At 45.3% G+C, this 72,089-nt stretch overlaps 3 protein-coding genes, 1 long non-coding RNA gene and 3 pseudogenes across 4 annotated transcripts; 5 read left to right on the top strand and 2 right to left on the bottom strand.

The window, feature by feature from the left end:
* The first annotated feature begins 4,399 nt into the window (after positions 1 to 4,399).
* Positions 4,400 to 5,515, top strand: LOC125526011 (BTB/POZ and MATH domain-containing protein 1 pseudogene; annotated as a pseudogene).
* A 19,832-nt stretch (positions 5,516 to 25,347) lies between these two features.
* On the bottom strand, positions 25,348 to 26,600 carry LOC147961838 (uncharacterized). Its single transcript, XM_087536388.1, has one exon. It carries the CDS (start codon positions 26,547 to 26,549, stop codon positions 25,599 to 25,601), a length of 951 nt encoding a protein of 316 aa, XP_087392514.1. The 5' UTR covers positions 26,550 to 26,600; the 3' UTR covers positions 25,348 to 25,598.
* Positions 26,601 to 41,852: 15,252 nt separating this feature from the next.
* LOC125525464 (uncharacterized) lies at positions 41,853 to 47,990 on the bottom strand. Its single transcript, XR_007291309.2, has 3 exons — positions 47,640 to 47,990; positions 46,241 to 46,790; positions 41,853 to 42,646 (listed from the first exon to the last, which is right to left on the bottom strand). It is a non-coding gene; the product is annotated as an uncharacterized LOC125525464 (long non-coding RNA).
* LOC125525463 (uncharacterized) lies at positions 42,923 to 45,883 on the top strand. The gene has a single exon (XM_048690466.2). It carries the CDS (start codon positions 43,189 to 43,191, stop codon positions 45,625 to 45,627), a length of 2,439 nt encoding a protein of 812 aa, XP_048546423.1. The 5' UTR covers positions 42,923 to 43,188; the 3' UTR covers positions 45,628 to 45,883.
* A 3,954-nt stretch (positions 47,991 to 51,944) lies between the features above and the next one.
* On the top strand, positions 51,945 to 52,645 carry LOC125525251 (uncharacterized; annotated as a pseudogene).
* Positions 52,646 to 60,011: 7,366 nt separating this feature from the next.
* Positions 60,012 to 61,433, top strand: LOC125519398 (BTB/POZ and MATH domain-containing protein 1 pseudogene; annotated as a pseudogene).
* Positions 61,434 to 65,502: 4,069 nt separating this feature from the next.
* On the top strand, positions 65,503 to 70,375 carry LOC125522711 (uncharacterized). The gene is made up of 5 exons (XM_048687750.2): positions 65,503 to 66,037; positions 67,517 to 67,603; positions 68,174 to 68,236; positions 68,343 to 68,402; positions 69,922 to 70,375. The coding sequence occupies exons 1-5, from the start codon at positions 65,630 to 65,632 to the stop codon at positions 70,084 to 70,086; spliced, it is 783 nt and encodes a 260-aa protein (XP_048543707.2). The 5' UTR covers positions 65,503 to 65,629; the 3' UTR covers positions 70,087 to 70,375.
* The last annotated feature ends 1,714 nt before the right edge of the window (positions 70,376 to 72,089 follow it).

Below are 72,089 nucleotides of genomic sequence, written 5' to 3'. Positions count from 1 at the left end.
TCTTACGTTTGCTTACTGTGTCATGTTTTCTGTTCTTCAATTCTGCATTTTGGTTACTCTCTTGTGAAAGGAGAGCATTTCACTTGATAAGCTGTTGAATAGCTACCACTTCAGTTTATTGTTCCAAGTATGAACAGAAAGCTTAATGATTCCTGTTCTCGGATTGATATGCTGCCACATCTCATCTGTAAGTAGGCCTTAAACCAGCATGCTATGGTGGCAGGAGACTTCTTTTTCAAGAGAGATTTACTTGGTACAGTATTTATTCCCTTCTTCCCATTGTTTAATGGTAGCAATTGTTGTTTAATCTATGCTATATGGGATCCAATTTTTAGTTCTTGCAAAGGCCTCTTAACATTTCTACGGTTACTTTAATTTATTCTTGATTAGAATTTTCACATATGAAGAGATTTATAACCTTGGGATTTGTTTACCACATGAAAATCACATTGTCAGAATGTCTCCGTAGTGGGACGTGGTTATTTGCTCCAACATCGTCGCTATGGCAGGGTATGGAGACATATCTGAGATGCGGAAGTGGATCCCGAGGGAAGTCAGGGTGCTACAGTACCCTCCTTGAGTAAACAGAGGAGGCAAGTCCGAGATCTGGCACTGCCCAATGATTACTGTAGATTGTCGATTACTGTACGCAAATTACTGTTGTATCGTTGTATTAGAGCACTGTTTACAAGTCAGGGTAGCAAGTCAGAGGATCCACTTCCTGCCTTTTTCACCAAGTTGTTTGTTTGTGATCAGACTTAACTGATCAGTTCTATATGCCTAGTTAAGATACCATCAGTCTCAAGTGGTTGGCTGTCTGTGCTCAAGGAATGGCTGAAGAGGCCGGTCGTTGCCAGATGAACTACAGTACAATTCTCACGGAATGGCTGAAGTGGTCTTGGTCAGACTTTGATGAGAGGTTAGTCGTGGCCAGATGAATTATCGTACAGGCCTTCCCAATTGTGCCAAGAGTCTTGTTGCGCCAATTCGTTGCGGTAACATTGATCTTGATGACGTTCTTCAGGCCTTCCCGGCTATTCGCTCCATCTTCCCAATGAGATATTTGGATCTGTCTCTTTCAGTTACAAGGTTGAAGAGGATACACTTTCAGTTCTTAGAAGATAAAGTTGCTGGGAAGCTATTGCCTTGGATCACGAGGCATGTGGCTACCCCGGGCCGCGTCGTTTTGGTCAAGGCTGTGCTTACCGCCATTGCTAATTGATAGTTTGCGGTGGCGCCTACCTATGGGCGGGATGTGACAAGGTGACTGGTGGAGAATGCAAGGTCAACCGGGAACTTGTATGTAAGCCCAAGATCTTCGGTGGTTTGGGCATCCTCAACCTGAAGAAGTTTGCTACTGCCCTTCGATTGCGATGGCTTTGGTATGAATGGGCTGACCCACCCAAGACTTGGGTTGGGATGGGAACGCCATGCAATGACAATGATAGGGACATTTTTGCGGCGGCCACCACGGTCCACATTGGAGATGGAGGCAAGGCAAAGTTCTGGGAATCACCCCGGCTCCAAGGCATGAGACCCAAAGATATTGCTCCTAGGATCTTTGACCTCTCAAAAAAGAAATCTTGCTCTGTCCAAACTGCTCTTCTCAACAATTTTTGGGTTAATCAAATTGATACGCATCATGGGATCACCCTTGAGCACCTACAGGAGTTCATCACACTTTGGGAGAAACTATCCTCTATTACTCTCAACAACAGTATGCAAGATACTATCCACCGGAAGTTCACCTCTCAAGGAGAATACTCGACGTCGACTGCCTATATGGCGCAGTTTGCGGGACACACGACTAGCATCATGCCTGTTACTGTTTGGAAGGTTTGGGCCCCTTCGAAATGCAAGTTCTTTGCTTGGTTGATAATTCAAAACAGAGTATGGATGGCCGATCGATTGCTCCGCCGTGGCTGGCCGAACTGCAACCTTTGCCCACTTTGCAAGCAAGTCCAGGAAACGGCGGCGCATCTTCTCTTTCAGTGTAGGTTCTCCCAGCGTGTTTGGGTTGAGGTTGCTACGTGGATTGGCCTACATGGTGATGTGGTGAGGAGCTGGAGAGTTGAGGCTTCAGTTCGAGATTGGTGGATTAAAAATGTGATTGAGCGCGGAAACCAAAGAAAGGCGATCGCCTCCTTGTTCATGCTTATGTCTTGGGAGATTTGAAAAGAGCGTAACGCAAGGGTCTTTCACAACACTGCGGCCACAATGATGATGGTTGTCGCGAAGATCAAAGAGGAGGCCCATCTTTGGGCTATGGCAGGTGCCACCCACTTGAGTATTGTAATGCTGCGAGAGTAGTTTTTTGTTCCCTGCTTTGCGGCTATTTGTCTAAAACCTTCTTAATCAATGAAAATGGCAAATCTTTTGCCTTGTTTCAAAAAATAAAATTACCGTACAGTTCTGTCTCGAGCTTTCATACAAAATGCGCTAGTGTCAAATGTCTTGACCTTTCATATAAAATGCGCTAGTGTAAAACATGCTCTTATATTATGAGACGAAGGGAGTAGTAGACTTCAACAACCAGTGTATGTGTGCAAGAGAGGGCAACCAATGTGTGTGTTTTTTCTTCTAGATCGATAATTATTGACAAAGGTGAGGCGACACGACACCCTTCTGACGAGCAATCTGGGATATCAGATGTCTATAGTAGACTTCAACCAGTGTCTGTGTGCAAGAGAGGGGATAGACTAGTGTAGAATCTGAGCTTACAGTGAAAGAACAGAAAAAAGATACAAGCTGTACCGACCATATTCAATCCAACAGCAAAGGTTGCTTTTTCCTATTTTTTCATTTTAAGCCTAGATTCTACACTAGTCTGCCCTAGATCAGTTGCCTCCCATGGACGACCTCAATGATGACGACAAAGAAGAAATGGTCAAGCATTTGCTCGTGGCTGCAGACAGGTATGGCATGGAGAGGATGAAGTTGATGTGCCAGAGCAAACTTTGCAAGTTTGCTGAGGCCAAGAATGTGGTGACCACGTTAGCTCTTGCCAGCCAGCATCATTGTAGCAAGCTCAAAGATGCTTGCATTGGATTTATCAACTCTTTACATAGAGTGGATAATGTGATGACTAGTACAGGGTCAGCACCTGAAAAGAGCATGTCCTAGTATCTTTGCTAAAACCCGCAAAATACAGTAGTATAAGAATGTTAAACATGTACTTAAAAAAATAGATATTGAAAAATATATGTTGTAAACAATGTTAAACGTGTATACATAGAATGTTTCTTTGAACACATGTATATAAAGAATTTTAAACATGTATAAATAAATATATCGGATGTATAAGAAAAATGTAAGATGTGTCTGAAAAAAATTGGACATCAAAGCATATATTTGAAAAAAAATATTAATCATATGTATGAAAAATGTTAACCCTGTATTAAAAAATACTTTTATGTATATAAAAAAGTATATTGTGTATGAAAACAATAGACATCATAATATTTATTTGAAAAAAATATCTTCATCATGTATTGGAAATGCCTAACGTGTATTAAAAAATGTTTCTTGACATTGATGAAAAATGTATAATGTGTAACAAAAATGTAGAAATGTGTTGAAAAAAGAAAATAAAGAAAAGAAAAAAAAACAAAGAAAACCGTAGAAAGACATGAAAAGAAACCGAAGAGAAAAAGGAAACAAGAAAACCAGAAATAAACAAGCAAAAAAGAAAAAGAAACATAGAAACAAAAAAAAGGAAGAAACCCGAGAAAGGAACAAAGAAAACCATAAAAAACAAAGAGAAAGAGGAAGATTGTAAAATATCTGTGAAAATCGAGAAAGAAACGAAGGAAACCGATGAAAAAATAATGAAAACTTAAGTTATAACGAGTAAAAAAGAAAAGCCGGTGAAAAAACCCAAAGAAAAAAAACATAAGAAACTGAAACAAAAAACCCGGAGAAAACCTTCAGCGTGCGAACCTATTGCGAACGAGTTCAGGGTTAGGCCTTGTACAATAGAAGGTGCCTAGAGAGGTGCTTAGAAAAATAAACCGAATTTTCCTGAAGCACCGGTGCCTATTTCTACAGGAGAGACGCTTAGTTAAGCGTCTACCCTGTACAAATAAATACTGATGCTTAAGAAAAGCCTAATTTATTTCTCTAAGCACCTTCCTTAAGCATCTTCCATTGTACAAGGCCTTAACGAGCTTGTCCGCGGTGCAATGCGCTTGAGGCGAGAGAAGCGTCCATTAGCCCATTAGCCCAGGACCCCTGCCTTGTTTGTCCCCTGATCTCACGGTGATTGATCACAGTTCGAGTAGTCCATGGAGACCATCGTGATCAACCTTAACATCTCCCATCCGCGGATTTCTCAAAAAAAAAAATCTCCTATCCGCGGCGCTTAGTTTCCTTGTCCATCCAGCACAGATCGAGACCAGCAATGGCGGCATCCCTGATCCAAGATCCCGTGATCTCGACGACCTCGACCAGCACGCCGGCGAAGACGCGGGGCGAGCACGTGTTCAAAATTGAAGGCTACAGCGTTTGCAAGGGCTTCGGCGTCGGCAAGTTCATCCGGTCGGCCACCTTCTCCGTCGGAGGGCACGACTGGTGTGTCCGCTACTACCCCGACGGTGTCACGGAGGCCTACAAAGACTACGTCTCAGTCTACCTCGAGCTCATGAACAGAGATGTGGAGGTGCTGGCGCTGTGCCATCTGACGCTGGTCCAGCAGGCTACAGGGTCGCCGGCACAATTTACATTGCCAAAACTAATGGCGCCTGTGCTGCTCAGCAGCTACGCTGGTAGTATAACCTGGTCCTGGGGCTATGCCACGTTCGCGACGAGGAGCGTCCTCGAAGCGTTTTCGCACTGGTACATCCCGGACGATGTCCTTCTCATTAAGTGCGAGCTCACTGTTATCAAGCCAAAGGTAGCACAGATGTCAATGACCACAAGGAACTTTCACATCCAAGTGCCTCCTTCGGACTTGTCGGAAAATCTTAGAAGTTTGCTGGAGGAGGGGGAGGGATCGGATGTGTCTTTCAAGGTCAAAGATGAGGTTTTCCCTGCCCACAAGATCGTCCTCGCAATGCGGTCGCCGGTCTTCGAGGCCGAACTCTACGGGCCAATGAGGGAGAAATGTGAGCAAAGTATAACCATCGAAGATATGGAGCCTGCTGTTTTCAAAGCATTGCTTCGCTTCATCTACTCAGATGAGTTGCCTCCCATGGACGACCTCAATGATGATGACAAACAAGAAATGGTCAAGCATTTGCTCGTGGCTGCGGACAGATATGGCATGGAGAGGATGAAGTTGATGTGTGAGAGAAAACTTTGCAAGTTTCTTGAGGCCAATAATGTGGCGACCACGTTGGCTCTTGCTGACCAGCATCATTGCAACAAGCTCAAAGATGCTTGCATTGGATTTATCAACTCTTTAGATAGAGTGGATGATGTGGTGAGTAGTACAGGGTATCAGCACCTGAAAGAAGCATGTCCTAGTGTCTTTGTTGATATGTGGGAGAAAGCTGCGAAGACTCGCAAAATACAGTAGTACGATCGCCATGTTATAGCTTTATTAGTGTAGTTTCTTCATTGTCCTTTATGTTGGAGTGCACCGTGTCAAAGCGTCTTCCTAGGGTCGAAGGAATGCTGGAAATAACTTAGTTTGAACTGAATTCGCAATATGTACTGAAGTTCCTGGAGATTTTTTTTTCGAAAAGAGGGGACTCCTCGGCCTCTGCATCGGAACGATGCATACGGCCACTGAAGTTCCTGGAGATGGTCAAGGGATTGATTGATCGATCAGAAGAATCATTGCTGTTTTGCCTTTGCTTTGATTTCTTCAGGTCGTTTTATTCACTCTAGAATCTATGTACCCTGGGCGGTCCAATTCTTTTTCTTCATTTTGTTGTTGTTTCCCGGGTCTTTGCCGTGTGCACAGTGGGGTGCTGTAATTTTTGTTCAGCTTCAGTGTAGTTACTTCAGTTGAGACTAGCCATCCGAGATTAGTTTCTCTATTTATTAAGTTACCGGAGATCTTTTGGCTGAGGGTAAGTTTAAAAAATTGCATGCCTTGGGACATGCTATATATTACTCACCCAGTCCCAAACTAAAGTTGAGACACTTATTTTGAGACGGAGGGAGTATTAACCTATGCTAGATCACTACAAATTCCCTTTTATGCTTTCTCATCCAGTGAGTAGCTATCAATATCATGACCATATCTGTCATGAAGTGTGATGAAACATTAGCAAATAGCATTACTGTTGGGGAACGTAGCATAAATTCAAAATTTTCCTACGTGTCACCAAGATCTATCTATGGAGAGACTAGCAACGAGGGGAAGGAGAGTGCATCTACATACCCTTGTAGATCGCTAAGCGGAAGTGTTTAAGTGAACGGGGTTGATGGAGTCGTACTCGTCGTGATTCAAATCACCGATGATCCTAGTGCCGAACGGACAGCACCTCCGCGTTCAACACACGTACGGAAGGGAGACGTCTCCCATGCCTTGATCCAGCAAGGAGGAGGGAGAGGTTGATGGAGATCCAGCAGCACGACGGCGTGATGGAAGTAGCGGGATTCCAACAGGGCTTCGCTAAGCGCTGCGGGAGGAGGTAGATGTGTCACGGGAGGGAGAGGGAGGCGCCAGGCCTTAGATTGGTTTGCTCCTCCTTTTTCCCCACTATATATAGGGCCAAGGGAGAGGGGGAGGCGCAGCCCTTGCCGCTTCCTCCAAGGAAGGGTGCGGCCAAGGGTGGGGAGGAGTCCATCCTCCCCAAGGCACCTCGGAGGTGCCTTCCCCTTTTAGGACTCTCTCCTTTTTCTCTTCTCTTGGCATGGGCCTCTTGGGGCTGGTGCTCTTGGCCCATGTAGGCCAAGGCACATCCCCTACAGCCCATGTGGCCCCCCGGGGCAGGTGGCCCCACCCGGTGGACCCCCGGGACCCTTCCGGTGGTCCCGGTACAATACCGATGACCCCGAAACTTGTCCCGATGGCCGAAATAGCACTTCCTATATATAATTCTTTACCTCCGGACCATTCTGGAACTCCTCGTGACGTCCGGGATCTCATCCGGGACTCCGAACAACATTCGGGTTACCGCATACTAATATCTTCATAACCCTAGCGTCACCGAACCTTAAGTGTGTAGACCCTACGGGTTCGGGAGACATGCAGACATGACCGAGACGTTCTCCGGTCAATAACCAACAGCGGGATCTGAATACCCATGATGGCTCCCACATGTTCCACGATGATCTCATCGGATGAACCACGATGTCAAGGACTTAATCAATCCCGTATACAATTCCCTTTGTCTATCGGTATGTTACTTGCCCGAGATTCGATCGTCGGTATCCAATACCTTGTTCAATCTCGTTACCGGCAAGTCTCTTTACTCGTTCCGTAACACATCATCCTGTGATCAACTCCTTGGTCACATTGCGCATATGATGATGTCCTACCGAGTGGGCCCAGAGATACCTCTCCGTTTACACGGAGTGACAAATCCCAGTCTCGATTCGTGCCAACCCAACAGACACTTTCAGAGATACCTGTAATGCACCTTTATAGTCACCCAGTTACGTTGTGACGTTTGATACACCCAAAGCATTCCTACGGTATCCGGGAGTTGAAGAATCTCATGGTCTAAGGAAATGATACTTGACATTAGAAAAGCTATAGCATATGAACTACACGATCTAGTGCTATGCTTAGGATTGGGTCTTGTCCATCACATGATTCTCCTAATGATGTGATCCCGTTATCAACGACATCCAATGTCCATGGTCAGGAAACCGTAACCATCTATTGATCAACGAGCTAGTCAACTAGAGGCTTACTAGGGACATGGTGTTGTCTATGTATCCACACATGTATCTGAGTTTCCTATCAATAGAATTATAGCATGGATAATAAACGATTATCATGAACAAGGAAATATAATAATAACCAATTTATTATTGCCTCTAGGGCATATTTCCAACAGTCTCCCACTTGCACTAGAGTCAATAATCTAGTTCACATCGCAATGTGATTAACATTCACAGGTCACATCGCCATGTGACTAACACCCAAGAGTTTACTAGAGTCAGTAGTCTAGTTCACATCACTATGTGATTAACACCCAATGAGTTTTAGGTTTGATCATGTTGCTTGTGAGAGAGGTTTTAGTCAACGGGTCTGAACCTTTCAGATCCGTGTGTGCTTTACAAATCTCTATGTCATCTCCTAGATGCAGCTATCACGCTCTATTTGGAGCTAATCCAAATAACTGTTCTACTTGGAGCTATTCTAAATTGTTGCTCCATTATACGTATCCGGTATCTCTACTCAGAGCTATCCGGATAGGTGTTAAGCTTGCATCGACGTAACTCTTTACGACGAACTCTTTTACCACCTCCATAATCGAGAAAATTCCTTAGTCCACTAGTTACTAAGGATAATTTGACCGCTGTCCTGTGATCCATTCATGGATCACTCTTGTACCCCTTGACTGACTCATGGCAAGGCACACTTCAGGTGCGGTACACAGCATAGCATACTGTAGAGCCTACGTCTTAAGCATAGGGGACGACCTTCGTCCTTTCTCTCTATTCTGCCGCGGTCGAGCTTTAAGTCTTAACTTCATACCTTACAACTCAGGTAAGAACTCCTTCTTTGACTGATCCATCTTGAACACCTTCAAGATCACGTCAAGGCATGTGCTCATTTGAAAGTACTATTAAGCGTTTTGATCTATCCTTATAGATCTTGATGCTCAATGCTCAAGTAGCTTAATCCAGGCTTTCCATTGAAAAACACTTTCCAAATAACCCTATATGCTTCCCAGAAATTCTACGTCATTTCCGATCAACAACATATATTCATCAGAAATTCTATAGTGCTCCCATTCACTTCTTTGGAAATACCAGTTTCTCATAAACTTTGTATACACCCGAAATCTTTGATCATCTCATCAAAGCATACATTCCAACTCCGAGATGCTTACTCCAGTCCTCAGAAGGATTGCTGGAGCTTTGCATACTTATTAGCATCTTTCAGGATTGACAAAACCTTCCGGTTGTATCACATACAACCTTTCCTCAAGAAAATCGTCGAGGAAACAATGTTTTGACATCCTATCTGCAAGATTTCATAAATAATGCAGTAATCGCTAATATAATTCCAACAGACTCTTAGCATCGCTACGAGCGAGAAAGTCTCACCGTAGTCAACTCCTTGAACTTGTCGGAAAACATCTTAACGACAAGTCGAGCTTTCTTAATGGTGACATTTACCATCATTGTCCGTCTTCCTTTTAAAATCCATCTACACTCAACAGCCTTACGACCATCAAGTAGTTCTTCCAAAGTCTACACTTTGTTTTCATACATGGATCCTCTCTCGGATTATATGGCCTCAAGCCATTTATCGGAATCCGGGCCCACCATCGCTTCTCCATAGCTCGTAGGTTCGTTGTTGTCTAGCAACATGACTTCCAAGACAGGATTACGTACCACTCCGAAGTAGTACGCATCCTTGTCATCCTACGAGGTTTGGGAGTGACTTGATCCTAAGTCTCATGATCAATATCATAAGCTTCCACTTCAATTGGTGTAGGTGCCACAGGAACAACTTCCTGTGCCCTGCCACACACTAGTTGAAGAGACGGTTCAATAACCTCATCAAGTCTCCACCATCCTCCCACTCAATTCTTTCGAGAGAAACTTTTCCTCGAGAAAGGACCCGATTCTAGAAACAATCCCTTATTGCTTTCGGATCTGAGACAGGAGGTATACCCAACTGTTTTTGGGTGTCCTATGAAGATGCATTTATCCGCTTTGGGTTCGAGCTTATCAGCCTGAAACTTTTTCACATAAGCGTCGCAGCCCCAAACTTTTAAGAAATGACAGCTTAGGTTTCTCTAAACCATAGTTCATACGGTGTCATCTCATCGGAATTACGTGGTGCCCTATTTAAAGTGAATGTGGTTGTCTCTAATGCCTAACCCATAAACTATCGTGGTAATTCGATAAGAGACATCATGGTATGCATCATATCCAAATAGGGTGCAGTTATGATGTTCGGACACACCATCACACTATGGTGTTCCAGGCTGTATTAGTTGTGAAACGATTTCCACAATGTCTTAATTTTGTGCCAAACTCGTAATTCAGATATTCATCTCTATGATCATATCATAGACCTTTTATCCTCTTGTCACGACGATCTTTCAACTTCACACTGAAATTACTTGAACCTTTCAATAATTCAGTCTCATGATTCATCAAGTAAATATACTCAACATTTACCCAAGTCATCTGTGAAGTAAGAACATAACGATATCCACTACATGCCTCAGCACTCATTGGACTGCACACATCAAAATGTATTACTTCCAACAAGTTGCTTTCTAGTTCCATTTTACTGAAACCGAGGCTTTCAGTCATCTTGCCCATGTGGTATGATTTGCATGTCTCAAGTGATTCAAAAATCAAGTGAGTCCAAACGATCCATTTGCATGGAGTTTCTTCATGCATATACACCAATAGACATGGTTCGCATGTCTCAAACCTTTCAAAAACGAGTGAGTCCAAAGATCCATCAACATGGAGCTTCTTCATGCGTTTTATACCGATATGACTTAAGTGGCAGTGCCACAAGTAGGTGGTACTATCTTATATCTTTTGGCATGAACATGTGTGTCACTACGATCGAGATTCAATAAACCATTCATCATAGGTGCAAGACCATTGAAGGTATTACTCAAATAAACAGAGTAACCATTATTCTCCTTAAATGAATAACCGTATTGCGGTAGACATAATCCAATCATGTCTATGCTCAACGCAAACACCAAATAACAATTATTTAGGTTTAACACCAATCTCGATGGTAGAGGGAGCGTGCGATGCTTTATCATATCAACATTGGAAATACTTCCAACACATATCGTCAGCTCACCTTTAGCTAGTCTCCGTTTATTCCGTAGCTTTTATTTCGAGTTACTAACACTTAGCAACCGAACCGGTATCTAATACCCTGGTGCTACTAGGAGTACTAATAAAGTACACATCAACACAATGTATATCCAATATACTTCTATCGACCTTGCCAGCCTTCTTATCTACCAAGTATCTAGGGTAATTATGCTCCAGTGGCTGTTCCCCTTATTACAGAAGCACTTAGTCTCGGGTTTGGGTTCAACCTTGGGTTTCTTCACTAGAGCAGCAGCTGAATTGCCGTTTCATGAAGTATCCCTTCGTGCCCTTGCCCTCCTTGAAACTAGTGGTTTCACCAACCATCAACAATTGATGCTCCTTCTTGATTTCTACTTTTGCGGTGTCAAACATCGCGAATATCTCAAGGATCATCATATATGTCCTCGATATATTATAGTTCATCACGAAGCTCTAGCAGCTTGGTGGTAATGACTTCGGAGAACCATCACTATCTCATCTGGAAGATCAACTCCCACTTGATTCAAATGATTGTTGTACTCAGACAATCTGAGCACAAGCTCAACAATTGAGCTTTTCTCCTTAGTTTGCAGGTTAAGAAAATCGTCGGAGGTCTTATACCTCTTGACGTGGGCACGAGCCTGAAATTCCAATTTCAGCCATCAAAACATCTCATATGTTTCGTGACGTTTCAAAATGTCTTTGGTGCCTCAACTCTAAACCGTTTAACTGAACTATCACGTAGTTATCAAAACGTGTATGTCAGATGTTCGCAACATCCACAGACAACGTTCGAGGTTCAGCACACTGAGCGGTGCATTAAGGACATCAGCCTTCTATGAAGCAATGAGGACAATCCTCAGTTTACGGACCTAGTCCGCATAAATGCTACTATCAACTTTCAACTAAATTTTCTCTAGGAACATAATTAAACAGTAGAACTAAAGCGTGAGATATGACATAATTTGCAAAATCCTTTTGACTATGTTCAGGATAATTAAGTTCATCTTATGAACTCCCACTCAGATAGACATCCCTCTAGTCATCTAAGTGATTACATGATCCGAGTGAGCTAGGCCGTGTCCGATTAACACGTGAGACGGACTAGTCAACGTCGGTGAACATCTTCATGTTGATCGTATCTTCTATACGACTCATGCTCGACCTTTCGGTCTCTGTGTTCCGAGGCCATGTCTTCACATGCTAGGCTCGTCAAGTTAACCCTAAGTGTTTTTGCATGTGTAAATCTTGCTTACACCCGTTGTATGTGAACGAAAGGATCTATCACACCCGATTAACACGTGATGCTTCGAAGCGACGAACTGTAGCAACGGTGCACAGTTAGGGGAGAACACTTCTTGAAATTTTAATGAGGGATCATCTTATTTACTACCGTCGTACTAAGTAAACAAGATGCATAACATGATAAACATCATATGCAATCAAATAGTGACATGATATGGCCAATATCATGTAGCTCCTTTGATCTCCATCTTGGGGCTCCATGATCATCTATTACAAGAACATGATCAATCTCATACATTACATATATCATTCATCACATCCTTTTGGCCATATCACATCATATAGCATACCCTGCAAAAACAAGTTAGACGTCCTCTAATTGTTGTTTGCATGTTTTACGTGGCTGCTATGGGTTTCTAGCAAGAACGTTTCTTACCTACGCAAAACCACAACGTGATATGCCAATTGCTATTTACCCTTCATAAGGACCATTTTCATCGAATCCGATCCGACTAAAGTAGGAGAGACAGACACCCGCTAGCCACCTTATGCAACTAGTGCATGTTTGTCGGTGGAACCGGTCTCACGTAAGAGTACGTGTAAGGTTGGTCCGGGCCGCTTCATCCCACGATGCCGCCGAATCAAGATAAGACTAGTAACGGCAAGCATATTGAACAAAATCAACGCCCACAACTACTTTGTGTTCTACTCGTGCATAGAATCTACGCAATAGACCTAGCTCATGATGCCACTGTTGGGGAACGTAGCATAAATTCAAAATTTTCCTACGTGTCACCAAGATCTATCTATGGAGAGACTAGCAACGAGGGGAAGGAGAGTGCATCTACATACCCTTGTAGATCGCTAAGCGGAAGCGTTCAAGTGAACGGGGTTGATGGAGTCGTACTCGTCGTGATTCAAATCACCGATGATCCTAGTGCCGAACGGACAGCACCTCCGCGTTCAACACACGTACAGAAGGGAGACGTCTCCCATGCCTTGATCCAGCAAGGAGGAGGGAGAGGTTGATGGAGATCCAGCAGCACGACGGCGTGATGGAAGTAGCGGGATTCCAACAGGGCTTCGCTAAGCGCTGCGGGAGGAGGTAGATGTGTCACGGGAGGGAGAGGGAGGCGCCAGGCCTTAGATTGGTTTGCTCCTCCTTTTTCCCCACTATATATAGGGCCAAGGGAGAGGGGGAGGCGCAGCCCTTGCCCCTTCCTCCAAGGAAGGGTGCGGCCAAGGGTGGGGAGGAGTCCATCCTCCCCAAGGCACCTCGGAGGTGCCTTCCCCTTTTAGGACTCTCCCCTTTTTCTCTTCTCTTGGCGCATGGGCCTCTTGGGGCTGGTGCTCTTGGCCCATGTAGGCCAAGGCACATCCCCTACAGCCCATGTGGCCCCCCGGGGCAGGTGGCCCCACCCGGTGGACCCCCGGGACCCTTCCGGTGATCCCGATACAATACCGATGACCCCGAAACTTGTCCCGATGGCCGAAATGGCACTTCCTATATATAATTCTTTACCTCCGGACCATTCCGGAACTCCCCGTGACGTCCGGGATCTCATCCGGGACTCCGAACAACATTCGGGTTACCGCATACTAATATCTTCATAACCCTAGCGTCACCGAACCTTAAGTGTGTAGACCCTACGGGTTCGGGAGACATGCAGACATGACCGAGACGTTCTCCGGTCAATAACCAACAGCGGGATATGGATACCCATGATGGCTCCCACATGTTCCACGATGATCTCATCGGATGAACCACGATGTCAAGGACTTAATCAATCCCGTATACAATTCCCTTTGTCTATCGGTATGTTACTTGCCCGAGATTCGATCGTCGGTATCCAATACCTTGTTCAATCTCGTTACCGGCAAGTCTCTTTACTCGTTCCGTAACACATCATCCTGTGATCAACTCCTTGGTCACATTGCGCATATGATGATGTCCTACCGAGTGGGCCCAGAGATACCTCTCCGTTTACACGGAGTGACAAATCCCAGTCTCGATTCGTGCCAACCCAACAGACACTTTCAGAGATACCTGTAATGCACCTTTATAGTCACCCAGTTACGTTGTGACGTTTGATACACCCAAAGCATTCCTACGGTATCCGGGAGTTGAACAATCTCATGGTCTAAGGAAATGATACTTGACATTAGAAAAGCTATAGCATATGAACTACACGATCTAGTGCTATGCTTAGGATTGGGTCTTGTCCATCACATGATTCTCCTAATGATGTGATCCCGTTATCAACGACATCCAATGTCCATGGTCAGGAAACCGTAACCATCTATTGATCAACGAGCTAGTCAACTAGAGGCTTACTAGGGACATGGTGTTGTCTATGTATCCACACATGTATCTGAGTTTCCTATCAATAGAATTATAGCATGGATAATAAACGATTATCATGAACAAGGAAATATAATAATAACCAATTTATTATTGCCTCTAGGGCATATTTCCAACAATTACTACACAGAATTATTCAGCAAAATCATTAATAGGTGCTGATTTTTACATTGCAGAAGCCCTAATTATATGTGACTCCAAATAAGTCTGTTACAAGACCAATATCTTGTTCACATCATTGTTCCGATGTAAAATGGCTAGTTTGCCTTTTTGTTACCAGTTAATTTGTTTGCTTATCTGGAGGCAGGTAGAACTTCGAAAAAAGAGTGCTTTTGGAACCAAAACCTGTGAAGATTACAAACTAGTTTAACCAGGCACGGTATGTTCTGCAATTCTGCATTTGGTTACCCTATTCCTATTGGGGAGGGACAACATTTCACTTGATAAGCTGTTGAATAGGTACCTCTTTAGTTATTCCCCTATTGTGATCCTGTCTGCAGCTTCAGAGACGAAGATAAAGCTCGCCAAGCGTGGAGGTTGATCACAAGGCCGGATAGCTTGTGTGCCCGTCTGCTCAAATCTAAATACTACCCGGCGGGCAAGTTAGAAGACACGGTGTTTACTGGTAATGCTTCATCTTCATGGCAGGCTATTAGCCATGGTTTGGATCTGATAAAGAAAGGCTTGATTTGGAGAATAGGTGATGGGAGAAGCATTCGGGTGTGGCGTGATAGTTGGATACCGAGGCCTTTCTCTTACAAACCGATCACGAGGCAGGGTGTATGTCGCATTAGATATGTTTCTGATCTTTTGAACGATAATGGGACATGGAAAGTTCAAACTCTGAACCAATATTTCATGCCAGCAGATGTGATGGAGATTTTGAAGATCAGGGTTTCACCTAGGCGTGGCGAGGATATTCTTGCATGGGGGCCGGACAAGATGGGTGTTTTCTCTGTGAAGAGTGCATACCACTTTGCGTTCGACGAGATTCACAGGTCCAATACAGTATCTTCCAGTTCGTCGCCGACCGGGGCAAGAAGTTGCTGGAAGTTCATCTGGAGGTGTGGTGCTCCGCCAACAGTGGTAAATTTTGCATGGAGGGTCGCGACGGATGGACTGCCAACATGGAAAAATAAGCATAAGATTGGTCTGGAGACCACAAATGTTTGCCCGGTTTGTGGATTAGACATGGAAGATAATTTTCACCCGTTCGTGCGCTGCCAATTGGGGAGGGATCTTTATTTGAGAATGGCCAAAGTCTGGAGATTACCTCAGCTACAGTCAATTGTTAATTGTGGTAGGGAGTGGCTACTGCAAGTTCTCGCGCCTATGAGTGATATTGAGAGGTGTATGATTCTCCTTGTGTTCTGGAGAAGTTGGTACATACGCAATGAGGTGGTGCATCATAAACCGGCACCGCAGATGGAAGTATCGGTCCGTTTCCTACAGAGTTGCCTTCACTCTCTGATGGCCATTAAGAACGATAAAGGGGTGGACTCGGTGAAAGGGAAAGCCAGTATGATGATGGATCTTCAAACGGCTGCTGTAAAGGCTAAGCTACCTCGTTGGTAAAAACCGAAGCAGGGGTGGACAAAACTGAATACGGACGGAGCTTTTGTGTCATGTGAAGATGCTGGGGCAGGCATGATCTTAAAAGATGCGTCAGGAGGTATCATCTTTTCTGCATGCAGGGCGATACGGGTATGCCGGGATGTGTTGGAGGCTGAATTTCGCGCTTGCCTGGAGGGCCTGACTGCTTCGGTCCAACGAACTACATTGCTGATACAAGTTGAGCTTGATTCTTCTGTTGCGGTGGCCATGATTACATGTGGTGATATTGATCGTTCGATCTACTCGTCTTTAGTTAGTGAGATCAGAGATTTGTTAAGTCTTCATCAAACTTGTATTACTCACGTCGCTCGCTCTCGGAATAAGGCGAGCGACTTGCTAGCTTCTTTTGGTCGCCTAGATAATAGGACTATGACTTGGTTAGAGTCGGGTCCTCCTGAAGTGTTGGAGGTAGTTGCTGATGATTGTAATGAGACCATGATTGAGTAATACAAGGTTTTGAGTTCGCAAAAAAAATGTAGTGATATCCTGTCACATCTAATTAAGTAGGCCTTGAACCAGCATGCTATGTAGCACGATACTTGTTTTTTCAAGAGAGATTTACTTGATATACTAGTATTTATTCTTACTTCCAATTGTTTATTAATGCTGGTCAATGTTGTTTAATACAGTATATGCTACCCGCACAAAATTCACAAACTCCCCACCCCCGCGTCTCTCTCTGGTGACACGCGGAACCCCTCGATGCCGCCACCTACCTAGCCCCTCCTCCCCTTCACCTCGCTGCCACCTGAGGAGCCTGGCGACGACGCCTGGTCAGGCTCCAAGGAGGGTGGCGACGGGGCACCTCTCTAGAAGGCTCGAGGGGGATCTGTCACGCCAGGTCCCGGCGGGTGCGCGACGGCGGCTTCGGCGGATCTGGCACGCGGGATGGCGAGGCCTGCGCGGATTTGGGGCGTCGGGTCCCGACGAACGCGTGGGCGCGGCTCCGACGCTAGCTTGTGCGGGGTGGCGCGGCGTTGGACTCATGGCGGCCATGGGGAGCACAGGCGCGTGGGCGCGACAGGAGTGGCGAGGGCATCCGGGAGGCTCGCGGGATTGCAAGGCTGACACAGTTCTTGCCCGCGGGGCCGTTTCGCGGGCTGGGTGACATGCGGCTCGGGTGTGGCCATATAGGGTGGCTTGGTGGGGTGCGCAGGAGGTTGGGGCGGTGCAGATAGCTTGCTCCAGCGTGGTGGAGGCCTGCCGTGGTGTTGTTGCCTTGGCCGGGTGCGTGGCGGAGGGGCTCAGGCGGCGGATTCATCCATGAGGGACGCGATAGGTGCGTGGCTGCACGATCTGGCGTTGTGTGGTCGTCCTTGGTGGTACACGGTTCGGTGGGCCGAGATGCGAGGAAGAGTGCCTCCGGCGGCGGCTGCTACAGACCCGGCCTCCGGTGGCCGCAGTGGCACATATGGGGCGCGTCAGCGCTTCTGATGCTTGGCTGCGGTTGTAGTAGTTCCGGTTCCTGGCTTCGGGTAGTGCTCCTCTGTCCCTTGTTAGCATGGTGCTTGACTGGGCATGACAACTTGCGCTGCATCCAGTGGCTTTGCGTCTCAACGATCGTTGACGGATTTGGCGCCTCGTTCTGGAGCTTGGCTGTCGGTGGTCTCCGCGAGGTGCAGTTGGATGCGGCAGATCTCGATGCTTCTTCTTTGTTGATGGGCAGCTCCGGTGGTGGTGGTGGTTGGTGGACTTGCCGGCGTCGGTGCGGGATGATGTGCGGCTGAGGTGGTGTGGGAGCTTGGGTGAAGACCCTGTCTGGGCCCTGTGCAGTGACTAGCGATGGCGGCGGCTGTGGCCATCGTTGACCTTTCTGGAGGCACCCTTGCTTTGTTGTTGCACCCCTCTTGCGCGGATCCAACCATCTCGGCCTCTCCGGAGAAAACCCTTGATTCGTGGTCGGACAATGGTGGCACCTAGGCATCGTATTCGCTCTTGGGGGTTTCGTCTTGGGAGCTCGGCATCGGCGAGCGGGGCCGATGGATGGTGTCGGTTGTGTGATGGTGGAAGCGATGTCGGTGACATGAAAATGGTTGAGGTAGTCGGCTCTTCTCCGACGTGCCCGCGACATTGTCTCATTTTGTTTGTTGCTGTGAAGTCAAAGCTAGTGCGGTAGGGCCATGTGGTATACGATGAATGGCTGCACGTAGCCCGTTCGGTGATCTTCCGTGTTGCCAGCCATGCTTGGTTTTGTCCTTCATAGCTCTTCTTTAGAGTCGGAGCTGCGCTGCATGGTCTTAGGTTGCTAAGTTTGATGCGGATCTTCATAAATCTCCGCACGGCCTCTGTAGTGCGGGTTGAGTCAACGATCGCCTATGGCGAAGTCGGAGTCGTTTTCTCACTGTTTAGGGATGACGATGACGCATCAAGGGGAGGAGTGATGACGATGACGCTTGCGTGCAGTCTCGACTAGGCCCTCAACATTAGTCATAAAGAACTCACATACTTATTACAAAAATTTATTAGTTATCAAAACAAAGTATTACGCGCATGCTCCTAGGGGGATAGATTGGTAGGAGAAGACCATCGCTCGTCCCTGACCGCTACTCATCAGGAAGACAATCAATAAATAAATCATGCTCCGACTTCATCACATAACGGTTCACCATACGTGCATGCTACGAGAATCACAAACTTCAACACAAGTATTTCTCAAATTCACAACTACTCAACTAGCATGACTCTAATATCACCATCTCCATATCTCAAAACAATTACCAAGTATCATACTTCTCATAGTATTCAATGCACTTCTATGGAAGTTTTTATATTAAAGAAAATTTCCATGTTGTTCTAAAGGACTCTCAAAATAATATAAGTGAAGCATGAGAGATCAATTATTTTTATAAAATAAAACCACCGCCGTGCTCTAAAAGGTATAAGTGAAGCAATAGAGCAAAAACTATATAGCTTAAAAGATATAAGTGAAGCACATAGAGTATTCTAATAAATTTCAAATCATGTGAATCTCTCTCAAAAGGTGTATACAGCAAGGATGATTGTGGTAAACTAAAAAGCAAAGACTCAAATCATACAAGACGCTCCAAGAAAAAAATATAATGTGGTGAATAAAAATATAGCTACAAGTAAAGTTACCGATAGACGAAGACGAAAGAGGGGATGCCTTCCGGGGCATCCCCAAGCTTAGGCTTTTTGGTGTCCTTGAATTTTACCTTGGGGTGCCATGGGCATCCCCAAGCTTAGGCTCTTGCCACTCTTTGTTCCATAATCCATCAAATCTTTACCCAAAACTTGAAAACTTCACAATACAAAACTTAAATAGAAAATCTCGTGAGCCCCGTTAGCGAAAGAAAACAAAACACCACTTCAAGGTACTTTAATGAACTCATTTTTTATTTATATTGGTGTTAAACCTACTATATTCCAACTTCTTTATGGTTTATAAACTCTTTTACTAGCCATAGATTCATCAAAATAAGCAAGCAAGACACGAAAAACAGAATCTGTCAAAAACAGAACAGTCTGTAGTAATCTGTAGCTAACGCAAACTTCTGGAACCCCAAAAATTCTTGTGGTGCGGGATGATGTGCGGCTGAGGTGGTGTGGGAGCTTGGGTGAAGACCCTGTCTGGGCCCTGTGCCGTGACTAGCGATGGCGGCGGCTATGGCCATCGTTGACCTTTCTGGAGACACCCTTGCTTTGTTGTTGCACCCCTCTCGCGCGGATCCAACCGTCTCGGCCTTTCCGGGGAAAACCCTTCGTGGTCGGACAATGGTGGCACCTAGGTGTCGTATTCGCTCTTGGGGGTTTCGTTTTGGGAGCTCGGCATCGGCGAGCGGGGCCGATGGATGGTTTCGGTTGTGAAGTTGAGACTTCTGTGACAATGATGATGGTGGAAGCGATGTCGGTGACATGAAAATGGTTGAGGTGGTCGACTCTTCTCCGACGTGCCTGCGGCATTGTCTCGTTTTGTTTGTTGCTGTGAAGTCGAAGCTAGTGCAGCAGGGCCATGTGGTATACGATGAATGGCTACAGGTAGCCCGTTCGGTGATCTTCCGTGTTGCCAGCCGTGCCTGATTTTGTCCTTCATAGCTCTTCTTTAGAGCCGGAGCTGCGCTGTATGGTCGTAGGTTGCTAAGTTTGATGCGGATCTTCATACAACTCCACATGGCCTCTGCAGTGCGGGTTGAGTCAATGATCGCCTATGGCGAAGTCGGAGTCGTTTTCTCACGGTTTAGGGATGACGATGACGCCTCAAGAGGAGGAGTGATGACGATGACACTTGTGTGCAGTCTCGACTAGGCCCTCTTTGAAGTGGTGTGCGTGGGGTTTCTATGTGTGTCACTCGGCGGTTGTGATGGTTTTGTCCGGTTTTCCATAAAAACTGTACAATCTGATTTTCGCTCGGTTTTCCCTAATTAACTGAGCAACTCTTTTTTCTTAATGAATGCAAAAATCCGGCCATTCCGAATATATGCTAACTATGATCCATGTTTTGTTCTTGCAAAGGGCCGTCAATATTTGTGTATGGTTACTTGAATTTATTCTTGATTAGAATTTTCACATATGCAGAGATCTGTAACCTTGAGATTTATTTATCACTTGAAAATCACATTGTTAGAATGTCATTGTAGCGTGACATGGTTTTTTACTCCAACGTTGTTGCTATGGCAGGGTATGTGAGACATTATCTAGATGCTGCCTTTTCCCCGAGTAGTTTGTTTGTCATTAGATTTGATCTGGATAACATGACTGATCTACTATATGCCTAGTTAAGATACCATCAGTCTCTGATTTCTGCTATGCAGTAGTTGACGGTCCGTGCTCAAGAATAGGCTGAAGAGGTCATAGGAGAGGTAGGCTGTTGCCAGATGAAGTACGGTACAGGTGTGTCTTTAGAGCTTCCACACGAAATGCACCGCGATTATCGAACTAGAAGCCTGAAGTGAAGGAAAACCACACATCGGTTGCCCTCTCTTGTACACGACATTGGCTGTTGAAGCCTACTAGAACTATATCGTACTTTAGAGTAAGCACTAGCTTGTACACACTTTTAACCAAAAACAACCCATTCTTCTCAAATTGCCAAGCAACAAAATCACCATGCTCTGTCGATTGAAGACGCAAACTAAGAATCTCCTCCACATCATATGATAAAAACAAGTGTCTAACCAAATTCTCATCCCATGTCCTTGGTTCACTCAAGATGAGGGCAGACACCCATTTGATCCCGGTCCTATTCTTCCTTGCAGTAATTTTGAGGCCAGAAGTTCTTGGAAGCATTCTAGAAACCTCTGTCAGCTTTGGATTTCTCTGGCACGACATTTAAGGAACAAAATGACCTCAACATGTACATATATTGAAATTCATCTAAGTGACATCAATTGTTCTGCAAAGGCATGCAATTTTTATAATTTTTTGTCGCACCTAGAGTAATTCGGTTTAACCAAATAATTTTAAGATGCGGTTATATTAAATATTAAACAATTAAACATCACTTTATTGCGTTTGCGAGAGTGCATTTCATAGTCAAGGTAACATTTCATAATTAATTTCATGGTCAAGGTATACCATTCCATAATTAATAGAACTATTTTAATAATTAGTTTTACTATTATGTGAGTAGTGTTGGGGAACGCAGTAATTTCAAAAAAATTCCTACGCACACGCAAGATCATGGTGATGCATAGTAACGAGAGGGGCAAAGTCTTGTCCATGTATCCTCGTAGATCATAAGCGGAAGCATTATGAGAACGCGGTTGATGTAGTCATACATCTTCACGATCGATCGATCCTAGTACCGAAAGTACGGCACCTCCGCGATCTGTACACGTTCGGCTCGGTGACGTCCCACGAACTCACGATCTAGCAGAGTGTCGAGGGAGAGCTTCGCGTCAGCACGACGGCGTGATGACGGCGATGATGATGCTACCGGAACAGGGGTTTGCCTAAGCACCGCTACGATATGACGGAGGTGGATTATGGTGGAGGGGGGCACCGCATACGGCTAAGAGATCAATAATCAACTTGTGTGTCTATGGGGTGCCCCCAGGCCACGTATATAAAGGATGGAGGGAGGAGGAGGCCGGCCCTCATAGGGCGTGTCCAAAGTGTGGAGTCCTACTAGGACTCCCTAGTCCTAGTAGGATTCCACCTCCTACATGGAATAGGAAAAAGGAAAGGGAGAAGGAGAAGGAAGGAAGGGGGCGCCCGCTTTCCCTAGTCCAATTCAGACCAGTCCATGGGGAAGGGGCGCGGCCACCCTTGAGGCCTTTCTCTCCTTTCCCGTATGGCCCATTAAGGCCCAATAGAAATTCTCGTAACTCTTCGGTACTTTGAAAATACCCGAATCACTCGGAACCTTTCTGATATTTGAATATAGCCTTCCAATATATCGATCTTTACGTCTCGACCATTTCGAGACTCCTCGTCATGTCCCCGATCTTATCCGGAACTCTGAACTAACTTTGGTCATCAAATCACATAACTCATAATACAAATCGTCACAGAACGTTAAGCGTGTGGACCCTACAGGTTTGAGAACTATGTAGACATGACCGAGACTCATCTCCGGTCAATAACCAATAGCGGAACCTGGATGCTCATATTGGCTCCTACATATTCTACGAAGATCTTTATCGGTCAAACCGCATAACAACATACGTTGTTCCCTTTGTCATCGATATGTTACTTGCCCGAGATTCGATCGTCGGTATCCTCATACCTAGTTCAATCTCGATACCGGCAAGTCTCTTTACTCGTTCTGTAATGCATCATCCCGCAAGTAACTCATTACTCACAATTCTTGCAAGGCTTAGAATGATGTGCATTACCGAGAGGGCCCAGAGATACCTCTCCGATACACGGAGTGAAAAATCCTATTCTCGATCTATGCCAACTCAACAAACACCATCGGAGACACCTGTAGAGCATCTTTATAATCACCCAGTTACGTTATGACATTTGATAGCACACAAGGTGTTCCTCCGGTATTCGGGAGTTGCATAATCTCATAGTCAAAGGAACATGTATAAGTCATGAAGAAAGCAGTAGAAATAAAACTGAACGATCATTATGCTAAGCTAACAGATGGGTCTTGTCCATCACATCTTTACCTAATTAATAATAAAGCACGGATTGAGTCTTCGAGTTCACCGTCATCCTTTTTTTTAATAGTTTCATCCTGCTTCTAATCCTATATCCTATATTTTGTGAAATATACGAGATGGTACTAATTCGTAGAGCCAAGTTTCGTAATGAAAAGGTCCGTCTCGGCTGGGCCTGAACTTCCACTTGAGCCCATCCTATCCTACGGCCTGTAATATGGAGGCTGCTATGTTGTACCCCTCGGAAAAATAAGCTACCGTGTTTTTGTACAACTTTCTCTAGCTTCCTTATATACGTACAAAAAATCAAATCCAGCCCACCGGTTCTTCCTGTATTTGCCCTATCTTGCCTCATGGCAGCATATCGAATCTTGGCTTCGCGGCGATTGGGAAATCAACATCGCGGGATCAGGGACCCGGCGAGGCGTCAACCAAAATACTGGTCCTCGGCAACACGCTTTAGCTGAGAGGCACACGGCTGCACACCTCCATCCGTTCGATTGCAAGGACACCGTGGGCAGCGACAGTTAGATCATCAACTTCAAAATCATGCAGAGTTTTCCTATGAAGGCAGTGGCGGCGGCGGAGACAGGTTCATCATGTACATATCTTCCTGATGACAACGATGGTTTGCAAGCAGTGGTACGTGAGGGAGCTCAGCTTTGACATGGCAGGCGGTCTAGGTGAAGGACTTTAATATCCCCAAGTTCAAGTGTCGCGCAAGATAGAAGTGTTCTTGGTGGCCTACATCCGGCCCATCATGGCGCTCGCCGCCACCCTCGGCGGCCGCGTCAACGCGCTCACCATCAGAGGGAGGTCGGCGAAAGAACCTCAACTTCATGTACATCGTCAGCTTTGACGCCGGCGCGGTTGTCATGAATCAGGTTCGTTCGACTGATGCGACAATTCGTAGCAAATCAAACCAGTCGCTGTTTGTGCATCTGGACTCATGTCGATAAAGAGGGAGCGGGGCCAACTTCGAGGCCTCTGTGCTACCGGGGCACGGCCGCCTCTGCCAGGGTTATTCTCCAAGCTATCTCTCGCACCCTTGGCCGTTCTCTTCCGCCTGTGCTCCTCATCTGCTGCTTCCAAGTCATTATTCTCTGCTGTGATTAATCCAAGGTGTTGCAATCACGCAATATTTCAACAATGTTAATCTGTGCAGATATGAACCAACTATAGATATTCTTTCGCACTCCCGCAATACAGCCTAACCAATCCTCGGTTCCCAAGTTGGGCAACAATTCAGCATTGTCCCCTTCCACAATTAGGACACCACAATTAATCAATCATCCATGGTAATCTGCTTTCAATAAGATTGGTAATGGCGTACATGTTTCATACAAATTGTACCATATGTGTAGTTGCCTTCTTCTTTTTTTCATCCCCCGTTGCAACGCACGGGCATGTGTGCTAGTCATTCTCTAATGATGTGAGCCCGTTCATCAAATGACAACACATGTCCATAGCTAGGAAAGTTAACCATCTTTGATTAACGAGCTATCAAGTAGAGGCATACTAGGGACACTCTGTTTGTCTATGTATTCACACATATATTAAGTTTCTGGTTAATACAATTCTAGCATGAATAATAAACATTTATCATGATATAAGAAAATACAAATAACAACTTTATTATTGCCTATAGGGCATATTTCCTTCAAGTAGTGGCCATGTAATCTTTTTTTCGCTTTTGTAAAAGCAACTCTAAACTCCTTAATTAATAAGGTAATTTTTTGCCTCTGTTTCAATTAAAATAAGTCTCGTCTCAAAAGCCACTCCATTCAAAAATTGAACACGTACATCTGTAACCATCGCAGACCGGATTAAATCAGACAAAGAAACATCTATCAAACTGCAAATCAAACCCATTAAGGTACAGTAGATTGGTGGCCAACCAGCTAAGCCACGTGGCGCATGCTGGTTGGTCACGATGAGAATTTTTTTGATTTTTTTTAAATGGCAGTGAGACTTTTTCCTTTTCCTTTTCGAGAAAAGTTTTTTGAGCTTTTTTCTTTTTGAGATGGATGTGATGTTCGCGTGACACAAGAATGTTTTTTTTATTTCGAGATGAGGGTGAGGTGCGCACAACTTTTTTTCAAACGGCCCGCAATGACGGGCCCCAACCACTAGTACTGAACAATGGGTACATGCATGCATACATGATTGATTCTCGAACCCGTGTTGTGCTGAAACAGGGGCCGGCCAGATGAAAAGTAAGGCACATACACAAATCACACTATCATACAGTTGAAGAAAAAGAAAACATGGAGAAACTTACAGTGTACGCGTGGCAAGCAAACAAGCGGGAATTGAAATGTACGCAACAGAAAGTTGCTGATGAAATTCAGCTAAGGTAGTTGGCCTCCTGCCAGCTTAACATGCAGATCGTAGCCCAACGATCAGCGCGTCGGCACCGGCGGCGGTGCTGGTGCCGATGCCAGCGTCTGGCTTGTCTCATCCCTGCACTCTGCGTCGTCGGTGGCAAGGTATGTTTCGTGGTCGATCAGGCCGAGGGTGACCATCCGGCACACGTAGGTCCGCGGCTCGGTATGCGTCTTCTTCCCCAGCGGATAGGACGTGACGCTCGCGCTCACCCGCACCACCACGCTGAAGCTGTCCTCCTCGCCGTAGTTGTCCCAGATGTAGCTCAGCTTAGCCGGGTCGGTGATCTTGAGCCGCTTCTGCAGCGTGATAGTCGTCTGCGGAGGCACGGTGAAGTTGTCCAGCTTCAGCGTGCCGATCTCGTATGAACTGGTTGGGGACTGCATGTCGATGACGCTCACGGTGGTGTCGTTGCAGTCGATCTTGGTTCTGCCGCCGGGGTTGTTGGCGATCAAGATGACCCGGAGATTCGTCGTGTTAGCCCGCTGGTAAACGACCCGAGTTGCACCATTACTACCGTAATTAGTCCCCACCCTGGGGGTTGCCGGGAAGTCGTCGTCGCCGTAGCCGTAGCCACCAATGCCAAGACCGGCACCTATGTTGGCATCCCGGTCAGAGACGACGCTGCTTTGAGGTTGTCGATCTATGATGTCGGTGGAGATGCCGTCACCACTGGAGTAGACACGACGTTGAGTTTCAGCAAGCTTGCCTACTCCAACTCCGGTGGTAGTCTTGGTCTTGGGCACATAGGTCTGGCTCCGCAGATTGTCGGCCCCGATATAGCCGTCGTTGACGGAGAGGCGGATGTCTTCGGAGCGCAGCACGGCGTGGATCACCATCGCAATCACGGCAAGGGCAAGCACAGTTACCCCGGTGGCCGCCGCGCAGCACACCACGGCTAGGCACGGGAATCTTGTATGCTCGCCATTGTCGCCCTCGGATGCAATGATATATTTGATGTCACTCATCTTGCGCTTGCTCGCTGAGTGAGCTAATTGGCTACTACTTTTATGAGTGAATCACGAAGGAAGAAGATGTGTACTACATATGCAGGCCCGTTCGAGAATTAGATACCCGCTTTTGCTATTATTAATCACGCGTTGATTATTATTTTTTGATTCAGTCACTTGTCTTCCCTTCTGTTCAACGTCTTTTCCTTTTTGTGAGTTTGTGTTAGTTTCTTTATTTCTTTCTCTCTGTGTGTGTGGGCGCTCGCGTGTTTGTTTGTTCTACATGTGGATTTGTGTGCATCTGCAATGGCGTGTGCGCATGAGAGAAGGTGCAATCAACACGGGATGCAATCATAGATGGGGGACAAATAATCTTCAGCGTTACTCTTTTGTTGTTTAAGTACTGAGTATATATAATATGGAAGTATACACGTAAGTTCTATGTATCTATGTGCAAATCATACTGTCATTTGAAGATTACAATACTATGTGCTAGTTTTTACGTACTGTAAAATAATGCAATTTCTGTGTACCTTTTGGTGATCATTCGTTTTACCAATTTTTTATTTCTTTCTCTGTAAGGATAATATGAATGTCCTCAATTCACTCTTTCTTTCAAAAACTTATGTTTTTTGTTTATGTTTGATTTTATTAAAAAAGACAAAATGAGTGACAAAAAAAACAGTCACCTTACCAGCAAATTGTCACTTAAAAGCCCAACATGAACTATTTAAGGAAAAGACCATACATGCATGCATTTCTTTAGGGAGCTATGCATGTACTTTATTCTTCAGAAGGGCTTTATTAAGAAATAATGATTCACGAGATCGCTAAAGTGATCTTCTATATGGGCCATGTCTAGGAATAATTCATTTATAAGATATATATATATATATATATATATATATATATATATATATATATATATATATATATATATATATATATATATCAACACCTGTGTTCTCTAATCCAGTATGTATGATTTATGTAAGCCCACCACCAGTAGTCTGAGCTTTGAGAGTTAGTTGATTCTACCCCACTCAGAAAAGGTAGGTTAGATTATGTGTGTAGTTTAATATGCTATTAGAGTCGTGAGGGTTAGGATGATAGGGCATAGACATGAAAGAGAGTAGCGACTTGGATCTTAATAAGTTGGTTTTTTCAATACAGACGTAGACGCTTATACATATGCACATATAAATATACGCACATATACCCTATCCCTATAAGCACCTCCGAAAGATTGAGCCGGCACATCATCTTGAGATTGACGAAATCGCCATAGACTTCTTCATGATGACGGGAACGTCTCCACCCACTAAACGCATATCGCCGGAAGGCGTAAAATAAATTCAGAAAAATGCGACTACCAATGCCAAGTATAGGACTTGAATCCTTGTAGGTTAGTTCCACCACAAGAAATCTAACCATCTGAGCTACCCCCAGTTCGCATAAGTTGGTTGATGTGTGGCATTTAATATACTTGTGGTGTCAGACCTCGTTTTTGTCCCCGGCTGCTCTTTCCAAACTTTGTTATTTATCTACATGCTTGTAGGAGTGAAAAATTAACATTCATCCAACAGTTTTAAATATGCACGAATAAACAATCAATTTCTTTAATACATTGAACTCATTATACACCTGGACTATCTTGATTAATATTTTTTTTGGCGAGAAGGCCAAAGCCATATATTATAACTGTTAAATCCTTACAAAGGTAGAAAATGGAACAAATGTCGTTTGGTATATATCCATGTCGTCTTGCTCTTGCACTCGCCGGACTCGCACCATAAGCAAAGCTCAATGCCCCCTCTTGTGTGGTTTGGAATGCGAGGATGGGTTCCACGTGATGTGTAGGTGCCCCTGTGCAGTGTTGCTTTGGAGGGCGATGGCTAAGGATTGGACGCTCCCTGATATAAATTCAGTTCGGCACACAGGCCTAGAGTGGCTTTTTGATGTGCTTGAGCCCCTCTCGGACACGTCCCGCATGGTGCTCTTGATGATCATGTGGCGCACGTGGCACGTCCGCAACGAGATCACGCATGATAAAATTCCTCCACCGACTGAAGCCTCTCGACGGTTCCTGCATAGCTACCTGACGTCGCTACTTTGCATTCAACAATTCCCAAAGGATGATCAGGGGAAGGGAAAAATGGTTCTGATGGACCCGGTGCTAAGGACGGCGCCTTGCGGCAGCAACAACGGCATGCTCGGAAACGAAAGAAACAACGGCGTGCTGTGCATGAGTACGCACAGCGGCATGCTGGGAAATAGCTGCAACAACGGCGCACTGTGCACAAGCATGAACCATGACGAGCTATACACATGCATGAACAGGGGCTAAGTAGCTTCTGTGTACAAGCTTTCGTGTGTGGGCTGGCGCACACCTGAGCCTGGGTGGCTTACTTTAAATGTCGATGGATCCTATATGGCGCATACTGGAAATGGGGGCATCGGCATGGTGCTCCGTGACAGCTTCGGTGGTATCATCTTTACCTCGTGCCGACATCTTTTCACATGTGATAATGCTCTAGCTGCAGAACTTGAGGCTTGCAAAGAAGGAATTGCATTGGCGCTAGAATGGAGCTCACTCCCATTCACTGTTGAAACGGATAGTGTTGAAGCTGCTACGATGATTTCCAACCCCTTGGTGGATAGATCACAGTACAGTGCCCTTGTCCAGGAGGTATCTTCCATGATGAGAGGGGACAGACAGATTAGGTTAAGGCGATAAAGAGGGAGTGTAATCTTGTTAGCCATGAACTAGCTAAGATTGGGAGGGTTGAGGTTAAGACAGCCGTCTGGTTACGGTCGGGTCTTGAGAGGCTTGTAAAACTGTGTGCACTGGATCATACTGATCCGGGTTAATTAATACAAAAAACCCCTGCGAAAAAAGAAGAAGTCACCCTCGAAGTCAGGGTAACATTGCAAATGCGTCTAGGAGGTCGCCGATTGCAGCCAGAAGAATCTGACTACAGTGAATTGCAGATCATATCACCATCCCGGAGAAGAAGGTGATCTTGGTTAGCTATAACCAACACGATGACAAACATTATACCCGAAAGATATAATATTTAAAATAACTTCCAGGTTCTGAAATTGAGTTATGCACTAACAGTGTTATTAGAATATTATCATCTCTGGGGACATATATCACATCCATGCATAGTTAATTAAATTTTCATATGATCAATATAAATAATATTACATGTGTTTTTCAGGACTATATTCTTAATATGATTTTGATTGTAACATTTCATGGAAATTTTTGATGATTCCATTCCTTAGGATTTTCTTCCCTATAGTCATTTGGATCATATGAATGGGGTTATAGGAATTGTGCGCAATGTCTCAATCAATTGAAAATTTTGATGATATCTAACATAAGTTAAGCCTCATGGAAAAGTTCTCTCGTCAAACTCTTGTGTTGCATCCAAATAACCTTTTTTTATCAAGTTTCTTGTTTTTTGTTTCCTATTAATCCTTCAAGTTCTCACTCAATCACAAGTTTTTTCTTATGTTTCAAGAGCTCCAAATATGTTAGATGACAAGATTTTTTTTAAAAAATCAAAGCACAAACCAACACATCATAAATTCCCTAAACATTTACTACTTTAATGTTGAGTCAATGCCAAGCAACCTTTGATTCCGAGCAAAAGGAAAAAGGGGTAAAACCAGAGGATTCCTCTGCTTCCTTTTGTTTTAACAATAATGTCCCTTATCAAAAGATATTATGTTGATTGCCAACTTTGTTCCAACTGATAAATCAAGCTGAGTCCCAGGGAGCACAAAGTGCACCGTGAACAAAAAGAATCATTTTGATATAGATCTCAGAGACCTCGCATTCATGTCTGGAGATTTTATATACCAAGTTTTTGCATTGGTGTACGAGAAAAGAAAGTGTGTGCACAATAAGCGAGAGCAGTGATTTTCATGCACTTCTTTTGCTCCACCTAAGAAGACTTGAAAAGTCAAAACAAGCAAGTATGAAAATCAGATTGGACAGCACTCTTTAATAAAGTACGTGCTCTTTTTGTTTCAAAATTAAGCCTTTTAGGTGTATTTTATCTTAGGCCTGTGCTCTCGCACCCCCGACTGCAAATTCCTCCTCGAGAATTTCCTTTTAACCACAAAGGCGGTGAATGAGTTGTGATCTCCCACTGAAGATGATAGCAATGCTGCCTTCCAACGATCACTTAGATTTTCATGGGGAGGTGCATATTCCAGATGAAGGCAGCATTTTTTTTCTTTGAGAAAAAAGCCGCCCTCATCTAGAATATTAAAAAAATGTTGCCTTCATCTGGAATAAGCACCTCCCCATGAAAAATCGAAGTGTTGGCCTTGTTATTCTGTAAAGAGACTGAACATTAAGCTGAACCTCTTAAAGAGGATCATGAGGCTATGTAGAGTGTACCCCTATTGCTTGAGACAACTGAATTCCATCGACATCTATTTTTTGTCAGTCCGCAAAGTGCGGCGGTTTGGCACACTACCCTTCATGTTGATTGTTGCACCCTCGCACTTGTGTGTGGTCTTCTCGCCCCACTAAAGTCCCTTTCCACCTCGTGGCACTTTGTCTTATTTACTGTGCCAGGGAAGATTTAAGATTCTAGGAACACTAATGTCTTCCCCCATATTTCAATTCGTCCCATTGTAATTTGCATAATGTAATCAATGATTTCCCTATATGGTCTCACATGCTAAAGAAAGCCGGCGTGAAGGTGGCCGCCACGTCTTGGTGCGACCACCTCTCTTAGATCGATGTGAGCTTGTAAACTCTGTTTCATCTGGGTAAAGTCAAGCCGTGATCGTCTAAAAATACACCTTGTTGTGACAAAGAGAAAATAAATGTCAGAAGATCTTTTCCAGCAAAGACTATAGAACCCAATATAGCAGATTAACAAAGTAGAACATAAAATGCACACATGTTGACAAGCTCACGTGCAAACTATCAAAGACAAGTGACTACATGATATTGCACTTGCGCACGGAACCACGAGGATACTGAAAATCACCACACATACATCTTCCTTTCGCGAGGGGGTTAATGTTGGAAATATGGGCAAGTTACTACGAGATTTAATCCGAATAATTAGAAGATAAATCATGACTAAAGTAGCAAAGATTAAACTAATTATGCGAACTAGCATAGCAGATGAACAGATTACATCTAGAGCACGTATTAGAAATATGAATTCTACCACGATCTCGAAAAGGAAGGATAAAATCACATACGGTGCAGCGGGAGCAGCACCGCCGGCGTTGACGTTGTCGCCCATGTCGTCGACGATGAGGTTGCCGAGGTCGGGGAAGAAGTCGTCGTTCGCGAAGTCGTCGCTGCCAGCAGTCGCGCGAGTGCGCTCCCCAAAAACCTGATCGCCCCTCTCTCGTACAGGATCACGAGAGGCGGGGTTCCGGAAGCCTGCTGTCCCTTCTCCCGGTGCACGCCGAAAGGAGGGATGGAGAAGACTTGCTTGGCGGCGCAATGATCTGGAACGGTGGTGAGAAACCATACAAAGCGGCGGCGGCTAGGGTAGACGTCTGCCTGACTATATAGTGCGGGCCGGGTAGGTCGTGGGAGTAAACCCCATGTCCGAGTCGTCACGATCCAAAAGAATCTGAAACGGTTCAGTAATTAACACGTCCGCTAATTATTAATTAATGACTCATTAATTTTTCCCGAGCAGCAAAAATATAGACAACGTGCATAGCTCTGTCCTCGGCTCAGCTCAATCCCGTAACCCGCGGCGCGTTGTGACGAGGCGAGGCGTGGCATGGCGTGGCGAGCGAGGAGGAGGAGTGCGCGTGTAGGTCTCATCTTCTCATGCTCATACAAGTGGTACAAGAGCTCACCTTATAAAGAGGTACAACTCTCTCTCAACTTTCGGGGTGGGACTAAACTTTAGCCTCACTCACTCCACTCACATGTGTGCATGAATGGGACAAGAGAATTTCAGAATTTTAGTTGGGCTTTGGGCCAAAGGCCTACTAGCAAAATTCCAACAATCCCCCACAAAGTCTCATTGGCACATCTCATCATTTAGTTCCAAAACATTGTTTATATACCGGTGCTTAGTGGAGACTGTGAAGTTGAACTTCCACTTAGAGATTTATGCTACACTAGATCACAACTTGAATAGTGGACTATGCCTTGAACTACAAGTTTTCTACAAGACTAGTTTCACACAAATTCTTGACCGATACTGGACTGCCGCAAGGCTTCCCCGCGGGTGGAGCGTATACGTCATACTCCAGGGCCTTTTCATAAATTTATTAGAGAACACCCAATTCTCACAGACTGCGACGTTAACAGTCAGATTTATATAGGTGTGTTCCTCAGAAGATGTTCTGCAGGACAACATCTCTGCTTACCCGAATAAGCCACTTGGAACACATTAAGATAAGTATCAACCTGCCATGCAGATCAGGAGAGTATTGCATCTTCATGGAGTGGGATAGGTAATATAGGGATACTCTCCTCCCAGCTGACCAACAGCTTGTCTCCAACTTCTACTTCACGGGATCTCCGATCACATAGAGTGGGTTACCACTATGGACAACTCATGCGGTGGGTCTCAGACCCATCTCCATCGATGCATTATCTATCACATTACGTGATAGACCCTTTATGAAGGGATCTGCCAAATTTTTCGACGTTTGGATATAATCCAACATATTAACTCCGGAGTTCCTCAAATTTCTGACAGATTTCAGTCTCCTCTTCACATGCCTTGAGGACTTCATATTGTCCTTTGAACTGTTTATTTTGACGATCACAGTTTGATTATCACAGTTCATCAGGATAGGGGGTATTGGTTTTTCAACCATAGGTAAGTCCATCAAGAGTTCACGAAGCCACTCTGCTTCAACAGTGGCAGTGTCTAATGCTGTGAGTTCTGCTTCCATAGTTGACCTCGTTAAGATGGTCTGCTTGCAAGACTTCCAGGAAACAGTGCCACCACCAAGTGTGAAAACATAACCACTTGTGGCCTTAATCTCATCAGCATCAGATATCCAGTTTGAGTCACTATAACCCTCCAGTACCCTTGGATGCCCGGTGTAGTGAATCTCATAGCTCACGGTGCCTTTCAAATAGCGCATAACTCTCTCAAGCGCATGGCAATGATCATCTCCTGGTTTTGACACAAACCGACTCAGCTTGCTCACAGCAAAAGAGATGTCAGGCCTCGTGGCACTCGCCAAATACATAAGCGAGCCAATAATCTGAGAATACCTCAGTTGATCTCTAGCAATCCGTCGGTTCTTTCGAAGCAACACACTAGCATCATATGGAGTTGGAGAAGGCGTGCAGTCGCTATACCCAAAACGACTCATGACCTTTTCCACATAGTGAGACTGAAGCAGTGTGATCCCACTATTCTCATCTCTCAACAGCTTGATGTTTAACATAACATCAGCTACTCCTAGATCCTTCGTCTCAAAACAACGAGATAAGAAATCCTTAACCTCCTTGATTAAATCAAGTTTGGTTCCAAAGATCAGTATGTCGTCGACATACAGACAAAGAATAACTCCTTCGCCCCCACCATAGCGATAGTACACGCACTTGTCATCATCGTTTACTACAAAGTCGGCAGCAGTTAATGTTCTTTCGAACTTCTCATGCCACTCCTTAGGAGCTTGTTTAAGGCCATATAAAGACTTTAATAACTTGCACACCTTTCCTTCCTGACCAAGTACTACAAAACCATCTGGCTGATCCATATAAATTTCCTCCTTCAACTCTCCATTGAGAAAAGCTGTCTTAACATCCATTTGATGAACGAGAAGACCATGTGAGGCAGCCAGTGATAGTAGCACCCGAATTGTGGTCAGTCTAGCCACGGTTGAGTAAGTGTCAAAGAAGTCTTCACCTTCTTTCTGGGTATAACCCTTGGCCACAAGCCGTGTCTTGTACTTTCAATCGTACCATCAGGTCTAAGATTTTTCTTGAACACCCACTTACATCCTACATGTTTGCACCCATAAGGACGGTCAGTGATCTCCCAGGTACCGTTAGCTAAGATGGAATCCATCTCGCTACGTACAACTTCCTTCCAGTAGTCAGCATCAGGAGATGCATAGGCTTCTGAAATAGTCCTGGGTGTGTCATCCACGAGGTACACAATGAAATCATCACCAAAGGACTTTGCAGTCCTCTGTCTCTTACTCCTCACAGGAGTTCCATTGTCACCCACAACAGGATTCTCAACGTGTTCCATCGCAATGGTGGGTTCAGGAATTACAGTGAATTCCTCACTAGATGGAGTAGGTATCTCCTAATTTGACGAACTCGACATATCCTTCATAGGAAATATGTCCTCAAAGAAAGTTGCATCATTCGACTCCATAATCGTACCAACATGCATGTCGGATACCTCAGATTTTATTATCAAAAATCTATAGCCGATGCTATGAAAAGCATAGCCCAGAAGAACACAATCCACGGTTTTTGGTCCAAGCTTGCGCTTCTTGGGAATTGGTATATTGACTTTCGCCAAACAACCCCAAGTACGTAGGTAAGAGAGTTTCGATCTTTTCCTTTCCCATTCCTCAAACGGAGTCATGGTCTTATGCTTTATGGGAACTCGGTTTAGGACATGACACGCATTCACTAGCGCCTCCCCCACCATTCCTTGGAAAGATCCGATGTGTCTAACATGGTGTTAACCATATCAGTTAGAGTTCGGTTCTTTCTTTCGGCTACCCCATTTGACTGAGGTGAGTAGGGAGGCGTCCTCTCATGGATTATACCATGTTCCGCACAAAACAGATCAAATTCATTGGAAAAATACTCTCCACCACGATCGGACCTAAGCCGTTTAATTTTTCGATCAAGTTGGTTCTCTGCCTTAGCTTTATAGTTTTTGAAGAAAGTTAAAGCCTCATTTTTTTGATTTCAGGAGATACACATAACAATATCTAGTGGAGTCATCAATCAACGTCATGAAGTATCTATTTCCACCTTTTGTCAACACGCCATTCATCTCACAAAGATCAGAATGTATAAGCTCTAGTGGCGCCAAGTCTCTTGCCTCTGCAGTCTTATGAGACTTGCGAGGTTGCTTAGCTTGCACACATACTTGGCACTTAGAGTCTTTGACAGTAGAGATTTTCGGAATTAAATTCATATTGACTAGCCGCGTCATGCAACCAAAGTTAATGTGACAAAGTCGTGAATGCCAAATATCAGACTCATTGTTGTGGCAAACATTATTAATAACTTTAGTGCAAATATCTGACAAAGACAGGAGGAACAAGCCTCCGCTCTCATAACCTTTTTCAACAAATTGTCCATACTTAGAAATTACAACTTTATTGGATTCGAAAACCAACTTAAAACCATCTCGACATAAATGGGAACCGCTAACGAGATTTTTATTTATGGACGGCACATGATGAACGTTCTTCAGACGCACAGTCTTCCCCAAAGTAAACTTTAGATCGACCGTACCAACACCTCGAACGATGGCATGTGACCCGTTCCCCATCAGCACGGGTGAAGTCCCTGTTGCCCTGATTCCTTCATATCAATATCACCGATGACAACATTAGCGGACTTGCCGCTCTTCTCATGTTCGCGCTCCTCAAAGCGGTTAGGACACTTCGGAGCCCAGTGATTAGGATCACCGCAGACATGGCAAAGTCCCTTCCCCTTCTTATGAGAATTCTTCTTGAAGTTGGTAGAATGTGATGGCTTGTTCTTTGTATCAAACTTGCCTTTGCCCTGAGTTTCGTTCTTATTGTTTTTGAACTTGTTGGGCTGGGAGTTCTTCTTCTGTACCATGTGGGCACTAGAACCTCCCTCAGCAACTCAAGTACGTGTGTCCTTTGCTCTCGCCTTTTCTTCAACATCAAGAGTACCAATGAGATCCGCAACGGAAAACTCCTGTCTCTTGTGTTTGAGGGAAGTAGCAAAATTGTTCCACGAAGGTGGAAGCTTGGCAATGATGCCTCCGGCAACAAATTTGTCCGGCAACACACACTTGAAGTACTCAAGTTCTTTTGCGAGCGACTGTATCTCATGAGTCTGCTGTACAACAGGGCGCTCATCAGTCATCTTGTAGTCATAGAATTGCTCCATGACGTACAACTCGCTGCCGGCGTCCGAGGCACCAAACTTGGCCTCGAGCGCAGCCCACATGTCCTTGCCGTTGTCAAACGACATATACGAATCCACAATGGAGTCATCAAGAACACTCAGAAGAGCGCCTTTAAAGAGGGTATCGATCTTCTCGAAAGCTTCCAGCTGTGCTGGATTAAGATCGCCCTCAGGCTTGCCCTTGATGGCGTCATAGCAGCCCATGGTCTGAAACCAGTAGACTGCTCTCGTGCGCCACCTCTTATATTGCGCCCCCTTAAAGGCAGGCGGCTTCAGATGCGCAGCAAAACCACTCGGAGTAAATTGCGTATAATCAGGTTTTTGGATTGTTGGAAATATGAGCAAGTTACTACGATATTTAATCCGAATAATTAGAAGATAAATCATGACTACAGTAGCAGAGATTAAACTAATCATGCGAACTAGCATAGCAGATGAACAGATCACATCTAGAGCACATACTAGAAACATGAATTCTACCACGATCTCGAAAAGGAAGGATGGAATCACATACGATGCAGCGGGAGCAGCACCGCCGGTGTTGACGTTGTCGCCCATGTCGTCGAGGATGAGGTTGCCGAGGTCGGGGAAGAAGTCGTCATTGGCGAAGTCGTCGCTGCCAGCTCCCCAAAAACCTGATCGCCCCTCTCCTATACAAGATCACGAGAGGCGGGGTTCCGGAGGCCTGCTGTCCCTTCTCCTGGTGCACGCCGAAAGGAGGGATGGAGAAGACTTGCTTGGCGGCGCAATGATCTGAAACGGTGGTGCGAAACCATACGAAGCGGCGGTGGCGGCTAGGGTAGACGTCTGCCTGACTATATAGTGCGGGCCGGGTAGGTCGTGGGAGTAAACCCCACGTCCGAGTCGTCACGATCCAAAAGAATCGAAAACGGTTCAGTAATTAACGCGTCCGCTAATTATTAATTAATGGCTCATTAATTTTTCCCGAGCAGCAAAAATATAGACAACGTGCATAGCTCTGTCCTCAGCTCGGATCAATCCCGCAACCCGCGGCGCGGCGCGGCGTGACGAGGTGAGCAAGGAGGAGGAGCGTGCGTGTAGGTCTCCTCTTCTCATGCTCATACAAGTGGTAGAAAAGCTCACCTTATAAAGAGGTGCAACTCTCTCAACTTCCGGGGTAGGACTAAACTTTAGCCTCACTTACTCCACTCACATGTGTGCATGAATGGGCCAAGAGAATTTCAGAATTTTAGTTGGGCTTTGGGCCAAAGGCCTACTAGCAAAATTCCAACAGTTACCTTCTATTGAAAAAATAGCCATTCCGAAAAAAATATACATAATGTCAAAACCTTAATATGATTTGCTGTGAGCAGAGGTCAATCATTTCCACTAATTATCCAATCAATGTTAGATTGTCCTTTCTCTCCATATTTCTGGTGTGTACAGCAGAATAGCCTGCCACTTCTTAGAATATCATTTCGATAGGTCATGCGTGTGTATATTGTGGTGTGGCATTCCAACTTCATAAACAATGCCTCACCTTTGACATTTGTGTAAAAATAATAATAGTTTTTTTAGTGACTTGAACAAACATGCTGTGTTCAATGCTTAATCATGTATATTCTTGGGTAAATCCAGTGACGAGCTAGGCACTGATTCAGATCCAATGGCAAATCCACCCTTTTTGGTTACTTTTAGTCAGCCTCATATATATTATTGAGTATATAGCCAATGCACTCCCTGCCTGCTGACAAGCTAAGTCTAAGTTGCCATGGCGATTCATATCCCTCCTCCCAGCAAATGGAGCCACAAGCACATCATACTTGTGACCCTGATCGGAACCCTGGTCGCCATCGCCATCACGGCCATCGTCTCCATCAGCCTCTCCCCCGCGCATATCTACCTCTCTCTCACAGACATGAAAGTCGGCGGGCCTGTCGAAGATACCAAGTTCTACAACTTCACCATCGTTGCCAACAACAGCAGCCCGCGCATGGCGGTGCTGTACGGCGCCCTGGACGCCGAGATATGGTACAGCGAGACGGCATGGGTGCCGGCCATGGTCGATTTGAGCGTGCTGCAGGGCGGGAGGAGGCAGGCGCCGGGAAATGTGGCCCACATCAACGTGTCGGCGGAGTACTGGCAGTCCGAGCAAGCCAGCGGCAACAAGGCCCCGGATCAGGCAAGCTCTGGCGGCATAGGAAGCCCACCGCCGCCGCCCGCCACCAACAACACAGACTGGTCAAATTGCACGGTGGTGGTGATGGCAAAGGTGTGGTTCAAGGCCGGAGGGATCAGCACAAGGTCGTACAACATAAGGGCGTCCTGCTCGCCGGTGAACTTCGATCGCGCTGATGCCATTGTAGACTGTACGCACGGATGATTAAAGCATCCGGCCATCTCCATCGATATGGTATTAATCAAGCGGGGATCGCTTACGTCCATCCGTGTCAGCACCCATCTGTCCTTCGTGCCAGTAGTTTATGCACTCTCCTTTTTTAGTAACTAGCAAAAAATCATATATGTTTTGTGTGTTATGGCTAATCGACTTGTATTTTTCGACTATCTATATATGTCTGTTACCACGCGCAACCCCTGCTCATATGTGCCGCATTCAGTACTATTAATTTGTTCCCTCGTGAAAAAATATACTACGCCTTTGTTAGTTATTACTTGGATAATTACAATATTTTGTCAAGGAGCAATTCGACACTCATGCAGAACATGGAGGCCCAATCTGGTGCACTGGAGGTTCTGCATGTGCAACCTGCTCACCTGAAGTAAAAATAATAATATGTGCAACAAGTTCTAAAAATATCTGAAGATAATTGAGTGGGTGAACACAGTATAAATAATGTTACAGAATTTAAGTTCTAAATTCAACTCGCAGCCGAGAAATTAAAAAGACAAATCATGGTATGAGTAGTAGTTACCTTAAACTGGTCTATGAATTGGGCCTGTTAACACTATCGTAGTTGAATTTGTTATTGTTGTTTCTCTTGATGTAAGTTAAATCTGCAATTTAAGTTTTGTGACGTAATAGATGTATGCTTTGTCTATATACTATATTATTTTCAGAATTTTTGAGAACTTACAGAGCAAGCTTTTGGCGTTCATTGCACTGGTAGCACAAAAACTCCTGGTGCACAGGGTACACTCTTAACGAACATGCATGAGTGCAGCATGTTTGTTCTGTCATGATTTGTCTAGTGTACTTTGGCTATTATGGTAATAAATAAATTTTTGCCTTTGTAATGTGATGTGCATGTTGTACTTTGTGTACTATCTGTGGTTCCATGGATTAGTACTAAGAATTCAAGGCTCTGAAAGAACGGCAAGAATAATTTTCGGGGAGCCCTTAAGGATGGTATGGGTGTATCCGCGCTCATACCTATAAAGAATCTCACCCTTCCCTAATTCCCCCTTTCTTCAAAAGGGGGATTAGCCCAGTTCCCTAATGCCCCATACCTGCAAGTTATCCACAATCATCCCTTAATTTCACAACCCCGCAAATTACCCATGGTCACTGGGCACCGAACGATAAAAATAGTTGGTGAGAAGTGAGAGCACTGGGCAAAATGCCAAAATTATACTCGGTTGCATATGGACTCATGGGAGGTCTCCACAGATTATTGGTGCTGGTCTCTGTGTTGGCATTAGCTTTTCAATTATGTGACTTGTCGGGATGGATCTGCAACTTGAACAATTCTTTCATTCACAAAGATGTGGCACATAAATCAGGGATGCCCGAAATACTTGCGTCTTTAGGAGCTCCCCAGATGTAATCATTAGGAACATTATTTTGGAGTTCACATGGACTGGCCGCTTTAGGGAGCAAAAACCATAAGCTTGACGCCATGTCATGGCGGGTATACCATACCATTGAGTGGTTGCGCTAGAAAACGAAAATCAACTTAGGAGTCCATTGGATGTTTCTATTTTGACATCTATTTTGATAATTTGATGTTTTATTGCTTACCATAGTGTGCTTCACTTTGCAATAAACTATTATCTATATAAACAAGGTAACATGTAAGGCAGGCATTATGAACTAACTAGGAAGCCTAGTCAAGCCATTTTGAAAAGACACAACGCAACAACCAGTTTTCTATTTCAAAACTGCTCTGCACACGAAATAGTGTGGACAACCATTGCACGATGGCCTTATCTAGCGGTGAGTGGCTGTCTGTTGCCAATGCATGGACGGCTTGATTCCTTTGTCGTCCAAAATTCGTCTGCACAGTGTCGTCTGCCAAGCAGTGCTCTTTCTATTTTTCCAGTGAATGAGTTGAAAAGCAAGTAATACAAGGTAATAAAGAAAATGCTTGGTTGACAGCCCACACAACCCTTATTTGCTGGATGCATGGGACTGTGCAAGATATAGGCCTGGAAATTAGAAAGGGGAACATGTCAATTATAGGATACCGAGCAATACTTCACATGCAAAAGACTGAAATTTAAGTGGGGTTCATTAATCATATGGTGTGTACAAGCGATCGGGCTAGAATATTGGCATCGCTTAGTCTTTGGTCTTTCTCTTTTTCCTTTTCCTTTACCAAATAATAAGAGTAAAAGAACAAAGAATAGTTTCTTTCGACTTGCAGAAAAAAGAAGTCCAAAGCCAAAAGGGCAGAATTCTGCATCATTTGCAATGAGAGTTCCAAAAGAGAGGATTTCTTTTGATTTGCAGCAAAAAAATAAAAAATAAAGGCCAAAGCTGAAAGGACAGAATTCTGCATCATCTGCAATGAGAGTTCCAAAGGAGAGGAACTAAGAATAGTTTCTTTCAATTTGCAGCAAAAATATAAAATAAAGTCCAAAGCCGAAAGGGCAGAATTCTGCATCATCTGCAATGAGAGTTCCAAAAGAGAGGATTTCTTTTGATTTGCAGAAAAAAAATAAAGGACAGAGCTGAAAGGACAGAATTCTGCATCATCTGCAATGAGAGTTCCAAAGGAGAGGAACTAAGAATAGTTTATTTCGATTTGCAGCAAAAAAAAAGTCCAAAGCCGAAAGGGCAGAATTCTGCATCATCTGCGATGAGAGTTTCAAAAGAGAGGATTTCTTTTGATTTGCAGCAAAAAAATAAAATAAAGGACAAAGATGAAAGGACAGAATTCTGCATCATCTGCAATGAGAGTTCCAAAGGAGAGGAACTAAGAATAGTTTCTTTTGATTTGCAGCAAAAAAAAAAGTCCAAAGCCGAAAGGACAGAATTCTGCATCATCTGCGATGAGAGTTTCAAAAGAGAGGAGTTAAGAATAGTTTCTTTTGATTTGCAGCAAAAATAAATAAAATAAAGACCAAAGCTGAAAGGACAGAATTCTGCATCATCTGCAATGGGAGTTCCAAAGGACAGGAACTAAGAGTGGTTTCTTTTGATTTGCAGCAAAAAATAGAATAAATCCAAAGCCTTAGGACAGAATTCTGCATCATCTGCAATAAGTGTTCCAGAAGAGAGGAGCTAAGAATAGTTTCTTTGGATTTGCAGCAAGAAAACTAAAATAAAATCCAAAGCTGCAAGGACAGAATTCTGTATCATCTGCAATGAGAGTTCCAAAAGAGATGAACTAAGAATATTTTCCTTCATTGGATCGCAAGTTTTCAACAAGCTGTACCATAAGAAAGAATCATACCTTGCTTAATTGCCAAGCTCAATATAAAGCTTGTACCGATCATCCAGTCACTGGGCCCTTCTGATAAGGTAAGCTTTCAAAACGAAAAAAAATGACAAAACGGTTCGTGCCTTTTCTTCAGATATAAAAATGCTCCTGCCAGATTATTGGCATAAGCACCCTCTTGGAAGTTGGACCCCAAAGATTAGTGGGTGTAGGCTTCGGTGGCCTAAGAGATTATATGCTCATTACCTATCATGCTCTATAGGTAACCATATCAACAAAAAAACTACTAGACAATCTAATCTGAGCTCGACTTCCCAGGAGACAGGAGACACTGCGGCCAGCTGGCTTATAGATTCTCGATCAAGTTTGTAGCTTTGCTTTAAACATCCAATCTTCACTAGTACTTCTAGTGATTTCCTTCCAGCTTCCTGTAAGAAAAACAGGTGATGAAGAGAAGTAAACATGGAACTAATAAACTGGAAAACAAAAAAAAAATCGAGATAGGCCGTCTAAACCCAAAGAGAGGGAGTATGTGTTTGCATATCCTGAAAATTTCTAGTTTTATGTAGCACAGGTACTCCCTCCATCCAAATACATAGGGCCTAATACGTTTTTCAAGGTTACCTTTGACCATCGGTTAGAGCAATAATATATGAGAGGCATGTTACAAAAAGTATATAGTAAATTCGTATGTGAAAGGAGTTTCTGTTGAAACGATTTTATTTATCAATGGTCAAGGCAGCCTTGAAAAACATGTTAAGCCCCATATATTTGGAAGTAGGGAGTACATGTTATCTAGTTGATGAAATGATCATGCCATGTAGCAGATATATACTAACCATTTCAATTTCTATTAAATTTATTGTGGCGTTCTCATACAACGATTCTGTCTTCATTAATAGACGTCCCTATATATATGTATCCAACTAGCTATGGCTAGAACCCATGCACTGCACGCAGTTATCCAAAGATGATCTTCCTCGCCAGTAGCTCACCCTGTGATGCAAAGCTACACCCATTTGTATACAACCTCACCTCCTCTTACACAGACCAAAGAAATGAGGTCACCATGGTGTTCACCTCGGCTGTCATGTTCATCCTTGCCACCCTCTTCTTTACGCTCAATCTCTTCAGCCGCTTGTCCGTCCTGAGCGCCATCCTCAACCCCAGCGTTCGTCTGTTCCTCTCCACCTCATTGTCCCTCTTCCTGCCGGTCATGTCCTACCTCTTCTCCGAGGCCAAGAACGAAGGTTCTGCTTTGGCTGCTATAAGTCCCAATAGCTCCAGCTACAGCCAGCTCGGTACCGAGCTGTCGCTACGGGCTCGGACAATCCTCATGTGGATGCTTCTCGTGGAGCTCCTCCGAAAGAAAGTGGAGGCCATCTTGGTCAACGCGGGCGTGCAATGGCACTCCGGCACCATTGATCGCGCTTCCCGCATTGCTTGGCTGGGTTACCTCGTTTTCTACAACCTCAGCAGCACCGGCAAGAAAGCAATCTATGGCACCTTATGGGTCCTCGCTGCTGCCAAGCTGCTGCAGAGGGTCTCCATCAATGAGCTGCTCAAGCGTTCTTTCGCCTATGGCAAGAACGCTGAGCTGCTCAGCTCGTACATGGCCCAGATGCTACAAGAGAAAGATCAGCAAGCCGGCAACGGCAATGTCCAGGATGAGGGAGCAGAGTTATTGAAGAAGTGCAAGTACGCCGTGATGGGAGAAGAGGAGTTGGAGATGAAGCCTGGCCCGGAGGGCTACTGTCTTGAGCTGAAGAAGCCCAGTACTGTTGACACGGACACTAACACCGACTCCACCATCATCACCGTTGGTGATATTTGGAGGCTCGCAGAGAAGGACAAGGACGGAGTCCTCCAAGAAGACCCAAGTCTTAAAAGGCTATGCCTCTCGTTCGCCCTCTATAAGCTGCTGCGCCGGAGGTTCGAGGACCTCCCCATCACCCAAGAGGAAACCTCCAATTGCCACAGTCTCATCTTTAGAGGCCTTCGCGAAGAGCTGCTGCAAGGCACTGAGGTTGTATTGTCAACCCAAAGGTTCGACGAGGAGCGTAAGGAGGAACTGAAAGGCATGGTGGTCGCAGTTGCAGTGTTCGAAGTGTTCGACGAGGAGATCCAATTCCTCTGCGAATACTACCACTCTGTTGTGCCCGTTGTGCTCTCCAACCCCTTCTTCTTCCTTGCAAACTACATCCTGTTTCCCATCGTAGTATGGGCCTTCTGCCTCCTGACGTTCATCCTCTGCGGCAACGGGGACGTGCGCTACGCGTACCATAGCATCATCACTGACAACTACCTCATATCGATCGGCATGATGAAAATAGTAGGATGCCTCCTAGGAAGAATTATCCAGTCACCGGAGGCGCTCTTCACAACCGTCGATCTGGCCATCACTATGCTGCTCTTGCTCACCTTCCTCTACGAGGAAGTATGGGAGTTCCTCGTCTTCATCCTCTCCAACTGGCTCATGGTGTCACTTGTTTGTGAGTATACTACCAAGAGCCGTTGGCGTGACAGCCGCATCTTAAGCGGCCTCATCCGTCGTATCCTATGGGTACGGAGTAAGATAAGCCGTCGCAACCTTTGCTTTAACCAATTCTCCATGATTGGGTTCGGCGGCCTATCACCCATGATGCTGCCTAAGAAGGCAGTGCCCATGGAAGTGAAGAAGTCCATCATGAAATACCTTGTGGCTCAAATCAATGATGGCCACGCCCACGCTGCACCTCTCAGCAACGGCTGGTCCACGCTGCAGTCGGAGAAGCACAGACAAAGCCAGTATAGATCGCAGCTCTCATTGGCATGCGAGAGCAAGAGCGTCACCGAGGTTATCCTCATCTGGCACATTGCTACCAGCCTATTGGACAGGAATTTCCCGCTGCAGAACAAGACCTCGATGGGAGCTCATCGCAAGGTGGCAGTCACGCTATCCGGGTACTGCGCTTACTTGGTGGCCTCGTATCCAGAGCTGCTTCCAGACAATAAGGACGGGACAACCCACGTGTACAAGGAGATGCAAGAGCAGTTGAAGAATGCGCTGGGAGGGTGTTGGAGGTACCACCTGTCCTTGCCAGGCACCAGGTATGACAAGCTGGTTGAGATCTCAAAAGAGCAGGAGGAGACAACGATGGTGCAGATGGGAGCAAAGTTGGGGGATTTGCTGATGAAGATGGCACAGAAGCAGGAGGATGTGTGGGGGCTACTGGCCGACCTTTGGACGGAGCTCATGGTGTATGTGGCTCCATCTGGTGGAGAGCTGCACGTGAAGGCACACAAGGAAGCGCTGGCACAAGGGGGCGAGTTCATCACCGTGCTCTGGGCGCTGTGCACGCATACCGGCATAACCAGGCCAGCCATTGCACCTTGGGAGGCACAGCGCCATCATGCGCTTGAACCATAGAGCTTTGCTGTCCGTTCCCCGCACACCCCTTTTCAAGGGCAGCAGTTATCCTGTGTTGTGTCTGTTGTGCTTCATGCCGTCATGAGCGTGCACGGTCGGGCTTGCTTGTTTCCATTAAATTGTTTTCTTGTGAATAATCATTCTGCATGGTGTGCTGTTTGGATTTGCTGCTGCCTTTCCATCATGCATTTTGGTGGTGGCTTCTTTTCAGATTTAGAAGCACGGTTGAATGTAAGTGGCATGCTTTGGTTGTACAGTCAGCAATTGGATCTTCCGTAAATTTCTTGGTATTTCAGTTTCTTTGATTGGAAAAGTCTAGCCTACATGCAAGGCAACTATACCAAACAGAAGTGCAGTCTTGTACTATAGACATATATGAAATAATATGTATCCAAAAAAAACAGATAAAGCATGCATGCAAATCTTGTGCTTTATTCGATATATTTCAGGTGACCCAAGCCACATTTTTTTTCTAATTTATTATGGGAATATATGATGCTTTTCACAGTATATAGGTACATGTTTTCTAACAGGGTACTGAGTACTCCATTAATATTTGGAAGCAATTTCACATACAGTAACAGGAACTCAACAAAGGAAATGAGAACTATACCTGATGTATCCCTGGATTGGAACAAAAATGGACTTCTGCATAACCTGAAACGATGATAAAATCTACAAGAATTCAACTCACAGAAATAGACACTTACAAGCCGTTAGCAAGCAGCTGTGATGGCTCATAAGATTAGCCAAATCTCGAAGAACAGCTACATTATGAGAAGTAGAATGCCATTTTAAACTGGATATCCCAAATTGAACCACATTTTGACAGCTCTAAAAATTGGGCCATCTGGTCAGTTTGGCTCTCAACTTCTCAAGTGTAGTTCAATACACAATATTCAGTTCAAAATATTGCTCAAACTATCAAAATTTCAAATACATTGTCGAAAATGGAATTTACTTTTTCTTCAAATGGAGGCAGAGCAATTTGACAAATACACAAATGGTCCACAGCAAATTGAATATAAGAAAATAATAAATCACGGAATCACTTTACACTGTTCACCCGTGTCTGTTGGCTGAAAATAACGGTTGCCATCGCAGCTTGCTTCCTATGTAGCAAAATACCGTTGCCTCCTTCAGGCTCCTCTCCATTCAGCTGCCTACAAAAGAAAGTGAAGTTTGAACACAACTAAAAAACCATAATTTTTGAACATTTGGAGTATCAGTTCATGGATCCACGAGACAGAAATCTCTCAAATTACGTGAGGCCAAACTCCTCAAATCCACATCCAGACCATGCAAACATACCACTACAATCTCAATATCCCCAAACCTATTGTTAAAGGTACTCCTACTCCCCAAGGCCCAATTCATGAATTTGCCACTGACGTAGCACAGCTATTCATGACCGACCAATGCATCGACAACTCAAGGCAGATTTGATAGGAAATGTCTTGCAACAATTCAAGGGTGACCAGGATTAGTATTTCCCATTTAAATATTTTTATAATACTCAGTTTTTCATCAAATTTATTTTATTTATCTTTGAATTGAACCTATTTAGTAATTCCTATTGTACTCATTTGTGAACTTATTCTGTAAGTGCATCCGAACTGTCAATGAATATTTTTAGATAGCTAGCCATGAGAGCGGATCAGCAGTGGTGCAAAAAGACTCGCACAGCTTCATCGTCCAGCAGTACTGAATCATGAACCCAGTAAATATAAGAATAAGAACATAAAGGCCTAAGCCAACAGGTTTATTGTGCCACACCCAGGGTCACAGAAGAAAATACTTGGAAAGAAACATAATACTCCCTCTGATTCATAAAGTTGTACTACTAAATCAGGGACAATTCATATGGATCAGATGGAGTAATAATAATAGCTCACGCAGCCGCTGAGATCAGTTCGGCTCAGCGAATCTATCAAACCTACAGAATTCAGCTTAGGACAGAGATCCTTACATGCAGTGATTGCATCAGCTATTAAAAAGAGACCATTACTCACATCAGTGGCCAGATCGGGAGACTCTGGCACTGGCTCGTCGGCTAAGCCTTGTTTGTAGTTGTAGTGTTGTACTACCTCCTGCACGTCTCACACGCTTACTCGTCAGCTCCGGAGTCCGGAGCAGGTCGGTGCCCCGCCGCCCCTAGCAAGGTGGCGGCCGAGATCGGGGGCCCCCGCGCCCAGTGGCCAGCGCGGAGGCACTGAGTCCGAAGCCCAGTACGAGGGCAGCGACGCCGAGCGGCGTCGAGGCCGCCGCCATCTTCGTCGCCGTTCTTCGCTGATTATTTTGACGGAGGGAGCGACGCCGTAGGAAGGAGAACCGGAGCGATTGGGGATTCTCTGGATCGAGGTTTTTTTTTTTTGAGTGGCTGTGGATCGAGCTGAGACTACTACCTATCCCGCGCCTATGGACATGGCCCATGTAAATGGTTGAGCGAAAAACTCTTTTTGGGAATATTTTTACTTCAAAGATTTCAGAAAGTGTTAAATTCAGTTTGGAAAGAAAAATCAAAAGAGATAAGTATGAAATTAAAAACATGTAAGTTCATCACATATTTGAAATGTGTGTTGACCACATATTTGAAAATGCTCATTGTATGTTTGTGCATTTAAAAATTAACTAGCAAAAGAACGTGCGTTGCAACGGAAGAAAAAATACCATACTCCCTAACCCATGAGTCAACACCCCCAATAGCTTCACGCCCTTTCTTTTAACACGTGGCATCCCATCTGTATTGCTACTTATTATCCTTCCCACCCTCGTTGATGGAGCCTCAGTGCTCAGACAATTACAACGTGTTTGAATGTTGTCAATCCTGAGATGTCTCTCTCTCGGCATAGGATGAGAAATCTGCTTTTTTTCTATGAAGTTTTGGCTGGATGTGCATGTGTGGTTATAGATGATTTCTTTCATCTCTATAATCTTTGGTTTTGCTGAGGTGTGCATTTCCAATCCGAATCAACACCAGTATGAAGGAAAGACGGATCATGTGTTATTGATTAAGTTTTTTGCGACGATAACTTTGATCTATTCATCAACTGTCAAGATAGTAAAAAGAACACCAAAAGTAAAAACATACATTTAGGTTCGTAGACCACCTAGCGACGGCTACTAACAATGGAGCAAGCCAAAGGCGTGCCGCCGGCTTCGCCCATCCTTCATCGAAGCCGGACAAACTTTGTTGTAGTAGACAGTCGGGAAGTCATCGTGCTAAGGCCCCATAGGACCAACGCACCAAAACATCAACCGCCGCCGACGAAGAGAAGCGTAGATCGGAAGAATCCTACCTGTAGACACACGAACGCAGAAGAACAGAAACAAGATACACGTGGACCCACTAAAGACAAACGTTGACCGAATTCCGCCAGATACAAACCTCCACACGCCCTCCGGCGATACTATAAACACCATCGGGGAGAACCTTATTCCATCTTCAGAGAGCTGTCACCGCCTCATCTCTCTTAGTAGGACACAAACCCTAACAAAACTCAAAAGAGCATGAAAAAACGAAGCCCTTCCACTGGCATAGGTCGAGATCCACCACGTCTCCATGACCCTAAGACCACAGGAGAGTAGGTAGACCGCCGGCGGCACATGATATTCAAATTCTACATATTTTTATAATTAAATTCCATATATAAAATGTTAAATTTGAAGTTATGGTTTAGAATATATAAATATTTTAAAAAAAATTGATATGTACTGCGGGTTGATTAACCTACTTGGGGTTTTTACAGAAGCGAAAATCTTACTGAAAAATGGTATGTGGGTTGATAACGAGAAACATGAGAAGGGTTTCTACAAAAGAGAAAAGAGCCCCCCCACCCACCGCCACCCCTCAGTCACCACCACCATTCCGAAAAGAGGCTTTCACTTGGGTCAAGATCTTCCCACGAGTGAGCTCCCAATACTTTATTGTGCTATTGTGGTTGGAATCATGAACATGATAACACGTTCTTCGACCTTTGTGGCATCACGAATCCCTCTCCTCCTCAACTGAAAGTCTACGCTCCTCTGCCTTCAACTTTCTCTCTTCGGCCGCCAACTTAGCCTTCCATTTCTAATTCTCCAACACCTTGAGCTCATTCCACCTCACCATCTTCTCTTAGTTGCATTTGGCCGCAAACACCTTCTTGGCCCCAATCATGGCCACAAGTTCTTTGTATGTGCCACCGAATGCGTTCCTCTTCTATCTTTCTTTTACAATTTTGTTCCCTTCTGGTCTATTGTATCAACGACGTCGTCCTCCTCAATGGATATGCTCAACCTTGATCTCTTTGGAGTGGTTTCCAAAACTCTTTAGGTCCACTTCTCGTTCTTGCATAGCACTTTGTAGCAATGATGCAACGTGAAGGGCTTGTGGCTGAACTTGGTGTTCCTATGCTTGAATAGTTCTTGGATGTAGGGGCCATACTCCGGCACTTGCACATCGCTCGGTGGTGCATGATTCACTTGGTTGATGAACTCGGACCATCGGTTGCATTGGTCATGAATGGTGCTTTGACGATGCCCAAGAGAACCTTGCATACAGCTTGATTGCACCTCCACGGAGTTGTTAACATACTCTTGGTTTTATCCGTTCCAATCGTTGCATCCATGGAGATGTTCATCCAAGCATCGCAAAGGGCAACATCTACAACTTTATTATAATTGGCGGTGCTTGACCTTCCCGACCGTGTTCTTGCTTCGGTCACCTCCACAACCTCCTCCTCATTGGCCACCTCCTCAGCGACCTCCACCTCTTCTTCGGCCGCCTTCGAATGATGCCAAATTGAGTCATAGTTGAGCACATCAAGCCCCATCGTTGTCGAGGACTCCAAAGACGCTAAGAAATCGGTTTTGTTCATCTCCACACTACTACAACGAAATAGTGAAACTACATCACCATCGGCTACCAACAATCACAATTGGCCGAAATGTTGAAGATGTTTTTATTTAACTTGTCGGCATTTCATCAAGCACTTGGCGGCCGTGACTTTTCTTATCGGCTTTTATCGCTGGATGCGTCGGAGCAATGCTCGTAGGTGTCGCTGGAGACACTGCACGAGGTGCCGTCCGTGGACTCCTTCTTCTTTGTTGTTCTTCTTCTTCTTTCTTCGTGGCCTCCTCGGCGAGGGCCGATGCCGCCATCGATTTTCTAGCTCTTTTGGCTCCGGCGGGAGGGCGAAGGGCCGTCGCTGGAGAGGCGGTTGCCACCCCCGGCGACCTTTAGTCCCGGTTGCCGAACCGGGACAAATGGGCCTTTTCCACTAGTGTTTGCCGTGGTTCCGGCTAGAGTTGGAACCCAATGTACTTTTTTATCCCCATGTTTTTCTTCGGCCAGGGATCATTTCCGGCGACGACAAGCCTACAGCAGTGGCGGGCGGTTGGTGAATGGGTCCGAGCTATCCATTCTGTTGGGAGGGCCGGTCATCGTTGGTGGCGGCTATGGTGGGAATGGAGCCGGCGCGAGGACGGGAGAGAGAGAGGGCACCACTTTAGGGCTAGTTCTTTTGGGTGGCTTAAAAAATAAGCCGCCTCTTATCCTCATTGGGGCTTCTAAACTAGTAATGGGATAACTAATTTAGAAGTCTCAAAAAAATTAGAGGCGGCTTACTCGGTTTGTGCACACGGTAAGGATATTTAGGGAGATTTGGGGGGGGGGGGGGGGGGGTCAATGGTGGAGGATAAATTGTTCTCCTCTATTCGGTTTAGGGGATCGGGTAGGTGCGGCGTAGAGGAGGATAACCGAATTTATCCTCCCTTACGGTCGGACAGGGGATCCGTTAGAGTTGCCCTAAGAAATCGATTAGGTTCGGTTTAGCCTTTCAAAACCGAATGTTTCTTGGCTCCAAAGAATGATGAAAACAATTGAGTTTAAAATAAACTTTTTTAAAACACACAATTGAGTTTAAACTGAAGATCTTATCCAAGGACAGTTGATAGATAGACGTGCAAGATCTTCCTTTTTTAAGGAGACGTGCAAGATCTTTTCCGAATATGAGATTCCTTCTCCCGGCCCAATCGTGGATTTCCACCCATGTATGCGCAGTTATAGGCTTTCCCGTAACTGGATAAAGATTCCACAGAATTTGAACCGAGATTGTAGTATGCTTTGAATACCCCGCACAAGATCAATCTCCAGTTAGCCCCAACAAGAACAAAGATCTCTTTCCATACAACAGACCACACGGGCGTTCCTATACCATTTAAACGATCCTACGTACCGACTTATATTTTCGCACGTAACCTACGCAGTGGCATCCCAAATTCCACAGGTGGATAGACGTACGATAGATCTCCCCCTGCGGCCCTGCGCCAATCGCATGAACGGCACCATGGATTCCCGCTGCCGCATCGACCCTGCGGAAGAAGCGCGCCGCCGGCAGGCGGTGATGGACGGCCTCGGCGTGTATGACGCCGAGTGGGCGCTGTCGAAGGTGTTAATGCAGTCCGACGTCCAGGCGGGGCAGAACCAGCTGCTGCTGACCAAGGAGGCGGTGCGTGCTAGCCACATCCCGGAGCTCTTCCCGGAGCTGAAGGAGCTCCGTGGCAACGGCCTGAACGCCGAGAACAGAGTCTTGGTCAAGGTCCTCGACGCGGAGGGCCGCGAGAAGGAGGTGAGCCTCCGTTACCTCAACTCCGGCAAGGGCTGCAAGCACTGAAAAAAATAGCGCGCTATATCGCCGCTAATAGCACGCTATAGCATATAAAGAATTGTCTCGCTAAATAAATCAATGTACAATGCCTCACTAATAGCACGTTATAGCGCGTTATAGCACGCTAATAGTATATTTTCAAGGATGACGCTATTTTCTGTAGCGCGCTATTTTTTTCATTGGCTGCAAGGCGTATCGGGTCATCGGCTCCGATTGGAGGCGGCTCGTGGACGAGAGCCGCATGTGCAAGGGAGACCGCCTCGATTTCTACACGTGCAGGCGCGGCGATGGCGAACGGTGTCTCTTCTTGTTCAGGAGCCATGGCAGTGGCGCCGGCGGTACCTCCCGGAGCAACAGTCTTGTGTTGAGACGGCCGGGTTCTGCGGCGGGTCACGCCGTCGTCAATGTCAGTCAAAATAATCCAAGATCCCGCTTGTGATCGTTCGAGGTATACGCTATTGATTGGAGAAATTAAATCGTTGATCTCAGGATAGGGAGATCGCTATCAGGCGTACAAACAATAGGACTAGCCATGTTGGTAGTTAGCCAAAAATTCTCCTTCGTCAAAAAAATACAGATAGTTAGCTGGCTGCTTCGTTTTTCCTGCCTTTAGAGCCTTTCGTGGAGAGTATCCCATGCATAATTTTGTTGAGTTTTGAAACTTTTCTTGTCAAGTATTTTCTCGGTTCTCAAAATAAGTGTCTCAACTTTGTATTAACTTCTCAACGGACGAATAAGTATCCATGCATCTGCTGAAAACTGTATACCCCTAATCAAGATCTTCGACAAGATAAACTGAAATTCTTATTGCATACATTCAGCAAATCAATACATGCGGATTGTAATTACAACTCTACAAAATCACTAAGATACTCCCAATCATGATCACAAGCTAAATAAAATGGATTGTGTTTCTTATTATACCATGAAAAAAACTCCATAAAATTTGACAATCAGGCAAATGAAAAGAATTTACGCTAAAGGTTATGAAAAAAGCATTTATAACTAGATTCAGTTCAGTGTTGAATACTCCCTCCGTTCATTTATGTAAGGTGTATTATTTACGACATGGTGAAACGCACATAATTATAATGAAGTTAGGACGAAATTACCCTTGGAAAATTTGTTGATTTATGGCAAGTAAATCAGTTAGTCCAGAAAAATAAGGGATACATGCAATCGAGAGATACTTTCCTTCTTTTGCTATGGGGAGAGATAGAGAGATGCTAACCTTTTTTCTGGAGGGCTAAAAAGAAAGGGTTTGTCTAGGACACATCTAGATGTGACATAGTTATGTCACATCTAATCTGATGTCCACTATGTTTGTGGTTATTTTTTTTTGTCTCAGTTTTTTTTTGTTCCTTGTTGCTGTCTTATTTATGGGAGTTTAGATGTGACATCCTTAGAAAACATCTAGATGTGAATTAGACAAACTGAAAAAGAAAATTATGAGGAATAAGAAGAAATGCACCATACATTGTGAAATTTTATCCAAAAAATACACCATATAATGGAAAGTTATGGAAAAAACATTTATAACTAGATTTAATTCAGTGTTGAATATTAATGAAGTTGAATGGATAAATTTAACTATCACACTTCGAGATAACTAATTTACATGTCATGAAGTTGAAGCGGAGATAATTTGGTTCAATTATTAAAAGGATCACAAATAAAATATTTAGATGCCAACAAAACTTTTCAATGAAATAGAAATAGAATAGTAAAGAACAGATTGTTCCAGAGACACCTCTGAATGAATGATCTGTTCTTTTGATAAAGGGTACTTTTATTATGCAAAATGTAGTGTCAAGCACATATAAAGTATTATCAGTAACACTCGTCCTCTACATAACTCGGATGCACACGGCCAAACCAAACCGATACGTCGAAAGAGGTGGTGGATCAATCCGTGGGTTATGGTGCCATCCATGTTGGAAAAAATCTCTGTAGTCACCTGCTCCAACCACGTACACACCACCTTGAACAGCGGTTGACACTGTTCTTTGTGGCGTAGACCACGTGCGTACAACGGAAAATAACCAGCAGAGGAGAGGCATTTTTGTCATTTAAACCAAATCATTTCTACATATATAGCCAAAGCGACCAAAGTAAGGCATACGCTCTCATCCTTGTTAGCGTTTTGAATCTATTTGAAATACCATTCAACCAATGACCAAAAATATTGGCAACACTTATGAGCGGATACAAATTTGACGCTATTTGGATAACTGGCCATGTAGAATGGGCAATTGCATTGAAAAAAGAGGTGTTTGGTTGTCTTGTCATTAGTACAAAAACAACACTTCTTACTCCCTATCCAGTTGTATCGTGCGAGGTTGTTTTTGATTAGTAAAACTTGCATATGAAGATACCACATGAAGATTTTAACTTTAGGAAAATTTCTTTTCATCAGGTACCAGTGGCCACTGCTGCCCTGCATCTTGTTGTGTTAGGAAGGTAGGAAGGCTCATCTTTACCCACGTTGCATGCATAAGCCCATGTTCACGCATCAACGTACGCACGTACTGCTCGGCTGTTGTTGTGTTATGCTCCATCTCACCCAGAAGGAGCTACCCCAGTGGCCAGCATCAACCAGCCGATCCCTATGCACACTCTCAAGCCTCTGGCACCGTCGCCAAGGAGGAGCTCTGCGCTGAGTGTGCCGTCGGAGACGACACTGACGCTGAGGTGGAGGTGGGGGCTGGGGGTCAAGAGCGCGCTAGGCGTCACCACTAGCGGGTGTTCGTCCATGCTGTCGAGTGCATGAACTCTGGCCTACCGGCCGTTGTCGGCACCGGCTGCCACGCCCCCACACAATGTGACATTGATTCCTTCCATGTGTGGTTGTATACATTGATTTGTTCCAATGGTATGAGTACAAAAAATTGCCCCCCCCCCCCCACCCTCCCCCACGCTTTTTTGTCAAGCTCCGCCACTTCTCGTTGGTACCTCGGAATGCATGAGAGCACAATGCATAGATTCTACTGTGAACGAGCCTGATGTAGTAAGGTTTCAGCGAAACACATCCTGGTCTTGTGTCAAGTTAATCGAATCCACACAGAATAAAAGGTTATGCCATGACATGAGTCGGGGGCCAATCAAATCCCACCTGAACGAGATATTCGGCGTGTATGAACTAAGCATCAGCGCAATAGTGGTATTCTTATCACGAGCAATAATGTACAAGGCTGGATATTGTTCTCGAAGACTGGCATTGCCTAGCCAGGTATTCCCAGAAACGAATCTCCGACCCATCTGTTATCGCGAAAGACCCAAAACGAAAAAGATATTTCTTTGCAGCCATTAGGCCAGCCCAAGGTGTGAGTCACGAGGTTTCCAATATACCCAAGACACCTCTTTTTGGCCTAGATACTTGTTGCACAATATGGTTTGCCAAACGTCATCCTCAATAAAAAGTTTGAACAATCATTTATTAAGTAGGGCCTCATTCTTCACATGCAGGTCATGAATTCGAAGGCCGACTTGGTCTTTCGGCCTACAGACCACGTTCCATTTGGCCAGTCTGTATTTTTTATTTTCACTGTCTCCTTGCCAAAATAATTTGGATCTAAAATAGTCCAGTCTTTGCAGAACCCCTTTTGGTAGTTGAAAAAAAGTGAAATGTCTCCAACATATCCATAATCTTTTATTGTTAAATTCTATTATATTATCACTTTTGCATGCTTTGTATATAATTATATACTAGACTAATTTATTAGTTTAGTTGCAAGTGCCATTTCATGTTTTTTTGCTTGTTTTTGGTTTCGTGGTAAACCCATACCTAGGATGGTTCAAACACGATGAAATTTTTTGACGACTTTTTCTGGACAATAAGAGACCCTCGAAACTTCATGGGAGATTGAGGGGACCCATGAGGCAGCCACATGGCCTGGTAGCGCGGCAAGCGGGTAGCCGTGCCACCTGCCCATGTGGGGTCCCTAAGCCTCTGTTTGACCTAGCTAATTCTTATCTTATAAATACCCATATATCCCGAAAGCCTTAGAGGCAAACCCGAAAACAAATTATCGCCGCCGCAAGCCTCTGTTCTAAAGTGATCCCATCAACAAATTATCTCCAACATATCCATATTCCGGTGTTGTGTCAAAGGGGGAAACCACCACGGGAGGCCTCTTCATCAACCTTGCTGCCTCCATGATGATGTGTGAGTAGTTCCTTTAGGACCTATTGGGCCATAGTAGTAGCTAGATGACTTCTCTCTCTCTCTCTCTCTCTCTGATCTTCAATATAATAATCTCCTCTGAGATCAATCCGATGTAATTTTTGTGGTGTGCTTGTTGGGATCTGACGATTTGTGGATTTATGATCAGATTGTTCATCGAATGTAATTGGATCTTCTGAAGTTTCTTTGTTGTATAATTGAGTAGCTATTTATGCTTTATGAGTTATTTGTCTTCTCTAGGCAAGATAGATGGGTAATTCTTTAGAGGGAGTGGTGCGTATTAGTGGGTTCAATCTCACGGTGATCTCTTCCACAAAAAGGGACAAAGGCACATGATGTGTTGTTACTACTAAGGACAAAACGACAGAGATTTATCTTATTGCTAGGTTTCTTCTTGTCTACATCATGTCATCTTGCTTATTGTGTTACTTTGTTTCTTGCAAACTTAATACCTTGAGATGTATGCTCGATAGCGGTTTTGGCGCAGAGTAATAGTAGTAGATGCAGTTCGATTACGGTCTACTTGTCACGGACGTGATGCTCATACAAGATTATGCCATGAATGATCATAGTTATGAACACTACTTATTTGTCAATTGCCATCAGTAATTTGTTTAACATGCCACTACCTGCTCTTGAGAAAAGCCAACAACTCTTGTAGTGCTTTTTCTTTGGAGAAATCCAACAACTCCTACGGGCACACCTATGTCTCGCTTCAAGCAAGAAAGTAGGACGTCTTGCTGAAGGTAGCCGCCTGGTTGGGCCTACCCAGCCCGGACACAGGCCTCCATCACTTTATTTCTTTCAGTTTTTCTTTTCATTTTTTTGCATTCATTTTATGTTATTTTACTTTCTATTATATTTTGAAATATTCTGAGTATGTCTATTATAAAAAACACTTTATATACAAAAGTTGAAAAAGGTTAATCATGCATAATTTTTTTAAGTGTGTAACAAAAAAAATGGTTCTGGTGTATAAAATATATATACAAAAATATACAATATGTACGGAAGAAAGTAGAAATAAAAAATACTATAATTTTTCAAAAATGATTGAAAAATATTAATCATGCATTAAAAAATTAAGTATGTATAGAAGAAAAACATTTCAGGCGGATACAAAAAGAATGTACAATTCTTATGGAAAAAGTTGAAATAAAAATATTATAGGTTCTAACAAAATCAATGTTATCATGCATTTAAAAAAATATTAAATGTGTATAGAAAAAATGTTTGTGGTGTATAAAAATATATACAATGTGTGTCGAATAAAGTAGACATCAAAATATATTTGTTTAAAAATGTTAATCATGTAGTTGGACAGTGCTAAACGTGTAAATAAAAATATTTATGATGTATACAAATAATGTAGAATATCTATGGAAAAAGTAGAAATAAAAAATATATCTTATAAAAAAAATTTAATCATGAATTTGGAGAATTTTAAAGTTTTACATATAAAATGTTCGTAATGTATAAAAGAGTGTACAATGTCTATGAAAAAAAGCTGACATATAAAATATATGATTAAGTATGAATTATGTATTTTCAGAATGTTATACGTGCATATAAAAACTATTCCTGGTGTATACAGAAAGTGTACAAAGATGGCAAAGAAAACCTATATAAACCTATAAGACAAGGGAAACAAAACTAGAAAAAAAACCAGTAAAAGCCGAATAAGATAGAAAAAATATATAAATACGAAAGAAAAGAAAAACCCAGTGTAAATTGTGGAATACACAAAGAAAAATGATGAAAAACAGAAACCAATGAAGAAGAAAAAAGAAGAAAACCTAAAGGAAAAATAAAATAAAAAGATAAAGAGAAAAGAAGGAGAAAAACCTGGATGCAACCTTAGGAGTTCTCCTTTTTTCGTAGATTCGTTTATTCAAAATATTTTATCTCTTAAACCGTGTGTCCAAAGCCCGAACTGTTTTCATGGTTGGATTTCTCGTGTCGAGATCTTTCATACTGGATCTCATGTTAATAGGTTTTGACGAGAAAAAAATTCCACGAAAAAAAGGAAGAAAGAAACGAGCCAGAAGCACGAGTTTTTGTCCACTTTTTTTCCCGCAGAAGAAAACATGTTCCTTCACAAGAAGCAAAAATGTGTTTTTTATATTTCAAGAGGCGCAGCTGTGCTTTCACGACAAGCAAATATGTATCTCTCGAAGAAGCAAAAAACACATTTTTCTGAAAACAATTTATTTTTAATATTTTTTGTCTAAAGCCTAAAGAAAACCGGGCAAAGCCGAAAAGCCAAAACAAACTATTTGAAACCCAAAAACGCGTAAGTAAAAAAACAAATCCCCAAGAAAACACTCAGCACGGGACATATGAAACGGCTGAGAGCACGCCAAGTGTTAGCGAAATCACTAATTAAGAAGTACTCGTTGCGAAGAACACTCCACCTTCCGAGGTCGCGACAAGTGGCGGACATGCAGCACGCCACTTGTCGCAACCTGAGAGTTTTCTCTTTTTTTTTCGTACATCCATTTATTCAAAACGTTTTATCTCTTAAACCGTGCGTCCAAATTTCGAACCATTTTCACCATTAGATTTCTCGCGTCGAGATCTTCAAAACTAGATCCCGTGTTGATAGGTTTTGTCGAACTTTTTTTCACGAAAAAAACCGGACGGAAAAACCTAACCGGGAGCGCATTTTTTTCCTTTCCTAAAGAGACACGCCCGTGCCTCTCGCGAAATCACAACCGTGCCTCTCGTGGAAGCAAAACCGTGACTCTCGTGAAAAAAAAACCGCATTTTTTCGTTTTCGAGAGGCGCGTCCGTGACTCTCGCGAAAAGCACAACCGTTTTTTTCGTTTTCGAGAGGCGCGTCCGTGACTCTCGCGAAAAGCACAACCGTGGCTCTTAGAAAAAACAGAAAACACGTATTTTTTCCCTTTCCGAAAGGCACGGCCGTGACTCTCGCAAAAGCACAACCGTGCCTTTTGCGGAAGCAAAACCGTGACTCTCGCACAAGAAAAAAAACAAAAAACGTGTTTTGTTTTTCCCTTTCTGAGAGGCACGGCCGTGACTCTCGCAGAAGCACAACCGTGCCTGTCGCCGAAGCAAAACCGTGACTCTCGCAAAAGAAAAGACAGAAAACGCGTTTTTTTTCCTTTCCGAAAGGCACCGGCCGTGACTCTCGCTAAATCACAACCGTGACTCTCGCGGAAGAAAAACCATGACTTTCACGAAAGAAAAAAAAAACACGTTTTTCGTGCAAAAAAATTATTTTTTTCCAAAAAAATATTTTGATCGAAAAGTTAAGGAAGACTGGGGGAAAACCAAAACGTCGAAAAAACCCCGAAAAAAACCGTTTAAAAAGTCAAAAACGCGTGCGGAAAAATAAAGAAATAAAATCCGGAGGGAGCATCCAGAACGCGACACGTGGCGAATGACTGAGAGCGCGCTAAGTGGCTCTGATCGTTGCGCTCCCGTTAACTAGTTGCTCTCATGTTAGTTGCTCCGGCAAACGACTGAATGAGCGAGCGACAACGCTAAGGGGCCGGCCCATATGTGCGAGCCATTCTGGCAAGGCGCGGATGGTAGTCTCCCTACAAGCGAGATATAGCATCCGCCGACTATCAACAGCGGTCGCCGTGCTTCAGGTGGCGTGGGCCGAGCACTTTCCCCAAATTACCCATTTTTGCGCAGTCCAAACTCCAAAACCGTCGCCTCGCGAATCAGCAAATCCTCCTAGGCGCCGTTCTCCCAGCCCGCTCCACCCATCATTCCCCTCGTCGTGCGGCCACCGCCCCGCAGCGCATTCAGATCCTCCACGGCGCCGTTCGCCTACCCCGCTGCTCCCATCGACACCGCCGCCCGCGGCGCTTAATTTCTCTCTCCACCCAGCCCAGAGAGACCAGCAATCTCGACGATCTCGACCTGCACCCCGGAGAAGGCGCGGGGCGACCACGTGTTCAAGATCGAGGGCTACAGCCTGTGGAAGGGCCTCGGCGTCGGCAAGGTCATCCAGTCCGCCCCCTTCGCCGTCGGCGGCTACGACTGGCGCCTCAGCTACTACCCAGACGGCTACACGGAGGGCAGCAAGGACCTCGTCGCCGTCTTCCTCGAGCTCCTGAGCAAGGACGCGGAGGTGAGGGCGCTGTACGATCTGACGCTGATCGAGCAGGCCACACGGCCGTCGCCACCGAACTTCACATGGCCAAAACCTACGGCGCCTGTGGTGTTCCGCAACCCCTCTAGTGTTGTCCTATCCTGCTTGTACCATTCCATGTTCGTGAGGAGGAGCCAGATCGAAGGGTCGGCGTACTTGTACATCCCCGACGACATCCTTCTCATTAAGTGTGACATCACTGTTATCAAGTTGAAGGAGGCACAGATGCGGAAGACCGGCATGAGCTTTAATATATATCCAAGTGCCGCCTTCAGACTTGTTGCACGATCTTAGAAGTTTGATGGATGCGACAGAGGAATCGGATGTGTCTTTCAAGGTCAAAGATGAGGTTTTCACTGCCCATAAGATCGTCCTCGCAATGCGGTCGCCGGTATTCAAAGCGGAGCTCTACGGGCCGATGAGGGATAAGTGCGGGCAGGGGCAGAGCATAACCATTGAAGACATGGAACCCGCTGTTTTCAAAGCACTGCTTCACTTCATCTACATAGATGAGTTGCCTCCCATGGACGACCTCCATGATGATGATGAAGAAGAAATGGTCAGGCATTTGCTCGTGGCCGCAGATAGGTATGTCAAGGGAAGGATGAAGTTGATGTGTGAGAGAAAAATTTCCGAGTTTCTTGATGCCAAGACTGCGGCGGCCACGTTAGCTCTTGCGGACCAGCATCATTGCAGCAAGCTCAAAGAGGCTTGCTTTGGATTTATCAACTCTTTGGATAGAATAGATGATGTGATGAATAGTGTAGGGTATGAGCACCTGAAAAGAACATGCCCTACTATCTTTATTGATATATGGGAGAAAGCTGCGAAGGCTCGCAAAATATAGTATGATCGCTGCGGGTTAGCTTTCATATACTTAATTCAGTATCCCTTATATTGCAGCAGAGCGTGCCAAATAAAGCGTCTTTCTTGTCTCAAAGGAATGCTGGAAACTTTTGAGTTTAAAGTTTAAACTGAATCTGCTATATGCACTGAAGTTCCTGGAGACTGTCAAAGGATTGGTTGATCATGGGAATCATTGTTGTTGTGCCTTTGCTTTGATTTCTTCTGGTTGTTTTGTTCTCCCGGGAATCTTTATGTGCTGCAACATCCGTTTTTTTCCTTGTCTCCCAGGTCTGCCGCCGTGTGCACAGTAATTTGTTCAGCTTCAGCACACTTACAATTAATGTTGCGACCATAACAATGTGAGATTAGTTTCTCTTTTTCTTAAGTTATGAGAGATCTTTTGGACAAGGGCAAGTTTCAACGTATATGTTTTCGGCCATGCCTGATCACTAGCATTCTCTAAGATGTTTTGCTCTTTTGGCCAGCAGTTTTATTGTACACTTTTCCTATTATGCCTTCTCAAAGCAGTGGTTAGCTAAGCTACCAAGGCCATATCGATGTGAGATGTGATGAAACACTAGAAAAATGCATTCTTATAGAAACTTATTCAGAAAAATAATCAATCAGTGCCGAATTTATAATTTTATACTATTAATTCCATTTAAGTCTGTTACAGGACCTATATCTTGTTCACATCATCATTCCGATGTAAATGTTTACTTTAATTATAGTTTATTTTAGATGTTTCCTTTGTTTATTTGGAGGCATTTCATTTTATAAAAAAGAGACCTTTTGGAAGATTCCATAAAACTGTTCTTCTTTGCTTTTGCTTACCATGTCATGTTTCTATTATACAATTCCATGTTTTTGTTGCCCTCTTGCGAAAGGATAGTGTTTCACTTGATAAGCTGTTGAATAGCTATCACTGAGTTTGTTGACCTCTTGTGATCCTGTCTGAGGCCTATCTTCAGGCTTCAGTGATGACACCCCATCTGAACCAACACTGAACCTGCATGCTATCGTAGCAGGATGCTTAGTGTTCAACTGTTTAATGGCGGCAAGCCAACTGTTGTTTAACATATACTCCTCCGTTCCTAAATATTTGTCTTTTTAGAGATTTTAAATGGACTACCACATACGGATGTATATAGACATATCTTAGAATTTAGATTTGCTCATTTTGCTCTGTATGTAGTCACTTGTTGAAATCTCTAGAAAGACAAATATTTAAAAACGGAGGGAGTATATGCTATTTTGGGTCCATTTCCCGTTCCTGCAAAGGGCCCTCCACTTTTGTGCACGGTTCTTGGGTTTTAACCTTGAGATTTTAATTACCACCTGAGATCACATTTTCATGATGTATGTAATCTATACAAAAAAAAATTATTTCAAAAAGATGTATAATGTATTACAACTGTTACGGTGATTGGCGATTTTAGGGGCCGTCCATGCTCTATAATCTGACGGTGATAAAATTAGAGTTACAAGGAGTTACGAGAGTGAAATTACATGAAATTACAAAGTAATGGTGGGACCGGTACCAAAATTAGGTGGGATACTCTTTTTATGTTTTATAAAAGGGTGTATCCGTTATTTTTACCACCGTCAAGGCCTTCCGCGTGAGGCCCCTCCTCAGATGTTAACACGTACGTCATTCCTGCGTCATTCCTGATCCAAATCTCAAAGTACCTCCTAATGTTCATAATGTATACAGGTGAAACTTCATGTATGACATGTTAATTTGCTCCAATGTTGCCAAATGCTGCCTTTTCATCAAGTTGTTTGTAACGCTCTTATATTAGTTTATGGAGGGAGTACAGAAGAAGCCAGCGGTAAAACTCACAACTAAACAAAACAAAATAAAGTTTCTCAGCTCAGGTAATGAGACCGGCACCTCTTCTTCCCTATCAGCACGCACGGTCAGAGATCCCGATTTTCGCTTCCTCCCCTATGCACGGTTAATAAATTTATCGGGTTAGCCGTCAGGTACCACCATCGGAGATGGTCTGGGTACCGGAGCCTTCAGGGAGCCACTGTTAGTCCGTCGGCGCATGTCTTGGGCTGGAATGTTGAGGTCGGGGAACACGAATCCGCCAGAATGCTCACCAACTTACTGTGCATTCATTTGATGCCGCTCCTCCTCTTGAGACCGGATCCTCTTCCGCTTGCTCGAGGAGGAAGAATGCTCCAGCCTTGTCTGTAAAATTTGTCACAAGGGACCCCGGATCGACAGCGGCAGAGTGGACTCTTTCTTTCTTTTTAGTGAACAGCAAAACTCTGTTGTGGGTTATTTTACTTTATTTTTTGATATAGCTTACCACTCATGCCAAGTGATGTGGATTTTTTATTGATTTTTTAAATAAAGTTTGTACTCCAAAAGAGAGATGGCTTTCTTTTTTATTTTTGCGAGGGAAGAGAGACCGCCCCCCAGCTGAATCTTAGTGCAGCTCGAGAAAAAATGTTTGTCTGTCACATAACAAGGTGTCATTGTGCCCTTCCCTGGCCTGTCCGCCTCATCCCACCGGAACTCCTCCCATCTCATCCTTAGGGCTCGACTGAAGCATTCAATGTTCTTGACACCCAAACCATCATATTTTTCAGTGAGCAAACTTGCTTCCAGTTTACCAGGCTTTTCCCATCAATATTTGCATCGCCCGCCTCCCAAAGAAAATTTCTTCGCAGCTTGTCCACTTTTTTGATAAGCCATTTGTCTAGTGGAAAGGCAGTGAAGAAATATGTAGTTGTTGCCGTTATCACCGAGTTTGACATAAACCAACCTTCCCATCCTATTAAGATACCTACCTTTTCTCAGAGTCAATTTGCCTACAATTTTGTGGATCGTAGGTTGAACCTAAACTCTTTTTGGCTTTCTGACTCCCGAAGATAGCCCCAAGTACTGGCATGGGAGATTCTCCAGCATAATCCCAAACTCAGCCAATATAGATTGCATATTCATATTCGAGCAGGAAATGGGGGTAGGCCACCAACTTTGCCATGTTTGTTTTCAACCCAGAAGCACTCCCAAATAGCCGGAGAATGCCGTGCATCGTAGCAATAAGATCCTCCCTCACCGGATTGATGAAGAATGTAGCATCGTCCGCATAAAAGCTAGACCAAAATCAAGCAACCCACCACAAGATACGCCATCAATTAAGTGTATGTGTGTATGTATGGGCGTCTATGTCTGTACCGTGTTTATAAAAGATACGCCACCAATGACCATGTCTTGTTCTCCGATGAAAACTTACGGATAAGAAAGAAGATGTTTTACAAACATCGTGAATATGCCGAAGCGTATTACACATGCGTAATCAGACCCAGGTGAGCAGGAGAACACATGGGTTGCTCAGCCTCCCTAGAAGATGATTTACAACATGCATGAGACGGTCTCGAAAAACAAGACGGTACTAGTAGCATAATTAGATTTGGTTCGATGTACTCGGTGCGCCATCCCGAAGGACACAAGAGAGCAACGGAAGGCGACGCTCTTTTGGTGCTGGAAATGAGTAAAAAAGAAAGAAATGGAATCAGGCGGCACAGCAGCTTGCACGAGCTATACGGAAGGAACGCATTCTGACTGCCACTGGGCATTTCTTTCCTCTCCCCCCCGATCACCGCCGGCAGCCGCTTTTGTAGACACGGAAACCAAGAGCGAGGTCTCCACTACCACCTTCTCCTCCAAGCACACCCGTGCCGTGCTGCTGTCTTGCCTCCTACGCCTTGACTTTACCCTGCCCTCCTCACCCACTGACCCCACGGTCCCACCTCGGGGTCACCGGTCATCCCCTCGCCTGCACAGTGCCCGGTCGGCGCCCATCCACGTCGTCGGCGTCGAAAGAAAGCCAGTTCGGACGCACCATACCGTCCATTTCGCTGACATGCGGGGCCCCACCGGTAAGCGGCGTCGGTCCTCTATAGTCCAGAGTCACGCGGGGTAGGAGGAGGACGTGGCGGCCCGCGCGGCGCGTCCCGTAGCTGCCGCAGCCCGTAGGAGAGAGGAGTGGAGTGGAGTGGCGTGGGCCCGACGGCCATTCCGCGGTTTTAATTATCCGTAGCCCGTTCCACTCCACGCACGCCCCCCTCATTTCCAGTCCACCTTCCCACCCATCGCCCTGCCTGCCTGCCTCTTCCCTCTCTCCCTCGTCCACGCCTCCGGTCGTTCCCCTTCTTCCCTCTGCTGTCCACTCACCGGACGCCATGACGGAGGAAGCCGAGGGATGTGTTGCTGTGGCGGTGGCCGAGGCGGCGGGCATCATCTGCTCGCTCCGCGCGGCCGACCTCGCCGGGTGGACGCCGCCCTGGAAGGCCAGCGGGCCGCCGTCGTCCGAAGCCGCGGCGAAGGAGGAGACGGCCTGGCCGGCGGTTGCGCGGGGGAAGCGGACGCGGTCGTCGCGCTCTGGCTCCGCGGCCAACAAGAACAAGGGGCGATGGGCCCGCGGCAGCCCCGCGTCTCCGCTCGACTACAGCGGCGGCTCCGGCTCCGGCGCGTCCACCAGCGGCGGCGAGGACGGCGCCTTCTGCTCGCCGCCGGCGACGGTCGCCCTCGCCCGCGGGCACGCCGTGGTCACACCCACCGCCGCCCCAGCTTCTTCCTCCCTGGCCAAGGTACGTAGACGAGCGCGCGCGTCCCCATCTGCAGTTGCTGCTTTCTTCTTCCCCTCCATTCTTTCTCCTGTCTGTCTCCTTTCTCGTGGTTGGCTGCCTGCCTGCTTTGCGTGCTTTCCGTTCGTTCGTTTGGCACGGACGAAACTACCCCTCCACGGGGTCACCACCGAGAGAGGGAGGGGAAGAGCAACGGCAACGGTGGATGACTTGGCGATGAATCATCGCTTTTCCTCCGCACCTCACCCGCTTTTTGTTCGCCTGACCTTTTCTCACATCTTTTATCTTTTTCCGTTACCTTTTCTCTCGCATGTTTTCTTCCGTCGAACTCCAGACACCCCGCTTCTTGTTCCACAGATCCATCGTCCTCGCATCAAAAGTCCAATTGACGGGCGTCAGCTCTGAATGTCAAACCACCACGCCCCCCTACTTAATTCGCAGTAGAAATACATGTCAATGGCTTTAGATTTTTTTTTTATCGCCATGGCCATTCCGTTCCATTCTACGGTACTAGTACGTGTCGTGTGCTAGCCTGCAACACTCATGCAGCTCCTTCCGTGGCAATTCACAGCGGTTGGTGCGGTGGCGTGGGGATCCGACTCCTCACCACGAGCTTTCACGCCTTTCCCCAAACCACAGTCCTTCGTGAGGGCAGTGTGGTCATTTATCCTTGCGTGCGTTTGGATTTTTCTCCTCGCGCCGCGGTGGCAGGCAGTTGGGACTTGGGACTCTCGGCGTCAAACCGGCGCGTCGGCGTTTGGTGGTCGGAGGGCTCCACGTGGCCCCCGCCGATTAGCTCAACCTCGTGCCCGGTTCGCGCGCTGCCTACGGCGTGTCGCGGACATGCATGGCCGTGCCGCCGGACACGGAGGCGGGGGCGACGGTGCTAGATACGGCCTGTCACGGCCACTTGCCTCCCGCCACGTGTACCGCCAGCGCCAGCAGCCCCCACGACGCCTTTCGGTTGGTGACGCACGCGGTACACTTAACGCTTTCCCAAACCGTACCTGCATGGCCTCGCACAGGCCCCACACGTCATTGTCCCCGTCGAAGAGAAACCATTTTTCTATCTATATATTTATTCACTTATTTAAAAACTCCAAGTGTGTAGATAGGGTGACAGATGAGCACTGCCGATGGACCGATTCAAAAACTCAAAACCGTAATGCGTTTCACGTGATTTGGCGAGTAGAAATGTGTGCATGCATGCACGAGCGGGGCTGGTGCATTGTTGGTGGGGAGTTAGTTTGGCCGGCTGGCTCATCCATCTCATCATTCCTTGCATGCCTTCACCCAGTTTCCTTTCTTTTTGATTGATAATAAAGAACGTGTGTCCTCTGCTGTTGCTTTCTTTGCGCTGGTCGTTGGTTGGTTCCACTCTCGCTTTCTTCCTTCTTCCTTCCTCCTACCAGCACCAGCAGCTTATCCTAGCTAACAACTGATCTTCTAATTACTCTTCTTCTGCCGCTGCTGTTGCTGTAGGTGGGCTCTGCCGGGGGAGCTCGGCGCACGTTGATCCTGCCGGTGCCGCCGGCCCGCACCGCCGGCCAGAGGTCGCGGAAGAAGATGGTAAGTTTGACACTCGCTCTCTACCATACATTGAAAGCAAGTTTGGCTGGCCGTGGTGCAGCTGTACAACGGCATGTTTACATATATAGGCAAAGCATTTTTCAGCATTTGAATGTAGTTTTAGACTTTTGCTAGTCGGGTTTCCATCCTATTCCTACGCCGCGTCAGCAGTTGGGCACAGTCCACGCAGACGGAGTCGGTCGTAGGAGAAGCGAGGCTGTTCAAATGGCTGGCATTCTTAATTGTTTTTAGTAGCTTGGCCTGGTGGAATAAAGCGTGTGGTGCAACCGCTTGCTGCCATTGGAATCGAAGATGGAGAGAGAGAGTGCTTGGCGTCCAAAGGGCAGGAAAGGCAACAAAGCTGCGTGCCTCTGCCTGCCCAAAAGGATCCTCACATCATCAACGCCGGATGGGCGGTCCGGTCCGGTCCTGTCCCAGTGGGATCGATGTCCCAACTCATGACCCATTGCATCAGATTGCTCATAAAGAAATGGTGAAGGAGAAACATAGATTAGCATATGTTTTTTGGCTTGCTTGATCTAGGCTGAACTTGTGGTTTGGTTTTTGCAGAGGCTCCCGGAGGTCAAGCAGATGGTGCTGTCCCTGTCGGCAGAGAATGTCGGCCTTCGCCAGGTAATTAACCCCCCCCTTTTTTTTGAATTTCCCCTTCTACAAATTCTGTCGGCAATTTCACACAAATTTGCATCTAAATTCTTATTATTTGCTTTCTTTTGAACAGGAGATGGAGTCGCTGCAGAGGGCCTGCATGGCGCTGTCAAAGGAGAACGGCAGGCTAGAGGTGAGTAGCATGCACGCGCACCACGATACCAATCTTAACTTCTCCGTAGCATTAGCATAGATAGATGCCTCCAGGTTGGGCGGGACCCGAGAGTGCGCAATCATAAGCACAAAGAAAGAGAGAAAAATCGGTTCGGGGCCTCCATTTGCGTGGTAGAGCAGCCTTAAAGCGCAAGTGAATGAATCGATGGCAAAAGAAGAAGAAATTATGGACCGTCCTGAGCCTCCCAGCGGGGCACAACTGGGTGGGTTCTGGCTTAATCTATTTGTGCCGTGGTTCCTACTAGTAGTACGATTTTTTGGGTTTGGTCGAGGAGTGTGGCTTTGATTTCATGGTCGCATTCCTCTCAACCACCGTTCTTGTTGTTCTTCTTCCTTGGGGAAGAAAATTGAGTGCGGCCCGTGCCGTCCGGATAAGCTTTAGGCAGGCAGGTTTAGACGTGGGTTTCTGTCGTCGTCTTCGTCTTGAGGTGGCGTCGCTGTCCATGGGCCCGGCGGGGTAAGAATGATGTGCCTACGGCCCTACGTAGTACAGCGAGTTGAAAGACCTGATCGGTCCCATTAGCCAGAATTCCTGCTCCGTTATAAGACATTTTTAGGCTGGACTGGATGGGACGAGACTTGCCTGCTCTCGGCGTGTGCCCATCCGTGCTCCTGCATACATGGCTTGATTTGATTGGAAAAAAATAAGGTCCGGCCCCATCCCCTTGAAATCAGGGGAAGATGATTAGATTAGAAAGAAAAAAAAAAGACAACCGTAGAATGAAGTGAGAGCACGATAAAAGCATGAGAAGGGAGCAGGCAAGCCGGATCCTGGATGGACCTAAATGGATCTGCGCGCACCTACCCGGCCGGGCACGACGATCCCGTGCCCTTCTTTAATGCCTGCAGCAGCGCTGCCGCCATTACTATAGTCGAAGATGCATGGTGTACGTACCACCATCCTCGTCTCAGCCACGGCTGCCTGCCACCCAGGTCTCATCTGGCCGGTACGGCTGGCCTCTAGTGTGTGGCCGTGTGGTCTGTACAGTGTCACCACACACGTAGGTGAACAAGTTGCACTGTGGTGGCAATATATTTTGGCCGGCCCAACCCACTGAAATGGTCCCTGCTTGTGTTTGCTTTGTCCCTGCTCTCCTCTTGTCTATCATTCCACGGTCAGGGGGTTTGCTTTTTCCAGCCAGCGCTGTGATGGCCAACATGTTCGACCTGCTAATATAACTAGTGATTCGTACATTACGCGCTTCATCACAGTGGTCCTTATTGATCCGGGTTCGATTTGCTACCTGAATTTCAACTGCTGGTTGTGTGTGTTGCTTAGCTTGTACTCCCCCATTTCCTAAATATTTGTCTTTCTAGGCATTTTAAATGACTACTACATACGGATGTATGTAGACATATTTTAAAGTGTAGATTCACTTATTTTGCTCCGTATATAGTCACTTGTTGAAATGTCTAGAAAGATAAGTATTTAAGAATGAAGGGAGTACTACGTACTAACTTTTCCTTCTGACCTGCAGACAAGGCTTGAGCATTCGTCCTCGGGCAAGCGGAAGGGGATCGGCTCCCAACAGGAGGAGCGGCGACAAATGAAGCCGCAGCAAGCCGGTGGCGGCTTCGCGCTCCCGGACCTCAACTTTTCGGCGCAGGATGTCGTCGCCGACGCACCGGCGGCGGCTCCGTGACGGCTCCGGACCGGAACCAGGCCGTCTCCGGTGGCGGCGCCTGACGGCTAACCTGACAAGTTTATTAACCGTGTATAGGGGAGGAAAGCGGTCGATCTCTTACCGTGCGTGGCGTGCTGCCAGGGAAGAAGAGGAGTGAAGTCTGACCGGTCTCATTACCTTAGCTGATAAACATTTTTCTTTTGTCTAGTTCGAGGTTTCACCGTCCGCTTCTTCTTGTGTACCAAACTACCAATGTAGCTCAAGTTTCAGGCGTGCTACTTGGTTCCTGTAAACAAACAAACAAACACAGTACGTTAGGTGAGCTGTTGATGCTCTCTTGTTGAATCTGCCCAGCGGCGCTTAAGTGCCAGTGACACACATGAAGTTCCACTTGAGTCCATTAAATCTTCTCGGAGAAGACTTGTGTAGAATACATAAACGTGACAATGTGATCTTCGAGTGGTAAGTAAAACTCAAGGTTACAAATCCCTGCATATACGGAAACTTTAATCAAGTACAAGCTCAAACCCTGCACAAATGTGGAGCATTTTCGGACCTGGATCTTGACCCCAGGGGTGTCAATCTTCTCGTGTAACTATAAAGCGCTGCACACTTTCAGACTTTATGAACTTTGACCAGGTTCGTAGAGAAAAATATGTATATATACAATACCAAAAATATAAATATGAAACTACATCGTATGATGAATCTAATGATATATGTTTGGCATCCTAGATGTAAACATTTTCTCCTTAAGCTTGGTCAAAGTTTGTGAGGTTTGATTTAAAAAAAAATACGCTACATTATGAAACGGACGGACTATATTATTCAACAGAGTCTGACAAAACAAATACATGAAATCACCCCAGAGCCACCTTCCTCGCTATTGATGCCGCTACACCCGTTAGTCTGATGATGTGCCTTGATCTCGTACCAATGCGCACCATCTAATCCGGTGGCTTTACCATGCCGCCCCACAGCAAACCAAGAGCATCGACCGGTCTATCAGACCATCAGCGCGCACTGCATGCACACGCTCCGGAATCCACCGTTGTCATATTTCACCGTCCGAACTTCAGGAGAGATCATCACATTGACCTTGCCAGGCCTAACTGTCGTCGATGCCAGACAACACCAACACCTTGCATGCGTTTATCAACACATGTCCAACGTTGAGACCCGCCGACGAGGTAGAAGCCACACCGCACCACCTCTTGGCCCCTCCTGCAAGCACCTGCTCCATAACAATACCCCTGGAAGGAGAATGACACCGAAGGTTCCATCATTTTCCGATTAGGGAGACCCAGATCTAGGGTTTCTCCTAGAGCAGCCCGAGCGAGGTGATGCCGGCAGGTGCCACCGGATAGCATATCTGGGCCACATCGCCGCCGCCGCCACCAACACCCAACACACCCACCACCTGAGGCCAGACGTACCACCCACCACCAGACGAAGCCGTCAGGAGCGGGTCATGTTTAGCCTCTCGACCCTACGCACTGGCCCGTCAACTCTGGCCCGCACCGTCTGCACGCGCGTGTTGGGAAACATAGTAGAAAACAGGAAAATCACCCTACAATCAATATCCCACATCACTATGAAGATGCATATAGAGCTTAGCTCGGATCGTTAGCAACTTCGAGTTGCAGCGGAAGAAGTGCTGGTGTAGATCATTGATGAAATCCCACATACTGTTCACAGACGATCCATCGGACCGAAGACCGAAAGCACAACCTCTCTACGGATTGCACACGTACGGGACTCACGATGCGATAGCGCTTTGACGTCCAGAGCTTGACGTCGCCGGAGAACTAGAGGAGGGAGGAAGAGAACCACAAACGGCTTTTCTGTTATGAGGACTAGAGAGAAATGAATCTAGATCGAAGAACTAGATGAACTACAGAGAAGGGGCCACCCGGAACAAAAGGGACTTGTGTATCTAGGGGCACGCCCCCTTTGAGTATATATATAGGTAGAGGGAGAGGGGGAGGCCGACTTGGAGAGGAGCTCCCCCTTGCACCAAC

Source organism: Triticum urartu, chromosome 7A, assembly GCF_056163025.1.
Source record: "Triticum urartu cultivar PI428250 chromosome 7A, HENAU_Tu73, whole genome shotgun sequence".
Taxonomy (NCBI): Eukaryota; Viridiplantae; Streptophyta; class Magnoliopsida; order Poales; family Poaceae; genus Triticum; species Triticum urartu.
This window is presented reverse-complemented; position numbering and strand designations above follow the sequence as displayed.

Excerpts from the sequence above, each read along its gene's own strand:
- LOC147961838 (XM_087536388.1), bottom strand. The coding sequence starts at position 26,549 with ATGAGTGACATCAAATATATCATTGCATCCGAGGGCGACAATGGCGAG.
- LOC125525463 (XM_048690466.2), top strand. The coding sequence starts at position 43,189 with ATGATCTTCCTCGCCAGTAGCTCACCCTGTGATGCAAAGCTACACCCA.
- LOC125522711 (XM_048687750.2), top strand. The coding sequence starts at position 65,630 with ATGACGGAGGAAGCCGAGGGATGTGTTGCTGTGGCGGTGGCCGAGGCG. Across the intron at positions 67,604-68,173 it reads AGAGGTCGCGGAAGAAGATG|AGGCTCCCGGAGGTCAAGCA; the intron begins GTAAGTTTGACA and ends TGGTTTTTGCAG. Across the intron at positions 68,237-68,342 it reads AGAATGTCGGCCTTCGCCAG|GAGATGGAGTCGCTGCAGAG; the intron begins GTAATTAACCCC and ends TCTTTTGAACAG.